Below are 72089 nucleotides of genomic sequence, written 5' to 3' on the forward strand. Positions count from 1 at the left end.
TCAGAATGTTGAGCCCATCTCTTGTTCTCCTTGAAATCCCGACCGACACCAACACCGACCTCCCAGTGTGGGACGCCATGCGGTCTCAACAGGTCCATGTTGCCTGGACTGTCAGCCCGTACAGCATCAGTGTTCTTATAACACCGATGCCCTCCACAGTCTCACAGAAGGCAGCGAAGACCAAACGCAGAAGCCCGAGAAGTGATGCACATAATGACGCCCTGAGAACCTCAGAGGATCCTTCCCCAACGAAGCAGCCTCACATCACCATCCAGCACGTACCTCTCCCCCAGAACACCTCCAACGTTCTCCTCACCATCCTGCCAAGTAGCCGCACAGCCCTCACTCCTGTTAATCCCTTTGCCCTGACGCCAGGAACAAACAACTCATTCTTCTGCCCTCTCCCGATCATCATCTCCCAGCCACAGCCAGCAACCCAACCCAACTCTCCTGCCAAGAAAGCGCTATCCTCCCCTCTGACCCCAGCAGCGCGTACCTCTAAGTCTAAGAAGCGTTCGGCCCCTGAGGCACTACTGTAATGTCAATATGGAAGAGATTGAAATCAAGGATGGGTGAGTAATGGCTGATTCATACTGTGCTGTAAGATGAAGTATAATTTAGGTGTAACCACTTAAGTCCTATTTTCAAAATGTTCAACTGTTTTTTCAAAGATTTCCAGGGCGCCAGGGTAAAGTGGTTAAGAAAACAGGCCCAGTGAAAGGTGACATTATGCAAGTGTCTGTCATAAAGAAAAAACACATGTAATAATCAAATTATCATTGACAATGTGGGTTTTTGACAGGTTTCAAACGCCTGTTGGTCATGAATCACTATAGAGGGAAAAAAGAATAACACAACCTTTGTGTTTTGTGTGAGTGTGCGAGCACATGTTTCCTCTGTAATATTATTTATCAGAAATGGGGTTCACATAATGAAAATAAAAGTCACTAATACATTCATGTACTGTAGTGTATTAGCAACTGCATGTTCATGTACCACTCATTCCCAATCAGGACATTTATGGTATTGATGATGGTAAAGGGAGCCATTTTACTGTAAACTTAAATTCAATGGATTTCACAGGCAATGATGTATCCTGTATTCCTTTTAGTTTGGACACATTGAGCCTGAATCTTGGACTGATGAAGGTGAAAAACAAAGTGGGGCACAAGTATACTAGTGTGAGACGTCTGTCTAACACCACTGACCCCATCAGGAACGCCCACTTCCCCACCAAGTGGCGAATCTACTGGTGGAACTTCGATATATGGGAGGAATACGCAAAGGTTAGGACTTTTCTTTCTTCTTTGTGGTTTAGTTTGACCCTAGCCCCTTTCGAGACCCTGTTTACCTTTTTTGTATTTGGGAAGGCGGTATCCAGGGTCCTTTGACGCTCAAACCACTCTCTCTCGTACTGGCGGCTACCACTGTCTGGTCTCGGGCAAATATCTCGTCCCTTAGAAGTTGCAGAGATTTCTCAAAGGTACCATTAACTGCAGTAGTATGACGCAGAAAGCTGACAGTGGTAGCCGCGAGTACGAGAGAGAGTGGTTTGAGCGTCAAGGGACCCTGGATACCGCCTTACCAAATACAAAAAAGGTAAACAGGGTCCCGAAAGGGGCTAGTTTGACCCTCAGTTCTTGAACTTCTCACTTTACCTCCTGTTTGCCTCACTTTTCCTCTCTGTGTCACAATCTGTGGCAAGATGAACCCAAACACAGGCAATCACAGACAGAGTTACTTCAACAATAAATGTATTGGCAACCAAACCAGAGGGGAAGAGGCTTATACGAACATGAGGCGTTCAGAGCAGGTCAAAACCATGAAGCAGTCCAAAGCAGGCAAACACACCCAATGGAGCAATAATAGTACAGACAGGACAATATGGAGATTGAACTCTTCAAAGGAACAAAGTCAAAACTAACAGGACAAGAAAACTAGGGATTTACGATCACTAAGGAAAACACACATTATGATACACTTTACCAACTGGCAGTGATTGAGTAGAATGAGTCCAGTCTTACAGGCAGCAAGCGGATTATTGAAGTGTCCACAGAGCATGGAACTGTAGGACTGATGAGGGAGTGGAGACAGGTGTATTAATAGGGCTGAGTTGAGATGGAATGTTATGTAGGGGTGGCCAAGGTGGAGAGACAGAGACAGACCGTGAGTAAAAGAAAGACAGAGACAGACAGACAGACAGACGGAGATGGAGACCGTGACACTCGGTCTCGCTTCACGTTACTGTGATGTCATGTGATCTCGAGTGGAGGAAGTGTTAAATGTCTACCATTCAAAACCAGATATAATATTTGCAATGTTCTGGAAGCCTCTCTACTGTAAAAGGTTAAGTTAGATGTATATATAAGGAAATATCCTTGTATTTGTTTATAGGGAGTTTAGGTGAGTTTACCAGGGTGGACTTCCTCCACTCACTTCACAACTGAATGTTGGGGCGGGGCATATTTATAGTAGCTGTTCAAACACCTTTTTCCAACATTTATAAAACATATTTATTGTTTATGGGAATGCCAATTTATGAAGTACTGTTTGTTCACATTATTTGAATAACCGGCATTTTAAATGATCAGCTGTGCCTTTAAAACATTCTAAAACATTTTCCAGAAAATAGCAAAATCAGCAGATCTACAAGCTCACAACATGTCACAGCTGTATGCGTTGTGAGCTCGCAAAGGTGGGTGCTGTAATATTTCCATGTTTTATTGTGTCTTTTGTGACCTATTAGGAAGTGTCCGAGTTGCTTTTGCTAAGTATGGCCGTATGCACCGTACAAATCGGCAGCGAAAAATACAAGGTGGACTTCGGCGATATGACTCAAACCAACGTCTACACAGGATCCATGAGAAGAATTCGCTGCAGGCCCACCTACCGATCCCCAGCATCCATGGAGCCATACTTACATGTTAAGTAAGTGTCTGTACGTGTGCGTGTGTGTATTTTACTCAACTGTCTCTGTCTCTTGTATCTCAATGTCTCTCAATGACTTTGTTGTCAAATCTCATTCCATTTCTCTCACGTACTAGGGCTGTCAAATAAATGATCAAACCTTGAATAATCGGCTTTGGGTGGGAATTCTATAGATTTTTAATATATATATGCGATGACTGATTACCGCTCAATGTTTATTTAGCAAATTTCTTATTATAAACATGTACATAGCATACAAAAGATTACATAAAACACATATACAGCCCCCCCCCTCTATACATCCAATTCCAGCATTTCACATCACTAAACAACATCTTAACCGGACAAGAAAATGAATTTAATTAAAGGAAAATCCTTCAACAAAATCTACAAAGAGGTTTTTGCGGGCTTTACACACTCTATATCATAGGTAGGAAAGACAGAACTTATTTTAGCCATTGCAAAAAAGAGGGTGCCTTACTGGACTTCCAATTAAAAAGGATTAGTCTACGACCTAATAAGGAGGCAAATGCCAAAGCATTTGATTGTGGAGATTGTGACCGTACAGTTAGGGGGAGTTATGCCAAAAATGGCTGTGTTACTGTTCCACACATATGAGAAAATACATCGAATATTTGTCCCCAGTAGTTATTAAGGGAGCGCTCAATGTTTTATAATGTCAATTCAACCAAAGCAGTGTGCGTTAGGTCATTACCTCTGATACTGTATGTCTTGTTTTTAAGATTAACTTTGATCGATATCATTGATAAAGACATGTCCCACATCTCATCAAAACCACATTGACAGTATGCCAGGTCATTTCACCAAATTCTTTGGACCACTCGCTCTACCTTCTCAGGACAGGAACTCCCAGTGAGCCGCCTGAGGCCAACTTTAACGTGAACCCGCTGGAGGACTTTGCTTGCTGGTACCCTCCTGTATGGAGTCTGGTCCCACATCTGGAGTACAGGCTGGTGGATGTCCCGACAGGCACACAAGCTTTCCTCAGGGTCCAAAACCTGTTCCATCAAAGCCTTCCTGAAACCCAGATGGACATTATCAGCATCCAGCAAATCCAGAACCTTCTCCACTGGGACAAGTTCCAAAGGTGTGTCTGTGGCCTAACTCTTTTGCAACATCATGGTGCAACAATGACAACAATATTTTGCGCAGTTGACTTGTTTTGATTTGTTAAGCAGAGATCTGTAAGCAAATTAATTTAAAAAATAATTTAGCAAAATGATCCTTATGTTTTTATATGAACACAAACATTTGTGTTGCAGGCACAAGGTGTACATGACGCAAAACTCCGTATCAACAAGGTCGCTGGAGAGACACGCCTTCCATGGAACCACCAGTAAGGTAGTGCCACAAATATGCCGCAACAACTTTGACCCACGTGTGTCAGGGACCCATGGATCAGCCTACGGTCAAGGTTCTTACTTTTCCGTGGACGCCTCATACTGCCACCCGTTTTCACGCGAGTCAGAGGATGGAGTCCAACACATGTTCCTGGCCAAGGTCCTGGTGGGAAACACAAGCCGGGGAAATCCCATCTACCGCCGGCCACCACCAAGAAGAACACCGCAGGTCCTCTTTGACACCTGTGTGGATTGCGTGTCAAAACCTTCCATGTTTGTAGTATTTGATAGCTGTCAGTGCTACCCATACTACCTCATCCAGTACAAAGAGCTGACCCGCATGATTGACATAACACAGTGAAGGAGCATGATGTTTTTTGTTTTTTTACATTGAGCTTTATTGATTATTTTCTCTCTAGCCTAGTTCATAAGAAAGATGTTAGATTCATAAAATGTGCATGTGCTAGGTATTGCAGTGCATTTAACCTGACTTCTGAATTCAGTACACTTTCTTCCAGTTATTTCACACTATGTTTGCCAGTTTCAGTGGTTTTCTAGGCAATTGTATGTTTTGTTAGTGGACACAGAATTCAAAGGATGTACTGTATCCACACTAATGAAATCTCCGGGTGATAATTCCATTAGCACTATTTGACATAGGGAGTGATGTTAATCCATACTTTGCCTATAAGATTGCCTATGAACACTTTTGGTGGTGATAGTTATTGCTGTTGTTTGTTCTGTTATAGACCACTTAACTTGAATTGAAATAAATGAAACAAAATATTTTGTTTTGTTTGATTGTTGAAAATGATTTCCAAAGGTATGAAGTTTAATGTTCTTAAAAGTGCTTATGTTTGGCTACTTATTTTACACTGATGAAAAATAATGCTTTGTTCTCAGATTTTCAGGATCTAATAGAATTGTGTGGTCTATATAGGACACATAATTAAAAGGCTGGATGGGTTGCATGTTTTCAAAATGCATCCTGCCTCTTGTTGTTTTTGGCCCCTAAATGGATGCTGGGATGCCCTGGGATTTGTGAAGATGGAGAGCAGATGGGTTGACCTATGACCCTGTGTTACATAGTAAAATCTCACAATATTGTGCCAGTGGCCTTTTGCACAATAGATCCTCCTCGATTACATATACATTTTTACAATTTTAATTGTGAACAATCACATCTTTATTAAAAGTTGAACACAGATGTTGACATACTCACCATAATATATATTTTTTATAACACAGGGACTATGTATGGGTCACTCAAATTCAAGATTCATCTTCCAGGGTGTATTAATCTAAAAACATTTATGTCACACACTGCTGAAGAGTTTTTCCATTGTTCTCTGAGCACAACAGCAATAAAGATCTATTTATGTATTAATGTTTTTTTGGTAATCATAATCCAAATATACAAACTAACTAAAGTTTTTAAATAATTGTAGTGGAGTTAAAAGTACAATATTTGCCTCTGAGTGTGGAGTAGAAGTAAAAGTACCTCAAAATTGTACTTAAAGTAGGCTACAGTACTTGAGTAAATGTAGCCTGCTTAGTTACTTTACACCAGTGCAAAAAAGCTTTCAAAATTAAGGAGCTAAGAAGTAGCTATACTCGTAGGACATGTTCTGACAGGACTCATGAGTGATTGAATAAAACATATATGACATATATTATGTGTATTAAAAGCTACAAACATCTTTGACGTTCTGTCAAGTTAGACATGGTGAAAAGAAAATGCGAAGCAGCCTACTTTGGAAATGGGATGCAACTTAACTCTATGGCTGCAATTTCTGTGAAAGCAGTAGATTATTGGGCAAGTCCTGTAGAATAGTGGTTCCCAAAGTCTTTAGCTCAAGACCTAAAAAGAGAAAAAATGCACAACTTTTTTTAAATTATTATTATTTATGGATTTTTTAATATATATATATATATGAGAGAGAGAGAGAGAGAGAGAGAGAGAGAGAGAGAGAGATATATGCAGGAAACAAAAGCTATTTACTGACTCAGTCGCGACCCATAAAAATAGGTCTGCGACCCACATATGGGTCCCGAGTGACCGACCGACTGTTTGGGAAACCGTGCTGTAGACTGTAGAGCCCCATTTAAATCGTTGATTATGCTAATGACTTTATTTGAATAGCACTTTTCAATGTGTAGCTATTTTAGCTCAACCTGATTTCAAATAACAAGACTTGACTTTTGTTCCATGTCCTTACTTCCAAAGAATTGCTCAGTTCAACACAGTTTCACCAAATAGCTACACTTTGTGTAAAACATAGAATATATATACCACTTAATTAACGGTCACGAGTCATCATGACGTCTCCCCAGGCTGGTTGAAGGTGGTACGTTCCTTCCTACTAACTAAATGGTTCCACTACCTTCAGCAGTCTGCTCAATGCTCATTTAGGTCTTGGAAGGGGTGCTAAGAACATCTCTGCGCTAAACTTCATAATCCTTGAGAAGAAGTTGAACGAGGAAGGGGGAGGGATCGTGGTAAGTGAACACTGTATAAGCCTAGCAACTCAAGGTTTGATTGATTGATTGAATGGGCTCACTTTATTAGCAGTTTGCAAAAAAAAAAGCCCAGGAAAGTACAATTCAACACAAGATCATGGCTCAGGCCCAACTGTAAGTTATTAAAACGTGGATCCTTCACTTTTACCTTGCTAGATTGGGACGTTTTTTATGTAGTGGTTGTTGGTAGAGGTGGTGGTGCAGTGATGATGACAATGTCGGATGATGATGACAATGATACTTTATCGTCAGATCAGGTTTGCTGAGGTCAGCTTGCACTGCAGGACAGGTCAACTTGTACGAAAATAAAAAAAATAAGACAAGAAACAAAGATACATAAATGGAACATAACATCACAGAAGATAAAGGCCCTTCTATGTACATGATCTGGACAGTGGTGTAAAGTAACTGAGTACATTTACTTAAGTAATGTACTTAAAGTACAATTTTGAGGTATTTGTACTTTACTTGAGTATTTCCAATTTCCAATAGTTTTACTTCTACTCCATTACATCTCAGAGGCAAATATTGTACTTTTACTCCACTACAATTATTTGAACACTTTTGTTTTGAGTTACTTTGTAGATTTTGAGTATTATTACAAAACATACATTAAGCACTTCAGCCCTATATACATTTCGGCCATTTGAAAATAGCCGATCTACAAGCTCACAATGCGTCGCGATGCAATGCATTGTGAGCTTGTAGATCTGCTATTTTCAAAAGATTTTTATACACTTGAAAACTTGAAATGGGACATTCTGTACTTTTACTTTTGGTACTTGAAGTACATTTTTATGCCAATACTTTTATACTTTTACTCAAGTACATTTAGAATTCCTGACTTTTACTTGTAACAGAGTATTTCTACATTGCAGTATTGATACTTGTAAAACATTTGAGTACTTTTTCCACCACTGGATCTGGAATTTAGATTTTTAGGACCGACTGGTGCACAAAAGTGCTTCAGTCGACCCTATTTTATCATGGATACCATTGTCGTGTGACTTGTGATGTGTCTCCTGTTGGACCAATATTCACTGTTCAGGTCAGGAGTCAGGACATGGTTGGGGTCAGACATTCAGCCTATATACAGGGTATATAACACATCGCAGGGCGACACACTGTGAGCCTGTTGATAAGCGATTTTAGAATATCCGAAAAACAAAATTGGGCAAAACAAAACTGTTCCTCATTTTGCTGGGGACCTCCTGGAACCCCCTCAAGGAGCCTAGTGTGAGAACCAGTGGTATAAAGAGTGAAAAACATTGAACTCACAAAACACTGGGAATTGTTGATTGTTCACCTTAACAATCTAATGAATCAAGTATGGATTAAATTCCATAGGAATATAACAAAATATAAATAAAAAAAACATGATCACAAACAACCATGTCTCAACAGAATACTGAAGATGACCAGCCCACGGAAGAAGAGAGCTGAAGAGCCCGACATTCCGGCCGTAGAGGTTCTGTCTACCATCTCTAAGGTCAGAATGTTGAGCCCATCTCTTGTTCTCCTTGAAATCCCGGCCGACACCAACACCGACCTCCCAGTGTGGGACGCCATGCGGTCTCAACAGGTCCATGTTGCCTGGACTGTCAGCCCGTACAGCATCAGTGTTCTTATAACACCGATGCCCTCCACAGTCTCACCGAAGGCAGCGAAGACCAAACGCAGAAGCCAGAGAAATGATGCACGTCACGACGCCCTGAGAACCTCAGAGGATCCTTCCCCAACGAAGCAGCCTCACATCACCATCCAGCACGTACCTCTCCCCCAGAACACCTCCAACGTTCTCCTCACCATCCTGCCAAGTAGCCGCACAGCCCTCACTCCTGTTAATCCCTTTGCCCTGACGCCAGGAACAAACAACTCATTCTTCTGCCCTCTCCCGATCATCATCTCCCAGCCACAGCCAGCAACCCAACCCAACTCTCCTGCCAAGAAAGCGCTATCCTCCCCTCTGACCCCAGCAGCGCGTACCTCTAAGTCTAAGAAGCGCTCGGCCCCGGACAAACCACCCGCATTCGAGAATTTCCACACCAAGCAGCCCTGTGACATCCAGATCTGTGATGAGTTCCTCTTGAATTTGTGCCGTAAGGGGGAGAGCTGTGAGATGCACCACACTCCCTACCCTTTTCACTGGCAGTTGTTACCCGAGAGCACCGGTCAGTGGGTTGACCTAAACCCTCGCGCTCAGCTCTGTCTGGAGAGGCACTACAGTAATGTCAATATGGAAGAGATTGAAATCAAGGATGGGTGAGTAATGGCTGATTCATACTTTGCTGTAAGATGAAGTATAATTTAGGTGTAACCACTTAAGTCCTATTTTCAAAATGTTCAACTGTTTTTTCAAAGATTTCCAGGGCGCCAGGGTAAAGTGGTTAAGAAAACAGGCCCAGTGAAAGGTGACATTATGCAAGTGTCTGTCATAAAGAAAAAACACATGTTGTAATAATCAAATTATCATTGACAATGTGGGTTTTTGACAGGTTTCAAACGCCTGTTGGTCATGAATCACTATAGAGGGAAAAAAGAATAACACAACCTTTGTGTTTTGTGAGTGTGCGAGCACATGTTTCCTCTGTAATATTATTTATCAGAAATGGGGTTCACATAATGAAAATAAAAGTCACTAATACATTCATGTACTGTAGTGTATTAGCAACTGCATGTTCATGTACCACTCATTCCCAATCAGGACATTTATGGTATTGATGATGGTAAAGGGAGCCATTTTACTGTAAACTTAAATGAAATTGATTTCACAGGCAATGATGTATCCTGTATTCCTTTTAGTTTGGACACATTGAGCCTGAATCTTGGACTGATGAAGGTGAAAAACAAAGTGGGGCACAAGTATACTAGTGTGAGACGTCTGTCTAACACCACTGACCCCATCAGGAACGCCCACTTCCCCACCAAGTGGCGAATCTACTGGTGGAACTTCGATATATGGGAGGAATACGCAAAGGTTAGGACTTTTCTTTCTTCTTTGTGGTTTAGTTTGACCCTAGCCCCTTTCGGGACCCTGTTTACCTTTTTTGTATTTGGCAAGGCGGTATCCAGGGTCCCTTGACACTCAAACCACTCGCTCTCGTACTCGCGGCTACCACTGTCTGGTCTCGGGCAAATATCTCGTTGCTTAGAAGTTGCAGAGATTTCTCAAAGGTACCATTAACTGCAGTAGTATGACGCAGAAAGCTGACAGTGGTAGCCGCGAGTACGAGAGAGAGTGGTTTGAGCGTCAAGGGACCCTGGATACCGCCTTACCAAATACAAAAAAGGTAAACAGGGTCCCGAAAGGGGCTAGTTTGACCCTCAGTTCTTGAACTTCTCACTTTACCTCCTGTTTGCCTCACTTTTCCTCTCTGTGTCACAATCTGTGGCAAGATGAACCCAAACACAGGCAATCACAGACAGAGTTACTTCAACAATAAATGTATTGGCAACCAAACCAGAGGGGAAGAGGCTTATACGAACATGAGGCGTTCAGAGCAGGTCAAAACCATGAAGCAGTCCAAAGCAGGCAAACACACCCAATGGAGCAATAATAGTACAGACAGGACAATATGGAGATTGAACTCTTCAAAGGAACAAAGTCAAAACTAACAGGACAAGAAACACTAGGGATTTACGATCACTAAGGAAAACACACATTATGATACACTTTACCAACTGGCAGTGATTGAGTAGAATGAGTCCAGTCTTATAGGCAGCAAGCGGATTATTGAAGTGTCCACAGAGCAGGGAACTGTAGGACTGATGAGGGAGTGGAGACAGGTGTATTAATTAAGGGCTGAGTTGAGATGGAATGGCATGTAGGGGTGGCCAAGGTGGAGAGACAGAGACAGACCGTGAGTAAAAGAAAGACAGAGACAGACAGACAGACAGACGGAGATGGAGACCGTGACACTCGGTCTTGCTTCACGTTACTGTGATGTCATGTGATCTCGAGTGGAGGAAGTGTTAAATGTCTACCATTCAAAACCAGATATAATATTTGCAATGCTCTGGAAGCCTCTCTACTGTAAAAGGTTAAGTTAGATGTATATATAAGGAAATATCCTTGTATTTGTTTATAGGGAGTTTAGGTGAGTTTACCAGGGTGGACTTCCTCCACTCACTTCACAACTGAATGTTGGGGCGGGGCATATTTATAGTAGCTGTTCAAACACCTTTTTCCAACATTGTTTATGGGAATGCCAATTTATGAAGTACTGTTTGTTCACATTATTTGAATAACCGGCATTTTAAATGATCAGCTGTGCCTTTAAAACATTCTAAAACATTTTCCAGAAAATAGCAAAATCAGCAGATCTACAAGCTCACAACGTGTCACAGCAGTATGCGTTGTGCGCTCGCAAAGGTGGGTGCTGTAATATTTCCATGTTTTATTGTGTCTTTTGTGACCTATTAGGAAGTGTCCGAGTTGCTTTTGCTAAGTATGGCCGTATGCACCGTACAAATCGGCAGCGAAAAATACAAGGTGGACTTCGGCGATATGACTCAAACCAACGTCTACACAGGATCCATGAGAAGAATTCGCTGCAGGCCCACCTACCGATCCCCAGCATCCATGGAGCCATACTTACATGTTAAGTGTCTGTACGCGTGCGTGTGTGTATTTTACTCAACTGTCTCTGTCTCTTGTATCTCAATGTCTCTCAATGACTTTGTTGTCAAATCTCATTCCATTTCTCTCACGTACTAGGGCTGTCAAATAAATGATCAAACCTTGAATAATCGGCTTTGGGTGGGAATTCTATAGATTTTTTATATATATATGCGATGACTGATTACCGCTCAATGTTTATTTAGCAAATTTCTTATTATAAACATGTACATAGCATACAAAAGATTACATAAAACACATATACAGCCCCCCCCCCCCTCTATACATCCAATTCCAGCATTTCACATCACTAAACAACATCTTAACCGGACAAGAAAATGAATTTAATTAAAGGAAAATCCTTCAACAAAATCTACAAAGAGGTTTTTGCGGGCTTTACACACTCTATATCATAGGTAGGAAAGACAGAACTTATTTTAGCCATTGCAAAAAAGAGGGTGCCTTACTGGACTTCCAATTAAAAAGGATTAGTCTACGACCTAATAAGGAGGCAAATGCCAAAGCATTTGATTGTGGAGATTGTGACCGTACAGTTAGGGGGAGTTATGCCAAAAATGGCTGTGTTACTGTTCCACATATGAGAAAATACATCGAATATTTGTCCCCAGTAGTTATTGAGGGACCGCTCAATGTTTTATAATGTCAATTCAACCAAAGCAGTGTGCGTTAGGTCATTACCTCTGATACTGTATGTCTTGTTTTTAAGATTAACTTTGATCGATATCATTGATAAAGACATGTCCCACATCTCATCAAAACCACATTGACAGTATGCCAGGTCATTTTACAAAATTCTTTGGACCACTCGCTCTACCTTCTCAGGACAGGAACTCCCAGTGAGCCGCCTGAGGCCAACTTTAACGTGAACCCGCTGGAGGACTTTGCTTGCTGGTACCCTCCTGTATGGAGTCTGGTCCCACATCTGGAGTACAGGCTGGTGGATGTCCCGACAGGCACACAGGCTTTCCTCAGGGTCCAAAACCTGTTCCATCAAAGCCTTCCTGAAACCGAGATGGACATTATCAGCATCCAGCAAATCCAGAACCTTCTCCACTGGGACAAGTTCCAAAGGTGTGTCTGTGGCCTAACTCTTTTGCAACATCATGGTGCAACTATGACAACAATATTTTGCGCAGTTGACTTGTTTTGATTAAGCAGAGATCTGTAAGCAAATTAATTTAGAAATAATTTAGCAAAATTATCCTTATGTTTTTATATGAACACAAACATTTGTGTTGCAGGCACAAGGTGTACATGACGCAAAACTCCGTATCAACAAGGTCGCTGGAGAGACACGCCTTCCATGGAACCACCAGTAAGGTAGTGCCACAAATATGCCGCAACAACTTTGACCCACGTGTGTCAGGGACCCATGGATCGGCCTACGGTCAAGGTTCTTATTTTTCCTTGAACGCCTCATACTGCCACCCGTTTTCACGCGAGTCAGAGGATGGAGTCCAACACATGTTCCTGGCCAAGGTCCTGGTGGGAAACACAAGCCGGGGAAATCCCATCTACCGCCGGCCACCACCAAGAAGAACACCGCAGGTCCTCTTTGACACCTGTGTGGATTGCGTGTCAAAACCTTCCATGTTTGTAGTATTTGATAGCTGTCAGTGCTACCCATACTACCTCATCCAGTACAAAGAGCTGACCCGCATGATTGACATACAGTAACACAGTGAAGGAGCATGTTGTTTTTTGTTTTTTTACATTGAGCTTTATTGATTATTTTCTCTCTAGCCTAGTTCATAAGAAAGATGTTAGATTCATAAAATGTGCATGTGCTAGGTATTGCATTGCATTTAACCTGACTTAATTCAGTACACTTTCTTCCAGTTATTTCACACTATGTTTGCCAGTTTCAGTGGTTTTCTAGGCAATTGTATGTTTTGTTAGTGGACACAGAATTCAAAGGATGTACTGTATCCACACTAATGAAATCTCCGGGTGATAATTCCATTAGCACTATTTGACATAGGGAGTGATGTTAATCCATACTTTGCCTATAAGATTGCCTATGAACACTTTTGGTGGTGATAGTTATTGCTGTTGTTTGTTCTGTTATAGACCACTTAACTTGAATTGAAATAAATGAAACAAAATATTTTGTTTTGTTTGATTGTTGAAAATGATTTCCAAAGGTATGAAGTTTAATGTTCTTAAAAGTGCTTATTTTTGGCTACTTATTTTACACTGATGAAAAATAATGCTTTGTTCTCAGATTTTCAGGATCTAATAGAATTGTGTGGTCTATATAGGACACATAATTAAAAGGCTGGATGGGTTGCATGTTTTCAAAATGCATCCTGCCTCTTGTTAGTTTTTGGCCCCTAAATGGATGCTGGGATGCCCTGGGATTTGTGAAGATGGAGAGCAGATGGGTTGACCTATGACCCTGTGTTACATAGTAAAATCTCACAATATTGTGCCAGTGGCCTTTTGCACAATAGATCCTCCTCGATTACATATACATTTTTTTATGAATTAGACACACAATTTTAATTGTGAACAATCACATCTTTATTAAAAGTTGAACACAGATGTTGACATACTCACCATAATATATCTTTTTTTTATAACACAGGGACTATTTATGGGTCACTCAAATTCAAGATTCATCTTCTAGGGTGTATTAATCTAAAAACATTTATGTCACACACTGCTGAAGAGTTTTTCCATTGTTCTCTGAGCACAACAGCAATAAAGATCTATTTATGTATTAATGTTTTTTTGGTAATCATAATCCAAATATACAAACTAACTAAAGTTTTTAAATAATTGTAGTGGAGTTAAAAGTACAATATTTGCCTCTGAGATGTGGAGTACAAGTAAAAGTACCTCAAAATTGTACTTAAGTAGGCTACAGTACTTGAGTAAATTACTTTGTTACTTTACACCAGTGCAAAAAAACTTTCAAAATTAAGGAGCTAAGTAGCTATACTCGTAGGACATGTTCTGACAGGACTCATGAGTGATTGAATATAACATATGACATATATTATGTGTATTAAAAGCTACAAACATCTTTGACGTTCTGTCAAGTTAGACATGGGGTGCGTTCGGATATTGCGCACCGGAGCGCACTCGCCTATTAGTTTGTATTGGCCAGTGCGCTCAGTGCTGTATTTCCGAACGCACCCATGGTGAAAAGAAAATGCGAAGCAGCCTACTTTGGAAATGGGATGCAACTTAACTCTATGGCTGCAATATGTTCTGTGAAAGCAGTAGATTATTGGGCAAGTCCTGTAGAGCAGTGGTTCCCAAAGTTTTTAGCACAAGACCTAAAAAGAGAAAAATTTCACAACTTTTTTTAAATTATTATTATTTATGGATTTTTTAATATATATATATATATATATAGAGATATATATATATATATATGCAGGAAACAAAAGCTATTTACTGACTCAGTCGCGACCCATAAAAATAGGTCTGCGACCTATGGGTCCCGAGTGACCGACCCACTGTTTGGGAAACCGTGCTGTAGACTGTAGAGACTCATTTAAATCGTTGATTATGCTAATGACTTTATTTGAATAGCACTTTTCAATGTGTAGCTATTTTAGCTCAACCTGATTTCAAATAATAAGACTTGACTTTTGTTCCATATCCAATTACTTCCAAAGAATTGCTCAGTTCAACACAGTTTCACCAAATAGCTACACTTTGTGTAAAACATAGAATATATATACCACTTAATTAACGGTCACGAGTCATCATGACGTCTCCCCAGGCTGGTTGAAGGTGGTACGTTCCTTCCTACTAACTAAATGGTTCCACTACCTTCAGCAGTCTGCTCAATGCTCATTTAGGTCTTGGAAGGGGTGCTAAGAACATCTCTGCGCTAAACTTCATCATCCTTGAGAAGAAGTTGAACGAGGAAGGGGAAGGGATCGTGGTAAGAGAACACTGTATAAGCCTAGCAACTCAAGGTTTGATTGATTGATTGAATGGGCTCACTTTATTAGCAGTTTGCAAAAAAAAAAGCCCAGGAAAGTACAATTCAACACAAGATCATGGCTCAGGCCCAACTGTAAGTTATTAAAACGTGGATCCTTCACTTTTACCTTGCTAGATTGGGACGTTTTTTATGTAGTGGTTGTTGGTAGAGGTGGTGGTGCAGTGATGATGACAATGTCGGATGATGATGACAATGATACTTTATCGTCAGATCAGGTTTGCTGAGCTCAGCTTGCACTGCAGGACAGGTCAGCTTGTACGAAAATAAAAAAAATAACACAAGAAACAAAGATACATAAATGGAACATAACATCACAGAAGATAAAGGCCCTTCTATGTACATGATCTGGACAGTGGTGTAAAGTAACTGAGTACATTTACTTAAGTAATGTACTTAAAGTACAATTTTGAGGTATTTGTACTTTACTTGAGTATTTCCAATTTCCAATACTTTTACTTCTACTCCATTACATCTCAGAGGGAAATATTGTACTTTTACTCCACTACAATTATTTGAACACTTTTGTTGTGAGTTACTTTGTAGATTTTGAGTATTATTACAAAACATACATTAAGCACTTCAGCCCTATATACATTTCGGCCATTTGAAAATAGCCGATCTACAAGCTCACAATGTGTCGCGATGCAATGCGTTGTGAGCTTGTAGATCTGCTATTTTCAAAAACAAATTATACACTTGAAAACTTGAAATGGGACATTCTGTACTTTTACTTTTGGTACTTTAAGTAAATTTTTATGCCAATACTTTTACTCAAGTACATTTAGAATTTCTGACTTTTATTTGTAACAGAGTATTTCTACATTGCAGTATTGATACTTGTAAAACATTTGAGTACTTTTTCCACCACTGGATCTGGAATTTAGATTTTTAGGACCGACTGGTGCACAAAAGTGCTTCAGTCGACCCTATTTTATCATGGATACCATTGTCGTGTGACTTGTGATGTGTCTCCTGTTGGACCAATATTCACTGTTCAGGTCAGGAGTCAGGACATGGTTGGGGTCAGACATTCAGCCTATATACAGGGTATATAACACATCGCAGGGCGACACACTGTGAGCCTGTTGATAAGCGATTTTAGTATATCCGAAAAATTAAATTGGGCAAAACAAAACTGTTCCTCATTTTGCTGGGGACCTCCTGGAACCCCCTCAAGGAGCCTAGTGTGAGAACCAGTGGTATAAAGAGTGAAAAACATTGAACTCACAAAACACTGGGAATTGTTGATTGTTCACCTTAACAATCTAATGAATCAAGTATGGATTAAATTCCATAGGAATATAACAAAATATAAATAAACAAAACATGCTCACAAACAACAATGTCTCAACAGAACACTGAAGATGACCAGCACACGGAAGAAGAGAGCTGAAGAGCCCGACATTCCGGCCGTAGAGGTTCTGTCTACCATCTCTAAGGTCAGAATGTTGAGCCCATCTCTTGTTCTCCTTGAAATCCCGGCCGACACCAACACCGACCTCCCAGTGTGGGACGCCATGCGGTCTCAACAGGTCCATGTTGCCTGGACTGTCAGCCCGTACAGCATCAGTGTTCTTATAACACCGATGCCCTCCACAGTCTCACAGAAGGCAGCGAAGACCAAACGCAGAAGCCAGAGAAATGATGCACGTCATGACGCCCTGAGAACCTCAGAGGATCCTTCCCCAACGAAGCAGCCTCACATCACCATCCAGCACGTACCTCTCCCCCAGAACACCTCCAACGTTCTCCTCACCATCCTGCCAAGTAGCCGCACAGCCCTCACTCCTGTTAATCCCTTTGCCCTGACGCCAGGAACAAACAACTCATTCTTCTGCCCTCTCCCGATCATCATCTCCCAGCCACAGCCAGCAACCCAACCCAACTCTCCTGCCAAGAAAGCGCTATCCTCCCCTCTGACCCCAGCAGCGCGTACCTCTAAGTCTAAGAAGCGCTCGGCCCCGGACAAACCACCCGCATTCGAGAATTTCCACACCAAGCAGCCCTGTGACATCCAGATCTGTGATGAGTTCCTCTTGAATTTGTGCCGTAAGGGGGAGAGCTGTGAGATGCACCACACTCCCTACCCTTTTCACTGGCAGTTGTTACCCGAGAGCACCGGTCAGTGGGTTGACCTAAACCCTCGCGCTCAGCTCTGTCTGGAGAGGCACTACAGTAATGTCAATATGGAAGAGATTGAAATCAAGGATGGGTGAGTAATGGCTGATTCATACTTTGCTGTAAGATGAAGTATAATTTAGGTGTAACCACTTAAGTCCTATTTTAAAAATGTTCAACTGTTTTTTCAAAGATTTCCAGGGCGCCAGGGTAAAGTGGTTAAGAAAACAGGCCCAGTGAAAGGTGACATTATGCAAGTGTCTGTCATAAAGAAAAAACACATGTTGTAATAATCAAATTATCATTGACAATGTGGGTTTTTGACAGGTTTCAAACGCCTGTTGGTCATGAATCACTATAGAGGGAAAAAAGAATAACACAACCTTTGTGTTTTGTGAGTGTGCGAGCACATGTTTCCTCTGTAATATTATTTATCAGAAATGGGGTTCACATAATGAAAATAAAAGTCACTAATACATTCATGTACTGTAGTGTATTAGCAACTGCATGTTCATGTACCACTCATTCCCAATCAGGACATTTATGGTATTGATGATGGTAAAGGGAGCCATTTTACTGTAAACTTAAATGAAATTGATTTCACAGGCAATGATGTATCCTGTATTCCTTTTAGTTTGGACACATTGAGCCTGAATCTTGGACTGATGAAGGTGAAAAACAAAGTGGGGCACAAGTATACTAGTGTGAGACGTCTGTCTAACACCACTGACCCCATCAGGAACGCCCACTTCCCCACCAAGTGGCGAATCTACTGGTGGAACTTCGATATATGGGAGGAATACGCAAAGGTTAGGACTTTTCTTTCTTCTTTGTGGTTTAGTTTGACCCTAGCCCCTTTCGGGACCCTGTTTACCTTTTTTGTATTTGGCAAGGCGGTATCCAGGGTCCCTTGACGCTCAAACCACTCGCTCTCGTACTCGCGGCTACCACTGTCTGGTCTCGGGCAAATATCTCGTTGCTTAGAAGTTGCAGAGATTTCTCAAAGGTACCATTAACTGCAGTAGTATGACGCAGAAAGCTGACAGTGGTAGCCGCGAGTACGAGAGAGAGTGGTTTGAGCGTCAAGGGACCCTGGATACCTGCCTTACCAAATACAAAAAAGGTAAACAGGGTCCCGAAAGGGGCTAGTTTGACCCTCAGTTCTTGAACTTCTCACTTTACCTCCTGTTTGCCTCACTTTTCCTCTCTGTGTCACAATCTGTGGCAAGATGAACCCAAACACAGGCAATCACAGACAGAGTTACTTTAACAATAAATGTATTGGCAACCAAACCAGAGGGGAAGAGGCTTATACGAACATGAGGCGTTCAGAGCAGGTCAAAACCATGAAGCAGTCCAGACAGACAGACAGACGGAGATGGAGACCGTGACACTCGGTCTTGCTTCACGTTACTGTGATGTCATGTGATCTCGAGCATATAACATATTTATTGTTTATGGGAATGCCAATTTATGAAGTACTGTTTGTTCACATTATTTGAATAACCGGCATTTTAAATGATCTGCTGTGCCTTTAAAACATTCTAAAACATTTTCCAGAAAATAGTAAAATCAGCAGATTACAAGCTCACAACGTGTCACAGCAGTATGCGTTGTGAGCTCGCAAAGGTGGGTGCTGTAATATCAGTTCATTTCCATGTTTTATTGTGTCTTATGTGACCTATTAGGAAGTGTCCGAGTTGCTTTTGCTAAGTATGGCCGTATGCACCGTACAAATCGGCATTGAAAAATACAAGGTGGACTTCGGCGATATGACTCAAACCAACGTCTACACAGGAGCCATGAGAAGCATTCGCTGCAGGCCCACCTACCGATCCCCAGCATCCATGGAGCCATACTTACATGTTAAGTAAGTGTCCGTACGCGTGCGTGTGTGTATTTTACTCAACTGTCTCTGTCTCTTCTTGTATCTCAATGTCTCTCAATGACTTTGTTGTCAAATCTCATTCAATTTCTCTCACGTACTAGGGCTGTCAAATAAATGATCAAACCTTGAATAATCGGCGACTTTGGGGGGGAAATTCTATAGATTTTTTATATATATATGTGATGACTGATTACTGCTCAATATTTATTTAGCAAATGTCTTATTATAAACATGTACATAGCATACAAAAGATTACATAAAACACATATACAGCCCCCCCCCCTCTATACATCCAATTCCAGCATTTCACATCACTAAACAACATCTTAACCGGACAAGAAAATGAATTTATCTAAAGGAAAATCCTTCAACAAAATCTTCAAAGAGGTTTTTGCGGGCTTTACACTCTATGTCATAGGTAGGAAAGACAGAACTTATTTTAGCCATTGCAAAAAAGAGGGTGCCTTACTGGACTTCCAATTAAAAAGGATTAGACTACAACCTAATAAGGAGGCAAATGCCAAAGCATTTGATTGTGGAGATGTGACCGTACAGTTAGGGGGAGTTATGCCAAAAATGGCTGTGTTACTGTTCCACACATATGAGAAAATACATTGAATATTTGTCCCCAGTAGTTATTGAGGGACCGCTCAATGTTTTATAATGTTCAACCAAAGCAGTGTGCGTTACGTCATTCATTACCTCTGATACTGTATGTCTTGTTTTTAAGATTAACTTTGATCGATATCATTTATAAAGAGATGTCCCACATCTCATCAAAACCACATTGACAGTATGCCAGGTCATTTTACCAAATTCTTTGGACCACTCGCTCTACCTTCTCAGGACAGGAACTCCCAGTGAGCCTCCTGAGGCCAACTTTAACGTGGACCCACTGAAGGACTTTGCTTGCTGGTACCCTCCTGTATGGAGTCTGGTCCCACATCTGGAGTACAGGCTGGTGGATGTCCCAACAGGCACACAGGCTTTCCTCAGGGTCCAAAACCTGTTCCATCAAAGCCTTCCTGAAACCCAGATGGACATTATCAGCATCCAGCAAAACCAGAACCTTCTCCACTGGGACAAGTTCCAAAGGTGTGTCTGTGGCCTAACTCTTTTGCAACATCATGGTGCAACAATGACAACAATATTTTGCGCAGTTGACTTGTTTTGATTTGTTAAGCAGGGATCTGTAAGCAAATTAATTTAGAAATAATTTAGCAAAATGATCCTTGTGTTTTTATATGAACACAAACATTTGTGTTGCAGGCACAAGGCGTACATGAAGCACTCTGTATCAGCAGGGTCGCTGGAGAGACACGCCTTCCATGGAACCACCAGTAAGGTAGTGCCACAAATATGCTGCAACAACTTTGACCCACGTGTGTCAGGGACCAATGGATCGGCCTACGGTCAAGGTTCTTATTTTTCCTTGAACGCCTCATACTGCCACCAGTTTTCACGCCAGTCAGAGGATGGAGTCCGATACATGTTCCTGGCCAAGGTCCTGGTGGGAAGCTCAAGCCGGGGAAATCCCATCTACCGCCGGCCACCACCAAGAAGAACAACGCAGGTCCTCTATGACAGCTGTGTGGATTCCATGTCTAAACCTTCCATGTTTGTAGTGTTTGATAGCTGTCAGTGCTACCCATACTACCTCATCCAGTACAAAGAGCTGACCCGCACGATTGACATAACACAGTGAAGGAGCATGATGTTTTTTGTTTTTTTTTACATTGAGCTTTATTGATTATTTTCCCTCTAGCATAGTTGAAGAAAGATGTTAGAATCATATCATATGCAGTGCATTTAACCTGACTTAATTCAGTACAGTTTCTTCCAATTATTTCACATTATGTTTGCCATCTAGGTCTACTCCAATCCAGATCACTCTTTCAGTTGCACAGAAGATTGAAAAGATCTCACTGTAGCCCCTTTATTAGGAAGCAGTCTAAAACTCTAGATTCTTTATGATCAACATGGACAGCAGATTTAATTGTATTGTTATGCACTTTTACATTGAGCTTTATTGATTATTTTCTCTCTAGCCTAGTTGAAGAAAGATGTTAGATTCATAGCATATGCAGTGCATTTAACCTGACTTAATTCAGTACAGTTTCTTCCAATTATTTCACATTATGTTTGCCATCTAGGTCTACTCCAATCCAGATCACTCTTTCAGTTGCACAGAAGATTGAAAAGATCTCACTGTAGCCCCTTTATTAGAAAGCAGTCTAAAACTCTAGATTCTTTATGATCAACATGGACAGCAGATTTAATTGTATTGTTATGCACTGCAGGTCATCAATGCAGATTACTCTCAGGCAGTAGGGATTCAAATGATGTACTCATTCAAAGGATGTACTGTATCCACACTGACGCAGTGCAAACTGCCAGGCTCCCATCTCGGGGTGATAATTCCAGCAACATTTGGACTTATTTCCGGTTTCCATTAAGTGAAGTTGATGTTAATCCATACTTTGCCTATAAGATTTGCCTATGAACACTTTTGGTGGTGATAGTTATTGCTGCTGTTTGTTCTGTTATGGATCACTTAACTTGAATTGAAATAAAAAATACTTTGTTGATTGTTGGAAATTATGTATTTTATTGTTTCATTTGGGCTACTTATTTTACACAGATGAAAAATAATGCTTTGTCCTCAGATTTTCAGGGTCTATTATAATTGTGTGGTCTATATAGGACACACAATTAAAAGGCTGGATGGGTTGCATGTTTTCAAAATGCATCCTGCCTCTTGTTAGTTTTTGGCCCCTAAATGGATGCTGGGAAGCATATGGGTTGACTCATAACCCTGTGTTACATAGTAAAAATCTCACAATATTGTGCCACCTAGTGGCCTTTTGCACAATAGATCCTCCTCGATTACATATTTTAAAAAAAAATGAATTAGATACACACAATTCTAATGAACAACAATCACATCTTTATTAAACGTTGAACACAAATTTTGACACACTCACCATAATATATTTTTTTTATAGCAGAGACTATATGAAGTATGAGTTCTACTGGAAAATAAAAACTATTGCTTGAAATCATTTTCTTAGAAACAAGTCCCACTAGCAGCCTTGTGCAGCTCTACACCCAACACGAGTATGTGATATCTTAGCATAGTTGACATTTTGCCAGAGGGTTGCGCTAGAGGAAAGGTTATAGGGTCACTCAAATTCAAGATTAATCTTCCAGGGAGTATTTATCTAAAAACATTTATGTCACACACTGCAGAAGAGTTGCGTAACAGTTTTTCATTGTTCTCTGAGCACAACAGCAATAAAGATCTATTTAAGAATGCACTGGGGTAATGAGAATCAGTAGGTTCAATCTTTGTTGAGTGCATTAAGTTTCATGGCAAGCTGCACATTAGATTGTGAGATACTGTGTGCAATCAGACATTTTGTCCAAAGGTTGGCACTAGAGCAAAGGTGACCAGAATCAGTAAAGGCCATCCTCTGGAGCATGGATGCGCTCAGCTAGTTTCATGGCAATTGAATTAGCCCATTAGATTTTGACATAATACTGTGTGCAAGTATAAATGTTGGCCTACTGGTGGTGCAGTCCACTAAGTCACCAAAATCAGTATAGGTCATCCTCTGGATCATTAAGGTGCATTCTGCACAGCAAATTCCATGCCAATCCACTCAATCGTTTTTTGAGATATGTTGTTTGAGATAAAAGTGGATGGATGGATGGACGGACAGACGGATCGACTTGGCCATCTTTAAGAACCCTGCCACAAGTGGGGATAAAAAATAAAAATAAAACTTAGACCATTCTTGGCCCACTGTAACACTGTTTTCTTTGGCAGAGAAACCATTGCACATTGATTCCATGTTGTGAGGCTAAATATTTTCAGCCAAAAGACAAATAAATAAGACACAGGCAATAGAGAGAATAGAATACACATACAGTAATATAGAAAATATATGAAACCAGTCCAGACGATCAGGTATAAGAACTTGACATCCACAGTCATGTTATTACAAAAGGGACAAAATAATTACAACACCACTTCATTTCTGGACCCAATGACCTCAACCCTGTGTATAAACTAATGCAATCTGTCAGCACAGTCCTAGAATTAAAAAGTACAAAATGGTTGCACATATGGAACTAAAATAAGTTTTCAGCAAGAGATATGAAACCATTTTTACAAAGATCCCACACATAGGATGGTATTTGACACCAAAAACTATTTAAAACAAGAAACTACGGTAACTGCCACTTTCTTATCACTACAATGAACTTTGCACAAAAATCTAATGAATTGTGTCTTTGTTTCATAACTGATTCTAAAATAATCAACATGTATTATTGTAGACTATTGTGTGGTCCCTGGAAAAGTAAACATTCTCAAGGAACTTGACATACCTACATGTACGTGAAAGGACCAAAACATTTAAATGTAAAAACATTAAACAATAAAATCAAAACTATGTCTCACCCAGTGGGAGTGTATCTATTTAGTTGCACTAATAATTGCTTATACTGTCAAAAAAAAAAACATGGGTCCCAATGTAACCCAGATGAAGGCAGTTTTAGACATGTATTTTACATAAAGTAAGGTTAAGTAAAAACAAAAGTAAAAAATTATCAACATGCATTATTGTAGACTAAAAGTTTTAACTTTCAAGGCACTTGACATTTGTAAACAAGTAGTTTTGACGTGAAAGGACAAAAAGAAAAAAATGTGCAAGGTAAATAAAATCAAAACAATGTCTCACCCAGTGGGAGTTTATCTATTTGGTTGCACTAATAATTGCTTATACTGAAAAGAAAAGAAAAAAAACTTGGGTCCCAATGTAACCCATATGAAGGCAGTTTTAGACATTTATTTTACATAAAGTAAGATTAAGTAAAACCAAAGTAAGAACATAAATAAAACTTGTTGGGAGTTCAAGGGGCAACTGATGAGGAAATATAATAACCGTGACACAAAATAAAATCTTTGCAAATACAACAAATATATGTATATATTATTAAATCCACTGTCAACTAGAAAATGCAAGATTTAAACCGGAGTCACTGAAATCTAAAACAACTAAAGTAGCCCTCTTAAAAGACATGAAGCTGGCATTGAATGAACAAACATTCATTCAAGAAACCAGTTGAAATGTAAACTCAACATTATTATTATGTTTAGCCATTTGGTCATATCCGTTAACAGTTCCTATGGATTGTGTCATGATTATTATGTCACCATCAATAACAAGTTAAATGTAGGATGTAGCCACACTGAACGCATCGATGAAAGATGAAAAATAGAAATAAAGAAAATCTAAGCTGAAGGTAGTTAGACCAGGACATGTGAACAGTGCAGGCAACAGCGCCTCTCAGTGGTGAACAAAGAAAAAGAAAGATTAGAGAATTCCATGTCAAGGATTTTCCTTTCGCCTTGTACAAGCTGGGTTAATGTTACAATCCTGAGCATGCAATAAGGCACTCACTCAAACACGGTACAGTATACCACAAACACACACCAAGCTCTCCATCGTACCATAGTATCATTTAGAATATTGAATATATAAAAAAGGGAAAAAGGAAAGAAAATAATACAGAGAAGAGAGGTACTGTATGTTAGCTTCCAAAAGGGTGAATTATCCCTTTGAAGCATTTCCATTGCCTCTGTTGTGCAAGTTTATCCCAAGCACCCCACAAGTGAATATAAATATTAAGACATGCTCATTCACCTGCATACACAATTTGAACACACTCAGATCTCATCAAGTTATAAAGATTGTCTCAATGCATGCAGCCCCAGTACACATGCTTTCCTCAAGAAAACATAGCACTGTTCTTGTCTTGTTAGTGCCATAGACTGAAATGGTGCTAAAGTCTTTCATGTTTTTTTTGTGAAATTCAGTCCTGGTCAGTTGATTGCACAGGCCAACTGTTGAAATGGAATGGACCAGCGATTCCCCGGGCCACAAGGCTATTGCAAGTGGGCCCCCATTTAATTGGCAAAACACTAAGATTTCAATGATAATATAATATAACATTAATATAAAAAACAAAATATGATATAAAAAAAAGGACATGGCATTTATTTTTCTTTCAAATGTGATTTCATTGCGATACCGATAAGAACTTAAAGTGTTCCATGTTGGTTCCACTGATCCAAGCCGGAACACAAACCATTTGAGTGATCATTAAAATAAATATGCTCTGAAAATGCATTCGGCCCTGATCCAGAAAAGGTTGGGAAATGCTATAACGGATTGATATGAAACGTGAGGAGCTTAGAATTCGGAAACGCCTCCTTTTCACAGCAACATTTTCCCTGACAAATGACTGTGCGTTCCTCAGGCGTTCACCTGACCCACCCTGCTGCTATGCCCTTACAGTTCATCCCTGTAGTTATGTGACAGCATGGATGGAGGCGCAGCTTTTAGGGTCTTGTGGGAACCCCTCCAGTCAGTGCGTACAGAGTCATCGTCCCACAGAGTTGACGTCTCTGTGTCGCTTACCCACGCTGGATCACCGGCGTAGTGACAAGGCTGCACCAGTAAGGGGCGTGTGCTGTAGGCCTGCAGGTTCCTATTGGGGAAATGGGACTTGTAGTCCTTACTGCAGAGAGGGCGAGAGAGACAGAAGATGGAGTGTTTTGACATGATCAGAACTCAAATAAACACTGAAAACACAAGAGGTCATGGTGGATGATAAGGCACAGCACAAGGGTTCTCACACATCTCTTAGCAACTAGTCTGTTGAAACCACCTATCTAACTATACAGTACATTTGTATAGATAAATGGTACAGCTAAACACAGTAGACTCCTATTACGAGATAGGACATAGTGTTTTATCATACGTGATGTGTTATCATCTTTGATTTATATATTGGATGTATTTTTACTGCATATACTGGCCTTTTCCCCCTTTTTTTTACACCATGTTTAGCAGCAGTCAAACAATAGTCTAAAGTAAGCACTTTCTGGATACATACCATCAATAACTACATTAGTATCTTTCCTTGTTACGGAGAAAAGTATAAGGTTGTGGAGGGAAGGAGCAGCACACGAGATGTTATTAAATATGGTTTTGAGATACCAAATAAGTTCCATTGTACAAAGATCAAGGAATGGTTGTACAAATGTATCATATTCTGCTAAGAATAAGAAAAAGATGTAAGGCTAATTTATACTCATTGCATATTAGGGGTATTGGGGAAAAAAACGATTCATGTAAGAATCGTGATTCTTATTATCAACGATTCAAAATTGATTCACAATTTCCCAAAAAATATTTTTTAATTTTGTTTTGAAATTATTATTTTTTTGATTATTTATTTTGTTTGCTGGTTAAAGTTACAGGACAGTGTTTGTGATATGAAATGTAAGCTCACCATAATCACAGTAAACATTATCATGTCTTCAGTCATATTCAAGGGCTTTTTTTAAACTAACTCCAGTCACTTTCAGTTCAGCACAGCTAAGGGGTGTGTGTGTGTGTGTGTGTCACTGTCCAGCTAATCTCTCAAGAACAGATTCTGCTCTGCGTTGGAATCTGTTGTGAAGATTCGTCATAACGTGTACACACTGGGCTACAAGTGGGCGTGCCTTCAGATCAGGAAGCAGGCCGCGCTTTACCCAATCAAATGTAGTGGGCGGGATTTACGTGTCCGCCGATCATTCCCCACTCGAAACCAACCGAAACTAATTTAACAATAGCGTCCGCGGAGCAGACAAAACCACGAAAAGATATTCACATTTTAACTTGCTCTTTTATCATAGAAACAAGTGGGCTTATAACCAAAACGATCCATGTTCTCTGGGAGAAGTGGTGTTAGTGTTCCGTGTAGACATATTGTTAGTGGGAATGAAAACATAGTCGCACCACCGGAAGTGAAACACTGAAGGCAGACCAAAACCCCGGTTTCATTGCGCACGGGTGCTACGTCGTCATTGTCCCAGAGCCAAGTGAGATAGTACAAACAGCAGAGGGCGCTGTTTTTCCTTCTCATTTGGTTCTGGGTTCCCAGATTGCTGTCCAGCTGATGCTCGTTGACACTCGTTAATGTTAATTGCATCATAGCAATTATGTGTTTCTGCATCAAATAGAACTACACCTAATCTAAGATTCCATCAAAGCAAGAATTTGTACCCAACCCTCTCTGGTATTATATATCTTTTTGTTTGAGCTGTCGGAAATAACTACGCTGCACTTGGTTGTTAATGTCCAGATGTTTATGAGAATCTATATTTTAATATTGTTTTGAATTTTGAATCGAATCGTGACCCCAAGAATCGGAATCTGAATCGTGAGATGGCAGACGATTCACAGCCCTATCGCATGTCTCTCAACATTCTTCTATTGACATTTTCATTAATGTTCATGTGACAAAGTAAAAAATTGGCCTAAATTAATAATCGAGACCCTGAACAAAGTTGTTAGAGCTGGATTCAACCCTGTTGCTCAATACAAGACTGCAACAAACTAACTTCTACCTCTACACACTCTGCCAAAGAGTTATAGAGAGCTATATTCGCCTTCCAGCTACACTGAAAGAGATGCTGCTGCCATCAGTACGCTATAAAAAGAAGAATGTTCTGTATGATGAAAGACCAGTGTTTATATGTGTCAAGTTAAATCAGGTTGTCAAACCCTACATTTTTAGTCATGGACCGGGGCCAAAAACTCTGACCTCGACTGCAGAGCCTTTGGAAGATGGAAAACCACAGGATTCACAATGGTTCTTTAATCTGCAAGCTCTACAAAGCTGCCACAGAAGGAGTTTTGCAATTCTCATAATGTTGATGTAAAGACACAAACCGTAATAGTTTGTCACATTGCAGATCGACTATTTTTTTTAATTCTTTGAATATGTCAGTGGTTAAATCAAATAAAGTTTGGTTTATATGCATTTTATATTTAGCCAACAATCTGACTTCAATCAGGCTGTAGTCTGTGTACATGCATGTCATTGCGAACGCGGGAGGAGGCGCGGCGAAGCCGCGCCTCCGACCAAGTGGAGCTTACTATGTAACCCTGCTTGGGTTGTGTCTCTCTCTGTGTCTCTCTCTCTCTGTGTCTCTGTGTGCACTGCCTGTGTGCAGCTCCTCTGAGATAAGTAAATGTCCAATTTAGACGTACCATACATCAAATGAAAGGTCTTTGAAAACTGAACACACCTGTCAAGGTTGCGTTTAAGCCCGCCCCTTCCCCCGGAAGCCACGCCCCGGAGAAGGCTCCTAAAAACTCCCCATTGAAACCCCATGTTAAATGAAAAGTGCCCGAATCGCTCCCAAACTTTTTCTACCCCCCCTAAGTGGGGGTCTACGAACAAATACTTCGGGCTCGGATTTTGGCTCCGCCCCCCGGAAGTGGGTGAAACGGGCACTTCAAACACTTTGTTGAATTGTTCAAAAACATTCCAAGTTTTTTTTGGGGGAATTTGTATTTTTCTAAGATGCTCCTTTTAAAGCAGATTTTTTTTTTTTTTTTAATAATTTTTTTTATTGGCTACTTTTTTAAAAAAAAAATTTTTCATTCTTTTTTTTCTTTTTTTGCGTTCGCTTACCGCGTTCGCGCGTCTTACTTGTATACAGTACTTAATGTATGTGTGCACAAACAATGATTCAGTGATTGTACTTGTGAGGGTGTGTGTGTGTGTGTTTGCCATTAGAACCACAGCAACCATACGTACTTGGGGTGCTTGTCGTACATGATGGGTAAGAACTCATCAACTGGCAGCATCTTGGATAGTGGCTCAGCGTTGATGAGTTTTTGGGCTCCCTGCAGGGAAATTGCATAGGATAGCGTCCAGTAGGAGTAGTCAGCAATCACGAGGTTGTGAACATTCTCCACCACCTCCTCATCAGCGGGATTCACCCGTTTCCTACCAAAGTATCTGAAGGGGGGGGGGGGGGGGTAGAGAGAACATGCTTGAAAGTTGTGGTAAAATATGATCTTCAACATTTCCTCGATTTCTTTTCATAGCATTTGGTAAGCATTAGTGCTAAAATGTTTCATTATGTCCAGAAGACGTGGCAAACACAGTACATACAAACATAATTTGAGCTCACCTTCGAGCCAAATGAATGCTTGCGTAATCTATTCAATGTGTGATTGAATTTTCTCAGTGACATGTCAATGAAAACCATTTGCGGAGGAACTTTTCGTGATGTTCATTACATTTGAAACCGTATCACCAAAATGTAGCTGACAGAAACATAAGTAAGTCAGCATTGTTCAACACAAGCTCTTTCTAAACTATCTCTGCCCCCTCCGTTTCACTCTTACATCATATCCCAGTCCAATTCCACCTGCTCCACCTCTTCCACTAGTCTAAGGACTCGTCGTTTGAAGTTTGGCTGGAAACGAACATCATCTTCAAAAATCAGCGCCTTATCCAACTGCATGTCCACCATCTGGGAAGGGAGAATGCAGAGGATGATTTTAAAGGCAATATTAGCATGCATTTAAAGCACCAGTCCTCCACACACACACTTTTTTTTGCTGCTATTGTGGATGCAGCATAAGTGTGATTAAAAAGATGTGATTGGGGCTAAGTGATAAAATCAGCATCTAGAATCTAGATGCTGATTTTATCACTGAGCCCCAATCACATCTTTTTAATACAGAGTAGGTCACATAATCTAGATTATGTGACCTACTCTGTACTATGATACTAAAACATATTTGAAACAGATTCAGAAAATATGGATCTATCTTTTCAGTGCCAGAGGGACCTCAGATACAGTGTGTGTGCGCGTGTGTGTGCGCGCGCGCGTGCGTGCGTGCGTGCGTGCGTGCGTGCGTGTGTGTGTGTGTCTTCTCACCTCCTTCCAGATAAAGTAATGGCTGAGGAAGCAGCCCACCTCTCCTTTGGTAAGGGTGCGCCCAGAGAACGGGTCGTAGTAGCCTGGGAGCAGGTCCACACCTAGTATCTTAATGTCACTACTGTTCAGAGCACTGGAACATACACACACACACACACACACACACACACACATTTAAGCACATGCATGCTGGTGTGCGCTCACATACAACTTTATTTATCTGAATATAGTATCTTTATGTCAATTAGTGCATTAGCTAGATAAATAATACATGAGTGTAGAGAGTTTTTACAAGACGTGTCTTCATGACAACCGGGTTGTAATGGGTTAACCATACAGTAACTACCAATTTGGATTTAGCCGATTATCTCTTATCCTTTGCATGATTTTGAGCAGCGTTTCCCCAACAATGGGGGAAGAAATTCGGTCACAGAACCATTTTTATGGGTCACGCGTAAGTTTCCTATATATTTTTATTATTATTATTTCAAAAGATAAAAAAAAAATCTAACATTTTCAGAAGAAATATATATAATATTGTATAAAAATAAAAATAAATCCATACATTTAAAAAAAACGTAAGAAGAAAAGAGCTACAAGCTTGCAGATCTATCATTTTCAAAAAAAAAAAAATAGTAAGCTCAAGTTATTAATTCATTATGTATGAGGTTCTTTTTGAAGTGGGTCATTTGACAGGGTACTCACTTTCCATCCACAGCATCTACTACCTTGACGTCAATCTCTAGCTCATTGAGAGCGAACAACATCGTCTCTCTGCGGTCAGTACGGCGACGCAGGTTGATCAAATATATCTGAGGAGAGGGTACAATGAACGGTACAAATGTAAATACAACTATAAATATGAAACACCCAATCCCTTCAAACGACTTCATATCTTAAAAGCGAATTCATCATTTGACGCATGCGTGTATAAATCACGGCTGTACACACTCTTCATGACTCTGACGTTGGTCTTTATACCAACTTTAATAAGGGTTTCATGAATGAGGCCGATTGTCATGTCCCTTTACAATGTCCATGCCAGGTATAAACAACCATGTCTTACCTCATCAAAGCCCATTAGATCCCTCTGTTTTGGAAATACATGGACATAGCGGGATACTCGCATAGCCGGACCATCAACTACAGTAGGTGACAGAAAAGACAATTCAAATAATATACTTTAAATTAAAATACATTCGTGACACAATGTGCTATGTTTGATGAGTCATCATGGGTGATGTGCCAAGGATTATTTCGGCATTTCTAGAAAGAAAGAATAAAAAAAAGTTCTGTGCTTACTCCTGGACTCCAGATGGACATGGACAAAGTTTATACGGTCGTCCTCTAAGGTGTGGTGAGGTTTAGCTGGGATGTTCAGGTAGCCATAGCGCACCTTGTTAGACAGGTACATCTGTATCTCTGAAAACATCACAAGCACATGGATAAAAAAAATCACTAATCAATCAACAAACGGATGAAATTAAATGGAATGAGATACAGGTACCAAATGTCAGCCAAATCCTATGCATGAAGTGCGTGTGTGTGTGTGTGTGTGTGTGTGTGTGTGTGTGTGTGTGTGTGTGTGTGTGTGTGTGTGTGTGTGTGTGTGTGTGTGTGTGTGTGTGTGTGTGTGTGTGTGCGTGTGTGTGTGTGTCTAAATAAGCAGCATGATTTCAAAAACAGCACATGTGGCATTATACCTGCGGATCGACAAGAGAAGGCAAACACTATGATGTCATCGTAAGGCCAGGAGTAGTCCTGGTGAGGAGGGAAGAAGGCCAGTGTCTTCATCCCTGCCTTCCTAAGGTCCAGCAGGAAGGTAGAGTGGACCATTGGAACTGGAAAGCAGCCTAGCCTGTGACGGTGGCGGGTGGGGAAATACTCTGCCGTTCGACGATAGTAGCCCTTGAGTGGGGAAGTGAACACGGATACATGCGTCTTACAGCGTCAGGGCATACGCACACATGCACTGACAACATGGTAGGCCTGTCCCCGACTAAGGATTTGTTTAGTCGACTCTAATTGGCGACTAATTGCCAATAGTCGACTGACAGTCGACTAATAAAAAAAACTTTTTTTTTTTTTTGGGGCCAAAATACATTTTATTTCAAAGGGCCAAGTCTACACAGTTTGTTTTGTCTCCAGCAGAGTTTCTAGTGTCTCTATCTCTCTCTGGAAGAGGTTGCACATGAACTCTGCAGCTGCACTGAGGCGCTCCAACACAAACAATACCAATACAAAGACGAGGAATAAGAAGAATAAAATGGAAGTTGCGTGTGGTTGCAGGTGTAGACTTGGCCAAAAAAAAATTTAAACTTAGTCGACTCGGACCCCCCGCGACTAACCAGTCGACTAGTCGACTTAGTCGAGGTCAGGCCTACAACATGGTAAAATCCTGAGTGTTAATTTAACTCTGAGAGTGTACAAATGTATTAAATAACACGTAGACGATCTATGGTGCAAGGTGGCACAAGGTCTAAAGCTCATGGCGCAAGTGCATTCAGGGCATGTCCAACTCCAATTTTGCCAGTTAGACGGCTTATAGCACGCAAAGTAAGGCGCAAAGGGATTGGATTTATAGACAAAAGGAATGAGGCACCGGAGTATCACAAATGCCTTTTTTATTTGTAAATCAGGACTAACTTTCGATGCCAGGAGCATCTTCATCAGAGTCATACACAACAGAGGCTAGACAGCTTTTTGAAGGCTGCCAGCAGCTGATTGTATGAAATTGGTATCCTGACCTGAAAAATTTATTTTCTGTTTACAAAAGAGCTGGAGAGACCCCTGTTACTGAACAAACACTCTATAGCAATGATTACTATGGGAATTATCACTTACAGCTCCTTTGCGTGTGAGGAAAGCAATTATTACCTGAGGAGTTATACCACACCAGTAGTTGGAGTAAGCTCCCTGGGAGTCCAACATGGGCGCAATGACTGACTTGTTTTCTGCGATCATCAAGTTCAAAGTGTCTGGGTTGGTGAGGATATTGTCTGTGTCTGCATACTGCGGGAGACAGAGAAAAAGAGTGAAACAGAGGAGGTGGATAGGGGAGGAGAGAGAGTGTCCTGAGTCACATTCACTATATCTGTGGAAAGACTGTTCTTGAAACTTGCTCTTAGATTAAGTACAAACAGAAAGGAAAGCCAATGGTTTTCATGACTCAGAAAGAATACAGCAAATACATGTATAACAAGACAGACAATCTCATTGATGATGATCAGATGTTGCAAAAAAACAAACAAATAACATACCAGAATGTAGTCAGCCCAGCGTTTCCTGGCAAAGTTGAGTGCTGCCTGTTTCAGCTTCATCACATACTCATATCTGCTGTTGGGCCAGTGTTTGGGACCCAGTTCTCCTGTGTATGACCTTGTACAGACACAGATTTATACAATTATTTTTTAATAATAATAATAATTATTATTATTATTATTTTTATTCTAAAAATAAAAATGTGCTCAATAATCTTTTGGGGTATTTTGTCACTGTATATTTGCACATTATGAAATCGGTCCTCTGCTTTTATCTACCCTAACTATTAGGACCAGTGAGTGCTATTAGTTCAGCGCTCAGGGAGCAGTTAGGGATTAAGTGTCTTATTCAGGGTAACTTCGACACAGAGGGCGGGGCGAGAACCAGGAACCTTCTATTTCCCAGACGGCCTCAGCTATGGCTGCCCCAAAATGTGAGAGTATCTGTGGTTGAGACAGCACAGGGGTGCAACACACTAACACAGGGGTGCAACACAGGAGAAATGCTCTGGGGGGGGGTTTGATCCAAGGCAGCAGGGATGTGGTAGGTTTCAGATGTTAGTGTCTTAACCACTACATCACCAGCAGTCAATTTCTTGTTAATTTATCTATTTAAGTACAAATTTATCATGATCTATAACAGTAAAATCCAAGTCCAGAGTGTTTTTATTTTAAAAATGTCAATACTGAAGATTAAAATGTGAGCGTGACAAACATACCCTCATACATAAGTGTAAGAGCAACTAACTTTGTTCATAATGACCTATTTATCATATTCTGGCCAATTTAAAAGAATTGTCCTCTGTTCACACATGCAGGACAAGCAGACGATACAGGAAGAGTGGGCAACTGAGAAGTCTGGGCACCTCAATGTGAAATTGAAAATGTTTTCCAAAATGTGAAAAAAGTAAAGAATAAAAATATGTGCTTCGGAAAGTGGTTGTAAATAATGTAAAGTATACATGATTTGAACATGCACGGTACATCATTAGCAGTCCAAAATGTACCCTTCAACTTATTGTTTATGCCAGAATGACATCAGGTTTTGTAGCAATTTGTAGTAATTGCTGAAATATTAGAACCGTAGTCAAATGTTCAGCAAATCAGCCAATCAATTGGGCTCTACACAAGAATATTTAGACTTACGTGGGCTGGTCCATGGGTCTCCACTCAACATAATGGTAAAATTTCTGCATGACAGTCAGCCATTCTCTCAGTATAGCTGTGGTGTTATCGACATTGTGATCTGTGGCAGCCCTGAGTGACAAGTGGGAAGAACATTATTGTTAAAAGGACATGTTGCACAGTTTATCCTCGGTCTGGGTGTGTGTATAAGAGAGGACATGAAAGGGGAGGATAAAGCACAAAGGAAAGTCTGTAAATATGAATATGATGTGACCAGGCATTCATCTGAACAAGGCTCCAGGTGGAATAGTAGCTACAACATGGTGTGTGTGTGTGTGTGTGTGTGTGTGTGTGTGTGTGTGTGTGTGTGTGTGTGTGTGTGTGTGTGTGTGTGTGTGTGTGTGTGTGTGTGTGTGTGTGTGTGAGAGACTATAAGTACATGATAGCGCTCACCTGTTGGGGGGGTACAGAACAGAAAAATGTGATGTGGCACTGACTGGGCATCATATCATTAACAATAGCGGTTTCACAGACCAACCTTTCCACACTAGGCCTTTACAGTCCCTTTATACAAAATAAATAATAAATATCATTAAGTTAATCATTACCATGTAACTACAGTATTATCTATTATCGTACATTGACAAGCCCATAACTATGGGCCGCAATTTGCGCTTAATATAGGGTTATGATGAATCAGTGTTTAATAGCATCACTCAGCTCAGGATCAATGTTTTAAGTTTAGTACTGAATCCTGTGCTGAATCAACTTTAGTCCTGGTTATTTCTTAACTCAATCTGTAGGTCTGGATGTGTGTGGATTTTCCAGTGCAAAAGCCTGGTCTTCTGCCTGGAACTGGCTGCTCAAGTTAAAGTGAGGTAAGTAACTTGAGATAACATGCAGACTCTAATCCAAGAGGGCTTGGACGTCAAGGGATGAGAGGAGGTGGGGGTAACGTTAGAACCGCTGCATTCAGAATCTAATCTGACTGCGATTGTCCTTTTGAACAAAGAAAAAGGAGAACCTCAACAAACAAACAAACAAACAAACACAAAACCGTTACATGCGAGCCGGGGAGAGTGACCCACCACACAGAGATGCGATCTTTGGGATAGTTCAGCCTCTCCAAAGCCCCGAGGTAGTACGGCAGGGAATGCGCCGTGTTCCTCGCTATAATCGCGATAACGACCGTAGGCGGCTGCATCTTCGACTCCTCTGGGTACTTCTCCTCCGAAAAGTAGCATTCTGTTCGTTCAGCCAAAGCCCCCAAAACTAGAAACCAAAGTAACATGGTGGACGTTACTTAAATCCGCTGCACTTCTGTGCTGTATTCGCAGGAGATCGGGATCGCGTATAGTCCCAGTCCGCGTCAGCACTCCAAGAAAAAGGAGGTCATTCCCCACTTTTCTCACTTTCTCAGCCCCCCTTATGTTTAGTTACTTGTGTTTGCCAAGTTACAACCTAACCTCGCGTCACCAGCAGGCTTTCCGCACGCTTTCGGCTACCTTAGGAAAGCCTAGTTTTTCATACCGAATTAAGCACGTTTGGTCCTGGTGTGATGCAGAAGCCCGCCTTCTGTATCCGGTGATTTCCACGCACACATACATGCATGCTTTGTTTCCGTATCCGCTCTATATCCAGACCGGATCCGCAACCTACAAAGTGAATTTAGCCCAATCTAGTTAGACCTTAAGTCCCATTGCCCGGAAAGACCACCTCGCTGTGATTGGCAAGTTGGTTGTCCGGGGAGACAACGCTATAAATGTGCAGTACAACAGTTTGGGGGTAGCCTAGCTGTTAAGAGAATAATTTGCGCCATTGATTTACCACAGTGAGGGGTCATTAGAGACAGCTATCTTGGTTACATCAATGGTTAAGGCCAAGGTTAATTCTAGTTAAATTAAACGGGTTTGTGTAAAGCTAAAACCAGTGGTTTCCTGACTACTAACCAATCACAGCGGACCGACCGTCCCTGCTGTGGGTTGGGGTTACTTTTCCAAATTCCTATGCCAAATCTCAACGTGTGCCTTACAGCAACTGTCACTCTGAGAGCTTAATCTTTACCACAAAGTGAAGGCGTGTTTTGGCCTGATTTGTTCGAGTCTAACCACACTATCATTGTCACGAAAAAAAGAACTCATTATGACAGCTTTCACACTGTGGCCAAGGAAGTAATGGCTGTGCTTCAGGATCTGTGTGGCCAATTCTTGTAAGCCACGGCACGTTCCTCTGGGTTAACCTGTTACAGACCTACATGCTTGGATAATAACCGTTGCCTTGTCATTAAAACAAAAACATAGTCTCTGTGCAGTCTTTGTACAGTAGTTCTGTGTAGCCTATCTATTGTCAAACACAATAAAGGGATTGAGATATTTTATCATTTTGAGATTTGCTAAAAACATTAGTCAGTTTAAACAAATGCTGGCAGCTGGAGTGAGATAATAACTTCCATCCATGGATAACAAGCTGATATAATTCGTCCCTGACTGAAGTTTGTTCGGTCAGTTTCAAAAACGTGCCAGCAGGGGGGAGCAGTGAGCGAAGAGCCAGGTCGCATTGCAACACAAACAAAATTACAGCCCATGACCATTACTTTATTACGATTGATCTGGTAACATAAATGGGAAGGGATTAATCCCAGTCTACTTGAATTTAAGTTACCAAATGTTTAGTGGCGTTCATCCTTATGTGTCTGTAGGCTACTCAAATAATAATGTATTGCAACTTCCCTTTGTTATGAGGACTAGGGAGCAATTTAGTCTACATGAATCTCTAGACCAGTGGTGAAGATAATACCTGATGTGGAAAGTGAAAGGCTAAACTTTCCAGAAATCGTAAAGTGAATGCATGAAGAAAAGGGGAAAGAGACTAATCTGGTAAACATGAGAGAAAGAGAAGGAGGATGGAAAATGGTACGGGAGAGGAAAAATAAGGAAAGACATAAGTGTGGATATCATTAGAGCAGTGGTTCTCAAAGTGGGGTCCAGGGACCCTTTAGGGGATTCCCAAAAGGACCCTCTTAGGTCTGTGAGAGTGTACAAATGGAACCAAATGGACCCTGTAGAGCCAAATGGACCCTGTAGAGTCCATTTGGTTCCATTTAGACTCTCAGAGTTATGGGGGCCCTTTGAATTAAAAAGTTGAAGAACCACTGCACTAGAGAAAGTAATGTGAGATCCCATGGCTCTTTTGGAGGGCTTTATGAATACACAATTGTACTCATGGATGACAATAGCAGAGATGGTGAGTGTGTGTGTGTGTGTGTGTGTGTGTGTGTGTGTGTGTGTGTGTGTGTGTGTGTGTGTGTGTGTGTGTGTGTGTGGGAGGGGGGGATTATATTGTCTCAACCTCTCAGATACATTAAAATGTCTATGCATTACAATGATTTAATATTTTACATAACTGAACACATTATCCTAATTAAAAATAGTAATGGGTTGAAGCACATAGTTTTTTCAATATTGCTAAAAATGCTTTGGATCATTAGCAAATAACATCCTCGTTAAGTCAAGTTCACAATAATTAACTGGTGTCTATTTATATGGACTAAGCTGTTTCAGGTTTTCATTGGCTTCATGAGTACATAAAGAGTTTACATCCCTTAACCTTCAGGATCCTGTCTTGTGTGTCCTCTGAAAGTAATTTATACACAGCACATCACCTTAATCACTGAGTAATCTCATTAACTACTATGAGCAGCTCTCAGCTCTGAGCAGTTTGAATGGGAAAGATATTTAGATTTATTTACACCTCACTATCTCAACCAACCCAAAGAAACAGAATATTTGTGTGTAAATGTATCCATAGCAGCCATTGCTAGCAGCTACATCCTTAGTTAAACTCATGACATTACAATGTGTCACTGACATTTTTAACTTGAATATCTGTTCAATTCGGCGACCGAAACTACTCCTGTGTGACAAAGTATGACAGACATTGATGGTTGTGATATCTTTCTTGGGACATCTCCATCTATGGGGGTTCTTTCATATCATAACCAACCACACGTCTATTTGCTCTCATCCCATGACTTAAGTTAGTGTTTCTTTTTAATGTCAAGGATCCCCAGTTTGAAATGCATTGGGCCACAGACCATCATAACTCTGGTTATGGTCCATTTGGTTCCATATTTGTACACTCTCAGAGTTACAGATCTGTAAGGGTCCATTTGGTTCGTAACCATAAATCATTTTGCTGGGGACCCTCAACACCCTCAAGGACCCCTGGGTGTCCCCGGACCCCACTTTTGAGAACCACTGACGTAATACAAATGTTCAATCACGAGGCCACCACCACATTTCTGTGACTTAAATTTTCAACAAAAAGTAGAGATTTTAAGCCATTTGTTTTCTGATATTGTGAACAACTATAATGCATGCAGCATATGTCTGTTCCACTCTTTCCAAATCATTTCTACATTAATCCTTCAAAATGTGTTCCCTCGCTTTCTGAGTCCCCCACTGACCACCTCACCCACTCCTCCAGGGAGTGGGGTGAGGCCCAGCCTAGTCTATCTATCTGCCCCATGGACTGACTCCTCATTAACACATGAATGAAGACAGGAAAAGGCCCACGAAGGCTTGGACCAACAGAAGGCAACAGATTTGCAATTCAAACCTCCACCCCGTGAAGCCCCCCCACCCCACCTTGAAGTGGAACTTCCACCACACACACACACACGCACACGCACACGCACACGCACACGCACACGCACACGCGCACACGTGCACGTGCACGCGCACACACACACACACACACCTCGTGTGTCACACACGCGAGCGCGCGCGCGCGCACACACACACACACACACACACACACACACACACACACACACATAATATATATATTATATATATATACATATATTGTATATATATATACAATATATATATGTATATATATATATATATATATATATATATATATATATATATATATATATATATCAGACCCAGGGAGATCCATATTTATATATCCACATACGTATATATGGAAAAACATATTATTATTATTATTATTATTATTATTATATATTTGTTTTCTTTTCATTTCACTTTTTATAATTTTTTAAAATTTTATTTTTTTTATTTTTTATATTACATTCAATTTAACCGTTTAGCTCATTCGTTTGACTTCCCTTCAGCTTAAGTGTGTGTGGGCGTGTGTGCGTGTGTGTGTGCGTGCGTGCGTGCGTGTGTGTGTGTGTGTGTGTGTGTGTGTGTGCGTGCGTGCGTGTAGAAAAATAAAGAATCTCGCACGCGTCACTTCCGTTGACGCGCGTCTTATACTTCCTGTGTTTACAAAAACATGGCGGCGCCCGTAGCTCTTCACTTGGAGTTTGGGTAGGTCTAGTTTTAAGAGCGAATGTGTTCATTAATACTCGCCGACTGTATGTGTCGTCTGGAGTTACATAACAGCGACACGTTGCTTAACATTCTTAGCAATGTATCTTATGTTTCATAACCTCTGTACCCTACGACGTACTAACTCACATGTGCTCCAATGCTAGATGCTAGCTCAGTGAAGTTAGTTTTGGCATCATCCTCATCACTGCCTCTTATATTTCATCATGATTTGTGTGCATGGGGTCCTCATCTTAAACAAGCGTAATGCTTAATGAGGGTTTCCAGTTTAGTAGACCTTGTATTGTGAATTTGTACTTCCATGTACTGTTATGTACTGTCATGTACTATTCTCATGTCTTTCTAAATAAACTACATCAATCAATCAATCAAACTGTGTGTAGCTCTGGTCCAGAGCGTTAGTGAGTTCTCTCTAACACTCTGCCAGGCGCGCTACTATTCTCATAGAGCGAATATTCCACTGCCGTGCGAGGTCTCCGGCTTTAATAAAAATAAACAAAACTATTTAGCTACTCACCGAAACAAAGGCAGTTTAGTGTTGTTGAAAGTCTATTCTCCAGGGTGGGAAGCTTCTCAGGACCCCACCTTCACTGTATAATACACTTTTGGGGCAGAAAATCGAATTATGTCCGCGAGACGGAAATTATTTTATTTGCTCCACTGCGCCCTCTACAGATCAGGTCAATCTAAATGACCATTGTGTGTAACCCAGCAACTGTGTGGCTGTAATGACACTGACAGCCAGGGATAGTTATTGGAGAGCAATTATAGTGGTCACAATAGATTTGAGAGCTACCCAGTGTTTTTTCCACAGAAAAGTAATGAATGTGCTGCTATGCGCATTTATTTACTTGGCAAATATTGTACTTTCCACAACAATTATTTGAAAACTTTAGTTACTTGTTACTTTGTAGATTTGAATAATTATTACAAAACATACATTAACCATTAAAGCCCTATTTAAACTTTGGCTATTTGAAAATAGCCGATCTACAAGCTCAAAACGCGCACTCTGAGCTTGTAGATCTGCTATTTTCAATAGATTTTAATACATTTTATACATATGATACGTTGTGAAACGGGACATTCTGCATAATGAGTACTTTTACTTTTGGTACTTAAAGTACATTTTGATGCCAATACTTTCGCAATTTGAATCAAGTACATTTTGATTATTGATTATTTATCATTGATAGTGGAAATAGCCGATCTACAAGCTGACGCGTTGTGAGCTTGTAGATCTGTTATTTGCACTTCTTTTGAATTTTTTTGCAAATATATGAAAAATTTTCAACATGGAAACGATTATGACGATTAGGCGATTAGTCGATTATGTAATAATTGTGACAGGCCTAGGCTGGGGTGCACGTTACACCCCAGCCTACTGTACCATTATGTACTGTATGTGTGTCTTTAATTTCAAAATGGTGTCATCAGTTGTGCCGGGAAGTTTAAAATTACATTATAGGACGCTTTTGAAATATTATGAAACCAAATATAAGCCATGTTACCTCAATGTGTGTTTTTGTTTTGTTATTGATTAGAGGTGGAGCTGAACTACTCTTTGATGGTGTGAAAGAACATCGTGTGACTCTTCCAAGCCAATCAGAGCCCTGTAAGTATCACCTGTCACCCGTTTCTCCCTTCGTGTAGGAGTCACTTGCTGCATCCCATCCCAAGTCCATCCTCTAAATTAAATTCTGGTTTCTCTCACTTGCATCCTTTAATTCCTTTCCAAGGATGCATGGAGGAAACGAGGCAAGGAGAGAGGAAACAAAGAAAGAGGCTTTTGCATAAGCCATCATGCAGCCCACTGTGTCGTCACCTGGTTACAAATACCATATACCATGTCTGTCCTGTATTTGCTTATCTTCTTTATATCCACTTAAACCCCTTATACTTAGTAACTTTGACCTGAGTTGGCTATACTAGGCCCGCTCTTTTGTTCCCTCTACCCCAAATGTCTTTGCCGAAACTAGCCGATCTACAAGCTCACAGCTTGTAGATCTGATATATTGTGTGAATGTTCCCGCCAGAATAGGGATGCTAGGGTTCAAGTGGATATGGTTTGTCTCTCACTTGTCCTCCCTCTTTCTCATTCTTAATTTATTCTCCAAAAAATAGCAGATCTACATGCTCGCAGTGCGTTGCACGTGCCACAATGTGAGCTTGTAGATTTGCTATATTCGGCACGAGACACCGTCTTACGACAAAGTATAACTCAGGCCCCTGGTTCCCTAACTTCTTTCCCTCCATTTCCCCTTTACCCTTTCCTCCTCCCATCCCCTCCCCTCCTCTAACATCTGTGAGGCTGCCTGGGTCTGTCCTTTCTCTCCCTAACTGATCCTTTCTGCCAGCTCTTTCACTTGTAAATGCTGCCTACTGATAATGCCGATGGGCTTTTTATCCCCTCTCTCTCACACACACACACACACACACACACACACACACACACACACACACACACACACACACACACACACACACACACACACACACACACACACACACACACACACACACACACACACACACACACACACACACACACGGAGGTAGTTCAGAGGGTAAAGGGGAACTTTATGTTGTTTCTGGGGTGCACGGGTGACAGAGCTCAAAGTCGTTTTTGTGTAGAATTATTTTCTAATTTTCACTTTGAGTGTGTTTTCTGTCTGCGGCTTTATTTGAAAAAAAATATTATATATATAAATAATTCAAATATATATATATATATATATATATATATATATATATATATATATATATATATATATATGAAAATGTATTCTTTCTTTTTTTCCTGCTGATTTTGCAAAAGCAAAGGAAGGGTTTTTAAAATGCCTCAGCCCCACACAAATCTTGTATGAATATAGCTTTACGCAGAGCTTTGTAGGCTCTCTACAGCATTGTATATCAACCCTGGCAAACGTCCCAATTTTGGGCCGGGGCTATTGCTGAGGTGTGCCGCGCCGTTTGAAGAAGGTTTGAAAAAATATCATTTTGAAAAAAAAAAAAAAAAACTTTTTTTTTTTTTTTTTTTTTTTTTTTTACAATAATAATAATCAGGCATGCAAACAGCCCCGAGGTGAAAACGGTGACAACATGCTGTTTTTTTTCGGGTCAGGTGTCACACTATTGCCCTATTTGGATTCAAAACGGCTAGTGGAAGCTGAAAATTATCGTTTCGTGAAATTATCGGCACACCCCTAGTGTGTGTGTATATATATATACCGTATATGTATATATATAATTATATATATATATATACCGTATATCTAGGTGTGCCCTGGGATCTTTTGGCTATGCCAGGTGTGCCTTGGCACAAAAAAGGTTGATATACACTGCTCTACAGCATTAATGGCAAGGCCTGCAACCCACACTTTGGTCCATTTTGTGTGTGTGAGAGATAAATATGGCCTATGGTATTTTATCAAATAAAGGGTGTGCATTTGTGACACTGATGTTACCACGACAACCAAAAGACAATAGTTGACCAGAGCAGAGAATGTCAGCCAAGAATGACCTTGGTGCACCAGACGACCTGTGTGTGTGTGTGTGTGTGTGTGTGTGTGTGTGTGTGTGTGTGTGTGTGTGTGTGTGTGTGTGTGTGTGTGTGTGTGTGTGTGTGTGTGTGTGTGTGTGTGTGTGTGGGGGGGGGGGGGGGGGGGGGGAGTGTCAGTCAGTGTGTGAGATTGAGAAAAAGGGACAGAGAGAGAATGTAATTATTTGCCTTTTAGCCTCATATCATGTGGAATCCCTTGATGTGTGTGAGATTGAGAAAAAGGGACAGAGAGAGAATGTAATTATTTGCCTTTTAGCCTCATATCATGTGGAATCCCTTGATTTTGACTTTCTATTTAAGGTGTCTGTCAGGTTTGCTGATTATGAGAGTCCCCCCATGCCATTCTGTGTTAGCTGCGGTTGAGTTAAAAGCTCCAACCTGTAATACCTTTGTCCTACCCGGAACTCAAACCCAGGTTTCCCGCACAAGGTTTTTTTCCTAATCTCTACTGCTGAGCTAAGATGGAATGCTCGCTTGAGCATGGGACATATTATGCTTTGAGCTTCCAGCAATACCTCTAGTCAACCAGTAGTGTTCCTGCTGGACCACAGGATCATATATTTATCAATAGAAAAGCCACCTCCAACCACCATTGTTGTTGGTTAGTCATATTGTATTATAAAAAAAGTTCCAGATTGGAGCTTTAAAGTACATTACACTTTGTCTGCCGCGGTCACGCCGCTTTAGGGGCTTACAGAGAGATGGGGAGTTGGGGTGGGTTGGCGGTTGGGGGTTGTGGGGTACAGGCCAGGCAGATATAATTGGTTCTGAATCCTACGTATTTCTCTTTGACCTCAGTAGGTGATTGATGACCCTCGACTGAAAGACCCCACCCCCAAATCACGCGTGCACAGTCTGCACACACATACCCCCCTGGTCTAAGACTCGCATACTTTCTGCTCCTCACATCAGGGAAAAGATGGATAGCACACCCCCACTCACACACACAGAAGGGAAATTGGCGTCTGAATTCTCCCGCCTTTATCAATCCCTCCCTCCCATGACTCAACATGGCTATCGCAAGATGCACCAACAATGTCTGACACATTGCCCTGTGCTGTGTTGTTTAAATGTGCTTGTTTTTTTCCATCCTCACCTGAACTGCCTATGTCCCTGTGTCTCTCCGAGCTGATCTCTCCACCTTTTCTCATATCTTCATTCATCCTTCGAAAGCCCCTTCTCTCTCTCTCTCTCTCGTGTCCTTTCTAGCCATCCCGACGACCAGGGAGATTATGTTTTCACCCCTGTGAGTGTGGACTGTGGAGCTATCGGCCTGATGGTGGCGCTATATCGTATCTTCTTATCTTCCCTTGATGGAAAATTATGATGATGATGAAGACTGAAAAGAAGGAAAGACTGGGAGAGGAGGAGATGGAGAGAGAGATTGAGGAGAATATAGCAGCTTTTATGAAAGGGAGAAAGAAAGTAAGAGAGAAAATGGCGGAGAAAAATACCAGTATCGAAAGAAGTCAGGGACAGAAAAGAAAGCACTTTCTACAAAGGAGTTATGACTGCTGTAGTGATTGGGTCTGTTTTTAGCCCTGGTGAGGTGCAGGTCAATATTGTGTGTGTGTGTGTGTGTGTGTGTGTGTGTGTTAGAGGAAGTGGGGGGCATTCTCATCTTGTTTTATAAGAGGGCTTGGAACCGAGTACAGCTGAACCTATCATTATATTGCTTAACGTCCCAAGACAGCACTCCAATTAAGCTGAACTCTATGAAAACACATGTGCATTTACGCACGCACACACACATACACATGCACATGCACACACAGACATGTTTATAGATGGGATTGCAGCATCTTACGCACCGGACAGCATCTACACATTCAGTTGTCCTCGGTTTCAAAGCTTCTCTGACCAGGAAGGCACATAATCTTTGAGAAGCTTTGAAAACCCTTGGGAAAGGAGGATGTTTCACAGAATAAAATGTGTGAAACACCGGAGATAGTTTGATGGTGGGAAACTACTAGAGGAGTGATTCTCAACCATTTGACTTTTCAAGGATCCCCAGTTCGATAGGCATTCGGCCACGGCCCTCTTTGATACAATCTTTAACCGACCCCAAGAATCTACACTGTAAAATCCTCTGTGTTCATTTAACTTTGAGAGCCACGGGTCCGTTTGGTTCCATTTGTACACTCTCTGGAGTTAACTCCTCGAGGACCCCTGGGGGTCCCCGGACCCCACATTGAGAACCAGTAAACTAGAGCACTCGGACAAGAAAGTCTGCATGCCGTTTTCTCAAGAGTTACAGTACATGCAGCCTGTAATGAAATCTCCCATCAGCGCTGACATTCCTAAGTACTGTGAGCCCAAACCATTCCTGATGTGGCTGTGTCAGCAATATTCCGCTGATAGTGTGCAAGTTTCACTAATGACAGCCATAGCTAACTGGCCAACACATATTATGATCCTCTTCCCCTTTATTTGGAGAATCATGTAGATAATGGCTCACAAACCAATGATAAAATGGATAAATAAAAGCCAGTGTTCTAGTAGTGGGTCGTCCTTTTTTTGTGTGAATTATTTATTTTATCATCCCACAGAGTTACTTTCATTTAGCGTAAGTCATACTTGTTCTCTTCACACTGTAATTCCTTCACTCTACCCAATTAACTTAAGCTCAGTACAAACACTTACACTACATTTTCTGCATTCTTCTGAACTTTGGTCAATTTCTACACTCTGAGTTAAATTAACCTCTCAAGATTTTTGCTGTGTTGTAGTGTGTATTGCCAACACACAGACTTTAGGAACAGAACACATGTTATTTGTTATTTCCTGAATAAATAGAGGTTTTAGAAACATACACATACTTACATAGTGTACAAAGCTTCCGCCCAACAGCAATGATACACTGTAGGATACATGAATGTATTCAATTTAGAGGTGATGCTTGTATACTGTTTTGAACACACCAGCAGGGTTTTATTTTGTCTACTGTATGTATGTATATACATTATTGTGTTTGTGCAAGTACTTATGCCACTCTCCCACTTCCATAGTTTTCATAAGGAAACGTAACACGTACAGGATACACATGTACGAACACACACACACACACACACACACACACACGCACACACGCACACAAGCACTCACACAACCTTGAATGTTTAACCTCTCAGATAAACATAACTATTATATATTCATAGTTAAATGTTTACTGGGGATTTATCCTAATACCGCTCTTTGTATTTGGCTTTGTGATTGTCTGTAGGTCTGAGTGAGACTCAATCTATTGTTGAGACAAGGTCAATCTGATTGTTCAAGGGGTCAGACTCATATACAATTCAAGCATCGTTGATATTCAAGCTCAGGCGAAAAGCGTTCTGCGATTAGAAGTAGCCCACCGAAACAAAGACGAGTACCACTTGGAAATTACATTTTCTTGTTGTCTGGCTTTACTGGTAATATATTTTACATTATTACCACTGAGATGGGGATGGAAGAGCAATATACAATATATTTAATTGTATGATTTCCCTTTTCAGCATTTTCCCCATGTTTTGTACTCCATATCAAGCTTAGGATGACTCAATAATTTGAGTAAGAATCTGCAGAGTGAATTTCTGTGTGTGCGTGTATATACTATATATATATACGTATATGTGCGTTTTTTAACCAAGGTGAATAATATCGCTCCTGGTTGTTCGATACCACGGGACATCGGTCAGCCCCCCCCCAATGTCCTCTCCCTACCCCCAACATATACACAAACACCTACATAATCAACCATGTCCCGCCTAGTGCCTCTGTCGCGTCACATCGACCGGAGGGCTGGAACCACGCACCTTGACCCTTAACCCCTAACCTTTAACCCCTGTTGTCTGCCTCCCTCTGTGTGTGTGTGTGTGTGTGTGTGTGTGTGTGTGTGTGTGTGTGTGTGTGTTAGGGGACATGAAGCAGCTGCTACTTTGGATTCGACGGAACCTGCTGAAAGAACGTCCTGAGCTCTTTGTCCAAGGAGACACTGTGTAAACTCACACACACACACACACACACACACACACACACACACACACACACACACACACACACACACACAGACACTCGCTCTCTCTCTCATACAAAAATGCATGCATGCTTTATATTCGCACACATTTTTTATTTCATAAATTGGATGTTGCGATGATATTGGACCAACATGTTTTTTTTAATTTTTTTATCTGCATTATATGTCAGAATCTATACATGTTTGAAAATCAAACTGTAGTATTATGTATATTGAGTTACAGTTCTTTTTCTGTTGTCTGCACCTTGTGTGAACACACCTAAGTGCATTGGTCTTAAAACAATGCTGCGTTATAGCTTTCACTTGTGTGTGTGTGTGTGTAGCCTTATAAGACTGGCTGACTTTTACGGCTACCTTTTTATAGAAGGCTATTTATAGCACCACCTAACCAATGAATAGAGAATGGCTGGGGTACCTTTAAACCTTCTACATTAGGTCTGTGAATTTGGTGCATTCCCCTTGGTCTTAAGAAAAACAAGGGGAAAAAACACTGAACGATTTTTATTTTCTATTAAAAATGTTTACGAGAGCAAGAGTGTGTGTGCTCTTTTCTCAATTAATTTGTTCGCAGTGTGTAGTTTTTGTGTGTGCAATGCTGTAGCTCTTTCTCATAATGACCTTTCATATTGACGTCACAGATTGCTATAGCTAATTTGAGCACCTGCCCCCATACCATACAGAACATTCAGGACACCGCAGATACACTGCCAGTTATTGTTTTTCATTTGAGCTTTTTCTTGATTTCATGTTTTTGTTTTGCCCCACTCATTAAGTAGGGTGTCTGTATATCCTTGTTGTTTTCCTTCAGTCATTAAAAAAAAAAAAAAAGGTACTCACCCAGCAGTACAGAATATGTGGGGGATATTGCAGTCAGATCCATTTACTGACTGCTCATTTTCTCCATTACTTTCAACCCTTGTTCAGGGCAACATTGGGTTCAGTGGAGATGGGTAATGTTATCTTCAGATGGGATAAGGTTAGCAGATGGGACTGACTGAAATCAGAAAATGTTTGGGATGGGAGGTATAAATATAAAACACTATTTGGTCATTATGGTTGGAAAGAATGCTTGTATGCATTGCCTTCAAATTACGTTATGTTCTCTTTAAATGTAAGAGGATAAACATGGATCCTGTATTATTTATTTTATCAGAATCAGTTTATTGTCACTTCCACAATACACACTAAGCATACAGGGGAGAAAATACCATATTTATTTTTTTTAATTTTAAAATTAATAGACACTTAAAAAAAGAGGCAAAGCCTTTACATTAAAAAGTAGAGAGAGCAGACAACATTGGTAAAAGAAAAGGTGCTGATGCATTCAAAGTGCAATATAGATACAGTACCATTCAAAAGTGCATCTCAAGTTTTGTGTTTTGGGGCAGTATATGGCGAACATTCAGGGTTCGTGAGCATTCAGGGTATTTTGCTGCAGATGTGCTTGCATGCATGCACGCACATACAGTATGCATGCACATATATACACACACACACACACACACACACACACACACACACACACACACACACACACACACACACACACACACACACACCAGACAAAACTATTTGATTTTTCTGAGGGCCAACATTATTGTGTTGTAGTCTGATAGCATTTTGGGTTAAGTATAAGCTATTCAGAGTAGGATGATTGTGATTGTGACAGATTGTGACACAATGCTTGACTAAACTGACATGTCAAAATGTGTCAGCTGCAAGAATCTCCTAATATAAGCATACATATGGAATTAATATGTAGCCCTATGTATTTATGAAATAAAATGAAATTGTCCTGTTTTTTCTTTTAAGTGGTTTCAATGTTTTTTCTGAATTTCAGAACCCCTTCAAATGTAGTATCTTCAAAATTATTACATATTGTATGACTGTCCACCTCTCCTGACCATCAGTGCTTAAACATCTGTAATATGAATAATGTTTACATTGAATTGCTTGAGCATATATATATACATAATATCTGAGTGTGTGTACGTGTATGTGCATGCATAATACACGTGCGTTTGTTCACAAACACACGACGCGTATATACTAGATGGCTTATGATTACCATTGGGAATAGTGCATAACCAGTAACAGTGTGTTTTTCCCCACAGGAGACCTGGCATTCTGGTGCTCATCAATGATGCCGACTGGGAGCTTATGGTGAGGAGCCATGTTTATGGCCAGACGATGTAGAGTGACAGCATTGCTGGGTTTATGCAAACACACACACACACACACACACACACACAGACACACAGAGAATGTAGGAATGGACCCAAATATATCTGTACACGACAAACATTGCTTAGAAAACCTCCAGTTCTGTTTTTATGTACTGAATATGAAGAAGTAAAATCTGTCAGAAATGTTAGACATTTCTGGCTATAAAATGAGACATGCCTGCCTGGTACCATGTAACATAATACTTACATCTTCAACATGCAACTGCACAGCAAGCTCTTGAGTGTTATGCACATGTGTTTGCCCACATATGTGAGTGTGATCAGTGGGACAGGTTTGTGCACAGTACTGTTGGGGTAAATTGCAGATATGCACACTTGTAGATCTGCAATTTGTTTTCTTTTCAGACCCTTTCTGACAGTATAAAATAAGGCTTATGTGATTAAAACCAGGAAAATACACTTATGCCAAATTATTATATTCCAAAATCCCAGACATATAGTCTCATATCATGATATCTATATCATTTTGATAAATTGCCCATATATTGCACATCCTCAGGTTATTTATTCTGACTTGATTTTTAATGATACAGTGATATTAGTAATATTGTGAATATGTGTAAGCTTGTGGATTAAAGACTAATTGGTCATTTTTAGATATAAGATGGTCTAACTTGTATATCAATGGACTTGATATACAGTACATGTAGTCATATGGATGGATTCAATTTATAATTAATGTTTTCAATTCTTTCTTTGGCCAGACTTTTGGCCATATTTCTGTATACTTATATTTGTGTGTGTTGATCATAGGGTGAGTTGGAGTACCAGCTTCAGGACCAGGATAACGTTGTGTTCATTTCTACTCTACATGGCGGTTAGATGAACAGAGTACCACACACACTCACCCTAAAAGCTATATAATACATGTCCAACTTCCAGCTGTCTGACATACACAAATGCACACACCTTCGAACTGTATGACACATATACTGGAAACCGCCTCTGTTTCAACAACAAGATTGCAAATGGAACTATACTGTCAGTGTGTCAGTGTCACATGAACCAACCAACCTAGAACATTTCTTCATTTTCTTGCATCAGATTCATTTCAGATATGATTTCAGTTGTATTGGGTCCACTGCTGCCACCCATATGAAAATCCTGAGTGTTCATTTAACTCCTGAGAGTGTAAAAATTACCAGGATTTGACTGTGTGCTCTGTATATTTGTGAGATATCTGCCTTATGATTTTCTAACAAACAAAAACAGAATTCCTTTATTTTTATGGATGCATAGTCAGTGAACTTTGCAATTTTTTTTACACGGATGTGATGGATGTTCTTTGAATGAGTAAGAAACTAGAAACGCAGGAAGCGTATTAAATTCATTTTTCTTGACTTATATGAGGAAATGTTTTCATTGAATGGCACAATGCTTTAGAAGAACTTTGACTGCTGTCATACCAGTCAGCTCCTGTGTGTGTGTGTGCGTGTGCGTGTGCGTGTGTGTCATGCAATTACACTCCCAGACCATTGTTGTAAAATGCATTATCTTCTTCATGGCCAACTTGACCGTTAAAGCAGGGGTTAAAATGACCTCCTGCTCTTCCACATTAGAATGCAAAACATTAGATGAGATTGGTTGTTCTTGAACCTGACTGAGACCAGTCTTATTTTTGTGACCATCTTATCCTAATTTCTATCATAATCCCCATTTACATTTTGTGTAAAAACATGAGCATGTTGGGGTTGTATCGCCTTACACTACCTCATGAAGCATAATACTGAAATTAGTTGATTTTGTTTATATATATATATGCTGCTCACAGATAATGGATTTTTTTTTGTTGTTTTTTATTCAATGCAATTGGTCTAATTTAAATAAAAATCTAAAATGTCTATCTTTTACCACATAATTACCACCACAAGAATAAATGTTAATGTTACAAATGTACAGTTACATTAACTTTACAGTCTTGAAAGGTCACCAGAATGTATTTCTAAATTAATTACAATGTTACTGCAGTTTATCTTTTTTGGATATTTCACTGCTCAAAAATAGGTCTAGTAGCCTAGAAATATCATGAATTAAGTATCAAGAAATGTGCCTAAATATTTATGGTAAAAACAAAATGTACATGATTTGTCTGTTTTTTTCTTGATCTCTTTTTCTTTTCTTTTATATTTTGTCAATTGTTTTGTGTTGATTTTTCCATTTTCTATAAAATAAATATGTTAGGCCTATAGTTGCAATAAAACCATTTTAAATTGACTGGTTAAATTTTACATAATCATTGTTTTACAATTTAGCCTATGGTTAAATAGAAATAATGTAGGCTATATATGCCTTTCACCTATAGGCCTGTGTCAACAACATAAACGCCTCTAAACCGTCTGAACATAATGCGTAATTTTGCAGACCAGATTCTAAAGCACCTATTACCATATAATGCCTCACTCAATAAATTAGGTTCTTACAACACGCTTCGATAATTCCCCGTGATATAGCTGATCGATTTGAACCCAGCTGTGTGATCAGATTGGGGTTTTAGGGTGATTAGACGGGGCTTCTGGGACTATTTACCGTTCAGTCGGAATATTCATAAGAAGCAAGGCACCTACAGTAGTAGGCCAGTGGTTCTCAACCTGGGGGTCCCCACATGGTTTTGGGGGGGGTCCCCAGATGTGAAGTGACAATTTAAGGACTTATAAGACCTTTTTAGGACTCAAAAAAGAGAGAAAGAAATGAAAAAGACCATTACCGCATCAAAAGTAATCAACAAACTATAATATAAAAACTGCTCACGTTGGCCAAAATTGAAAATATAAGAAAGGAGCTTGTAGATCGGCTATTTTCACAATATGTATCAGTGGAACAGAGTCAAAATTCCAAGTGCTTGTCAGGGTGGGTGGGTGGGGGTCCCCAGTTGAAATATGATAATTTTAGGTGGTCGCGGCCTGAAAAGGTTGAGAAGCACTACAGTATAGGACTACCATGCGGGAGGTCGTCGTCTAGCCTCGGGGCCGCCCCTCCCCACAACGCCCGCCCCGAGGCGACCTTAAACCTTTTCTCGCTTGTGGAGTCCGATTTGCAACGGGAAACCGACTCATAATGGCCGGCAGAAAGAAAATGCTAATAAGGCTGAGAGGGAGAAAACATGTCACTGTGTCAGCCTCTCTCTCTCTCTCTCTCTCTCTCTCTCTCTCTCTCTCTCTCTCTCTCTCTCTCTTTTTTTTGGGGGGACCCATACTGTGACAGCGAAAGGGATTGACCTTTCCAGTCAGGACTCTAACGTGTATACGATTATGAAGTAAAAACGACGACAACATGCGTTTTTATGTCAAACAACAGAAGTGAGACTTAAGGCCTGGCCTACTAGCTGGCAGAATGGATAAATATCAATCTTATCTCTTGGAATATTTTTACATTTGTGTATTATGTAGGAAATAATACCCCTTCCGATTCAACTAATATACACAGGCAAGTCAACTTGTGGGCGCGCGGCTCTACTAAACATCATTCTGCAGGCCTTGTCTAAACTCATCTGTAGCCTACACTATGCATTGCTGTTGATTACATCCTTGGTGCAAAATCGCCCTTGCTGATAGGCTAGTGACCAGTGGTTCTCAACCTGTGGGTCGGGACATTATACAGCGAAGTGACAATTTAAGGACTTTTAAGACCTCTTGAATACCAAAAAAAAAATGTAATCAAAAGTAATCAACAAACTATTGCCTGCTAAAACATTGGCCAATTTGTCAAATAATGTAAGGGGAAAAGGGGATCAAAATGTGTTTTAAAATGTGTGGGTGGTTGGTTTGATCTAGTGGGACTTTCATGCACGACTAGGGTTTACAGAGAATTGTCACAGGTAATAGGCCTATATCCAGTGAGCTGCATTTCTCTGGGCCGAAATGCCTGTTTGTCTGATATGGCAGAGGTCAAAGAAGAATGTCCAGACTGATTCGAACGAGCTTATAAATTGAAACCACACAGACATACAGTAGGCTACATTACAACCGAGGTATGCCGGAGAAGAGCATTTCTGAACGCACAACGCCTTGATTCTTGAAGATGGGCTACAGGGCTAGCAGCAGAACTCCTGGTGCACCGGTTCAGCTGCTGCTGGTGGTATAATGTGTGGGGGATATTTTCGGATATAGGTGGGCACTAGGGACATCTGGGCACCTCGATGTAAAATTGGCTATTTTATCTAAAATGTAAAATTGTATATATATATATATATATATATATATATATATATATATATATATATATATATATATTGAAAAATGGCCTTAAGTAATGTAAAGTATAGGCTACCGTACCGCTACATGATGTGATCATGCACGGCAGGCCCTACATCATTAGGCTTCAACTTCTTGTTTATGCCCCAAAATGACTGGTTTTGTAGCCATTGTAGAAATATTAGACCTTAATTGTCGAATGTTTAAGCATGTTCTATCATGCATACTTTACTTAAGACCATTTTTCATATATACAAATATTTTATTTTTTTTACATTTTGGAAATTTTACATCGAGGTGCCCAGATGTCCCTAGTGCCCAGTCTGCCCACCTATCCAGTTATACCGTATTTTCTTGTCACAATTTGGGCCCGCGCCCCTTAGCCCCCTTGTGGTAGGCCTACCAACTAGGCCACCATGTAGCCTTCAGGTCCACATCTTCTAACTAGGCTACTTCCTTCCAGCAGCAGCAGCAGCATGATAACAGGAAACACTCAAATAGTCTCAGACTGGAGCTTGAACTTGACAATGAGTTTGCAGTCACCAGTCCAATGGCTTCCCACAGCCACCAGATGTAAATGCTTCGGTCTGAGCACCTCTGGATGTGGTATGGTGGAATGGGAGATTTGCATTGTGGGGACGTGGGGTGTAGCCTATACTGTGCACTGCAGCCGAGGAATGTGCAGCACATACGATGCTGTCATGTCAGATGTCGGTATGGACCAACGTATATATATGAGACATGTTTCCAGCACCTTGTTGAATCTAGGCCACGACGGATGAAGCCAGTCCGGTAGCAAGGTGTAACCTAATTAGACTAATTGACTCAGGAAGAGTTGGCGTTAAGGAATGTGCACCTCGATGTTAAATTGGCTAACATTGGCTATTCTTTTCTAAATGTAAAAAAATAAAGAATTTGGAAAAGGGTCTTTGTAAATGTAAAGTAGGCTATACATGATTTGAACATGCATGGTAAGCTACACATCATTATCAGACTGACATAGCCTATATACTCACCAACTTCTCGTTTATGCCCAAAATGACTGGTTAGGCCTAGGTTTGTAGCAATTGTAGAAATAGTAGGCTAATATAGGCCTTAATTGTCGAATGTAGGCTACTAATAATGTATACTTTACATTACTTAAGACCATTTTCCAAATATTTTATTGTTTAACATTTTGGGAACAATAGCCAATTTAACGTCAACTCTTCCTGTTACCATAATTAAGGGCCTACGAGAGTATAGCCTGGCTATCCAGGTATGGGCTATAGTCGCAACTTCTGAAAACTGGTAGGCCTAAAATGCAGCCCAGCTACTTAACCCCTTTAGGCCAGTGGTCCTCAACCAGTGGTCCGGGGACCACCAGTGGTCCTTGAGGGGGTTGCAGGTGGTCCCCAGCTAAATGATGGAGAGTCGGTAACCAAATGGACCATTATAGATCTTTAATTCTTGTGAGTGTAAAATGAAACCAAATGGACCCGTAAGGGTCCGTTTGGTTTCATTGTATGCTCTCAAGAGTAAAATTATTGTTAAAACATCTGCTTTATTATTATTTTATTTCATTTAATTTTGATCAATGTTGGCCTTTATCGGATCTCTCATATGGTACCAACATGACAGCATGGAATTGTGGACAAAATCCTAAATCCAACGATTTCAAAATATTCTAAGTCTTGTTTCTAAAAGTCTAAATCTCACCAAATGGTGGTCCGTGGCTCAAATGCCGAATAAATTATGGACCTTTACATGAAAAGGGTTGAAACCCACTGCTTTAGGCCTACAATGCAATACAGAACATCAACCATAGCAGTTAGGCTATAGTAAGTAATCATTCTGAGGCCGCTTGTTTCAATAAAGTAGGCCTAGGATATGCCCACGTCTTAATCACAGAAGTTTCATAATCGCATCCGCAGTCTAGAACCCCCCATGCTAAATTTGAATCTGAATCTGAATCTGAATAACATGGTAATATCAGCCTATAGGCCTACTCGATATTGCCTAAACAATACACATTGTATATATAGATATAGGCTTATGCCTAATGCTAATCTAATTTGTGTTTATCCATATTACAAACTTAAAGTGATTGTAATAGCCTATTAGTAAAACTGAGCAAAGCTTATGGTCTGTGAGTCAAACGGAACATTATAATAGGCCCTTATAGGAAATGTATTTTGCTGCCACATACAGCATACAGAATAGGCCTACATTCAGTAATGCAATTCTCTTTAGCCCTTAGATTTGTTTAAGTCATTGAAGCTTTTACCGTTTTGGTGTTTATACACAAACCTTACATATTTATTTTTAAGGCAAAATCGCATGACGACTTAATTGGACAGAATAGACAAGACAACTGACTGTACTGCACAGCATGAACATGGTTGATTCAGTACAATGGACCCTCATATTGTTGTGTGTGGACACGTGTTTGTGGGCCTATTGTACATGATTACACGTTGCCTGTCTGTCTGTCTGTCTGTCTGTCTGTCTGTCTGTCTGTCTGTCTGTCTGTCTGTCTGTCTGTCTGTCTGTCTGTCTGTCTGTCTGTCTGTCTGTCTCTCTCTCTCTCTCTCTCTCTCTCTCTCTCTCTCTCTCTCTCTCTCTCTCTCTCTCTCTCTCTCTCTCTCTCTCAATGTGTCCTTTTATATTAATGCCAAAGCCCATTTTGAAAGGTTTATCACAGTTTAAACGCAATCAGTAAAACTGTAATAAATGAGAAACGGGAGATTAATTAAAATAAATACAAATACTATTCTTTAAAAAAAACCATAATACTTTTTGTTTCGATTATTAAATATGGCAGATTATTTATCTTTTTGGTCATTTTAGGTATTAAAATTCCAAAATTAATGAAAGGAGAAATTAGGAAGATCAATAACCATCACCAATAAGTATCCCACGTGATTTGTGATGCTATTCAGCTTCACACAGATTTGGCACCAGCGTCATCGAAGCTCATGTTCTTACATGACTATTTTTTGATCATTAAAGGACTTTTTTTTAAACAATCTTTCATTGATATAAAAACAGCCTTCCCTTTTGCAAACGGTCTGACTATATCATGCCTTATATCTCACAATTAGGCCCATTAGAAATGCATGTGCCTTTTACAGGATGTGGACAAAAATAATCTAGAATAACATGAATGTACCTCAATGGTTTTAATTGATACATCATGTAACTGAACACATAGCCTGTAGTTTTGGCTGCTATAGCATATTTAAAATTTCATTTGGCTTTCAATTATGTTTTCCTTCTTAGACCTGGCCCATTCTACCCCTCTGTCAGCCCCCTATCATAGGCCTCCCTCTGTCCCTCTAACAGTCAAGTAACTGTATTGTACAATTTGTCAAACAGTCGACACATCCATATACTACTAGTCGATATTTATATTTAAAATAAACAGACCTGTCACCTGATTCTTTCTTTTATTTATTTTTTACACAAAGTGTATTAAAGAAAACTCGGGCCTACCATGCGAGAAACACATTACACGAGGCAGAATAAGGTTTACTCCACTTTATTGGCCCAATATAGTGTTATAACATGCAAATCAGAATTCGTTTCCTCCTGTCACAATTAAATGAAATTAGATTGCAGTCCTACCTAGCTGTGTTTCCTGAAAGAAAGCCATGTAATCTTGTTGAGTGGCGGCTGGACATGATGAATTGGAGTCTACAGCAACAGATGTCCATACACAATTCTTGGGATATAGATTGACGCTTTACTCGAGAATTGCGTTTGGACAATCAGTCGCTAAAGACTCAGAAAGTAGTCTCAAAACATTAAAAAGAAGCGATTCATGCATTTAATTCAGTGGTTCTCAAACTGTTTCATGTCAAGGACCCCCAAAATGATATGTATTTGGCCACGGACCCCATCTCAAAATATTTTGTTCCAGGGACCCCCAGAAGCAAATATTTGAGTTACAAATGTACAAATATATATATATATATATATATATATATATATATATATATATATATATATATATATATATTCAAAGATTTGCGCAAATTTTCGCAAAAGTATTAAATAATGGTTAAAGTGGTTCAAATGATTTGTGACGCTATATTAACTTATTTAGCTGGGGACCCCCTGGTACCCCGCCAAGGACCCCTGGGGGTCCCCGTACCCCACTTTGAGAACCAATGATTTAATTAGCCTCTGTGTCCCAGTAGTGATGCAAATGCTGCAGTTTGCACCTGCTTCGATTGCTGAAATAACTATAACTATAACATGTTAATTTGTAAACATCTATAGGCCTACTTTCGATTGAAGGACATTGAAAGGTTCTATAAAGTTTATTTTTGTTGTAGTTTTAGGCCTACTTTGTTTTTTGCTTTTGTTTGGCTGTTGTTGTTGTTGGGGGGGGGGGGGGGTATAGCACTACATTTGACATGTAGCCTAGTGCATTGGTTCTCAAAGTGGGGTCCGGGGACCCCCAGGGGTCCTTGGCGGGGTACCAGGGGGTCCCCCGCTAAACAAGTTAATATAGCGTCACAATCATTTTAACCACTTTAACCATTATTGTATACTTTGGCTATTCAAAAATAGCAGATACAAGCTCATAGCTCAGCACCGAGTGCCATGCTATGAGCTTGTAGATCTGCTATTTTTGATAAATCGTGAAAGTTTGCACAAATCTTTGAATATATGTAGGTAATGGTATATATTTTTAAAGCCAACATTTGTAAGTCAAATCTTTGCTTCTGGGGGTCCCTGGAACACAATATTTTGAGATGGGGGTCCGTGGCCAAATACATATAATTGACATAAAAAAGTTTGAGAACCACTGGCCTAGTGTACCCCCTAAGTACACACACACACACACACACACACACACACACACACACACACACACACACACACACACACACACACACACTAAACGTAAAACATATAGGCAGCTATTATTAGCTATTATGCAATGTTGTTTGCATCACTTATTTAGGTTATTATGTTGTTTTAAATAAATGTGAAATGCACGCATGCTATTTTACTGGCTATAGGCCTACTTAATTTGGTCTACTTCTGTCAAATTGTTTATTCTTGAAAGACGTATTTGGCTGCATGGGGGTAAAGTTAACCCCAACTGTCTGTCTGGATTTCTGGGGCCTATACAGTACACGATGGCTGAATGGTCATTGCATGTTAAACAAGATGCCATTAACTCGCTTTAACTGTGTCGAGGAGACTGCATAATAACACAGATGTATAGCTAAACAAGACTTCCTCCCTTAAAAGTCCAATAAGCTCGCACGATCCGAGGAATATCGCCATGTCTGCACCTGTAGTTTCCCCCATCGCGTGTCATCGAGAGATGAAGCAAGAAGAACGAACACCAGTAGCCTAATAATCACACAGCTTTTCCACAGACACGATCAAAACGTCCATGTCCTTTCTCTTTAAATATACAAAACAGAAAATGAAAAATGTAACAACTTGGACAGGGATGAGTTCGGAGTTGCTACATCTATAGCAGTTTGAGCTGTAGGGTAGCGGATGAAATCGAGGAGGAGAGAAAAAAAAGAGGAAAATCCGTTAGTTCCTGTGCGTCCTTGGCTCAATTCCCACGACGTGCGCCGTGGGCATGAATCTATCCTCCGTCCAAGAGCCTCCAGCTAATAGATGATACAACGGATCAGAAGAGAAGAGGAGATAGTAGTATATGGCTTAACATGGTCGGTGTGTGGAAGAGCAGGTTGGTAATAATCGCGGTGCTGCTATAGGCTATTAGACTCCTCAGCAGCATATGAGTGGATGGAGGGGATCTGTGGCTGTCTAGCCTACAGCTCTCTGCCCTCCTGGCTTCTCTTCGGCTGCTCTAACAATAGCCTACCCTGGTAACCCTGCTACTCCTCCTGCTCCTCCGATGGACACAGAGAGAGAGAGAGAGAGAGAGAGAGAGAGAGAGAGAGAGAGAGAGAGAGAGAGAGAGAGAGAGAGAGAGAGAGAGAGAGAGTGGGGAAGGTCTTCGCTTGGTACTGAATTTGAATAACACCACGGGGTGATAAATGTCCATTGTGCTGCTGAAGTAATGAATCTCCGCTGTCCTCTGTGACACACACACCACACCACACGCACGCACATGCACGCACGCGCGCTCTCTCTCTCTCTCTCTCTCTCTCTCTCACACACACACACACACACACACACACGCACACACAGGCCAGCAGCTGCGATCGAGGGACCAGCATCCCCTCTTAAAGACACAACAGCCCCATTTTCTACCCAAAAGAGATTACAATCCCAACACTGTTTACTCACTGCATGACGTTTGTGTTTCTCTTGCTTCCTCTCTTGTGAGCAAACACTAGTGCAACGCCGTAACCAGGCACTTGGACATAAAGCCTTCCTTCAATGCCATGTCCAACCATTTTTTACAGAAACTCAGACATTATTTTAGCCTATGCTATACCAGGGGTCTTCAACGTTTTTCTGCCCAAGGACCCCCTAGCTCAGGGGTCCTCAACAACAAATCTTGAAGGTCCACAAATACGTTTTTGAATAAGGCTAGGGTCCGCACATGCATGCGCGCGCAGCGCGATTTTTTTCGCGGATTTTGGCGGATTCGGGTACTTTCCCCTCCGTTTTTGTTACTTTATTTCGGTTTTAGGGTTTCGGTTTTTTTTTTAATTATAATTTTCCCAGGGTCCACAGAGAGGTGTCCCGTGGTCCGGTCATGGACCGCGGTCCGCCTGTTGAGGACCCCTGCCCTAGCTGAAAGAGAGATGAAGCAGTGTGACCCCCCCCCCACTACAGACTACTGTATAAAATTGTATTTTCATAGATTTCATAGACCAACACCAAACCTCTTTGCCGAAAATAGCCGATCTACAACTCACAACTGGAGCCGTTGTGAGATCTGCGATTTTTTACTTAAGTTCTCTTCAGAATAGGGGTAATAGGGTTCAAGTGGTTAATGTAAAAATAAAAAAAAAATCTAATCACACAAAGATTTGGCGATCCCCCTGTAGTAACTCTGAGGACCCCCAAGGGGTCCCGGACCCCCTGTTGAAGACCCCTGGCCTATACGAAGCCGGAGCGCCAGAAGTGAAATTGGATGGTGCCCATGTATTAAACATGATTGGGAGGCCACCACCACAGTTCAGTTTTTTTGTAAATTACACAATTATGATTTTTTATAAAAGTCAATGGCACTATACAGGACAATGAGGTCATAGATTATCTTAGTCACAATTCTTTTCCATTTGCTCATTGTGATTTATTAAGAATGCACATGTGAAAATAGGCTATAGGCTACTCCTAACCTATAGGTCTGGGCTGGGAATCTCATCTTTGTATAAAAAACGTTTTTATTGTAAAAATGCTTTTTATACATTTTTTTTTAAATACAAATTACACTAAAGATCCCCAGACCATTATATTTTAATTTTGTTATTTTTCAATGGTGAACTACTTTTAATCAATTATTTTAATCAATATTGCAATGATATGAGATTTAAAAAAACATTGTTTGGATTCAGTGGACATTTAGTCCAGTTTTTACCACATGGATTATGGATCTCTCTCTCTCTCTCTCTCTCTCTCTCTCTCTCTCTCTCTCTCTCTCTCTCTCTCTCTCTCTCTAATAAATCATCCCCAGCTGATCCCGCCCTGGGTGCAGGGGTCCTCCTGCTTAAAGCTGAATCCGTTTTTTCCCCTTTCATCCGTGTGAAGTAGTAGAGTTAACCTCTCCTGATCCGCAGGGCCAGAGCCCCTCTCAGGCTCAGCGCGCCTTTCATTCATTCATTCATTCATTCATTCATTCATTCATTCATTCATTCATTCATTCATTCATTCATGTGTTCAGCCATGCCAGTCATTCATTGCTCTTTTGAACGCTTTAAAGCAAACCCTCTCTCCTGTCCTCTCCTCTCCTTCTCTGCATCCTCCTGTGTGAGGGTTTGTTTTCTCTCCCTATAATATAGACCTATATACCTGCACATTCTCAAGCTATGACTCTCGGGGCTATGGTTATTATTAGCCTAGGCCTACAACGAGGCAATACAAAAGTATGTTGTTCATATGAACTGAGGTGCTTTTGAAGGCCCTATTGCCTTTTTTTGTATTTATATTAAAGATGCTGTAGGCTAAGTGATATTATTTTGGTTTAAACAAAAGGTTTTTGTTGAAAAAACATTGCTATAGAGTGTTTGTTCAACCATCTCTCCAGCTCTTTAATAAGCAGAAAATACATTTTCAGGCGGGTCACCAATTTCATTAAAATCAGGAAAGAGTACTAATTGTTACATTGTTCCAATTTAATATTATCTGCTCTTTTTTTGTTTTAGTTTTTAGTTTCACCAGCACTTTCACTTGTTTATCCTGTATCCTGTATGAGTTCTCTATCCTGATTGGATGAAATTGGTATCCTGACCTTTACTAAAGCTGGAGAGACAGGGGGACCCCTGTTACTGAACAAACAATATAGCAATTATTACCATGGGAATATAGAGCTATTTCACACTTACATTAACAAAAACATATCACTTACTCCACAAATGTATATGAAGCATTTTAAGCGCAAGGTGGAGAAGCATATAGTGTCAAAAAGGTCAGATGTATTGGCAAAATAATTCGACTTTGACTGCAACTGCAAACATTTTAGGTCTCCATGTGGGCTGAGCTTGCCTACTCCGATCAACTCGGCCTGTGAGAAACACAATCATAATATTGGATGTCAACACTCTCTGACATTGTGAGCATAAAAAGGAAATTAAAAGCCTGGTTAATGCCAACACAGAAATAGCTCCATGCAGCATTGTCCAGTTGAAATAGTCCCTTTTTTTATCTCAGTGGGAGCAGTTAGCTTTCATGATTGCTATTAAGCTGTGGTAGGTGTGTGTGTGTGTGTGTGTGTGTGTGTGTGTGTGTGTGTGTGTGTGTGTGTGTGTGTGTGTGTGTGTGTGTGTGTGTGTGTGTGTGTGTGTGTGTGTGTGTGTGTGTGTGTGTACACAGAAACAGTAGGGGACCAGTGCACTCTAGCAGGGCCGCTGTGCTTTCCTCCATTCACAAATCAATGTTTAACCCGCTGGCTAAAAGGCCTGGCAGGGGAGAAGGAGGCCCGATCAGTGTGGTAGGCTATGAAACCGTCCCGTCGAGAGATGGAGAGGACAGAGGAGAGAGCGGACAAAGGGAACAGGGGAATTCCTTAAATAAACCTCCCCTGGTGATTGATTTGAACCCCGGCGTAGGACAGTGCCGCATGCCAAAAACAGCCAATCTACAAGCTCTGCTATTTTTTGGCCATGAGACACCGTTGTACGAAGGTGTATACATCATGCTTGTTGCCCCTCGTGAAGGCATCTCCCTCCTGCTGCTAGGGCACAGCTATAGAGGATGTAGAGGAGATCAGAGGAATGAGAGAAGCATAAACATGGTTGCAAAATTCACCGAGGACAGAGAGCGAACACAGGACGTTTATTGGTAGGCTACTGCAACATATTTCTCAATTCACACTAACGAATGTGGGCAAAGTCGCGTCGCCCGTTTGACGCGGTGGGACCATACAGTCTATGGGTGGGACTCCACTGTCACGTTGTTTTTCAAAGCTGCCGCCCACTGGAATACGGAAGTGCTGTTCTCATTCCCAACCTGTAATAGGTCGACACTTAAAGGGATAATTCACCCCAAAAATATCTTTTTTTCTATTGATTAGTCACCCCATGGAGACTTTAATTCATGGATATTTGGGGGTTTTCGTCGCATTCCTAAGCCAATAATATGATGTCCGGCAGCCGTTCTGGTAGGAGACACAAAGAGTCTCCTTTGTGTTTCCTACCGGAACCGCTGCCTACAGGTCAAATTATTGGCTTAGAAAAGCGACAAAAACTAAATAATATCCATGAATTCAAGTCTCCATGGGGTGACTAATCGATAGGAAGAAAGTGAAAAACCTATACCTTTAAAACATTGCACAGAAGCGGACTTGAGCCCTGTGAGGCACCCCCGAGCGAGCCGCCAGACGAGCGAGTGGCCGCGCAGAGTGGTGCGAAGTCAATTTCTGCAGACTCAGTGCTGTTCGAGTTGCATGGAACCATAACTCATCCCCTCCTTGTCAACATGCGACTAGATAGGACCGTCCCACTGAGTCAACGTCTAACGCACGTCCTGTCGCGTCTAATGGGTGCTGCATGGTGAAATCCGTGCACGTCACCCGTTTAATGCAACAGGAGTGAACTACTGCAGTAGCCTATACTGTAACCTACAATAGAAGACTAGCCAGACATCTTTCTAAACTGTGCCATATTCATATATATATATACATAATCAGTGGGTAAGAAGACAAAGCAAAGAGTCTATTTCCTTCGCCGCCTGAGATCTTTTGGTGCTAGTAGACAGATTCTTCTTTTGTTTTTCACTTCTGTTATTATGAGTGTTCTGCAGTACTGTAGTACCACCTGGTATGGATGTCTGTCTGTAGCCTTAAAGTCACAACTGCTGCAGCAACTGAACATTTGTTCAAAGATTGTTGGACAACCACTTCAGAGGCTCTATACATCTACGTATAATGACAGTATGATAAGGTTGGCAAGGAATATCACTTCAAACACTAGCCATGCTTTGTATGGAGAATATAGGTTGCTGCCTTCAGGAAGGAGATACAGTGTTCCTACATACAATAAGGTCAAACTGAAGAGGTCCTTTGTCCATCAGACGACATTGAGGCTTAATCAGGAGTTGTAGGCTTGGGGTAGGCTGAGAGGTGGACATTGCTCTTGTCTTTGTATGTCTTTATGTATGTATTTTGTTTTTGTTTTGTTTTGTTTTCTTGTGTCATGTCAAATGTGTGTACTGTTTATTGTTTATTGTTGCATACATGGCTGCTGGGTCGCAAGACAAATTTCAGTGTGAACTGACAATAAAGTATTATCGTATCGTATCGTATCGTATCGTATCGTATACTAATTTCCCACGTTAATTTAGCAATTCCTAAGGGGTGGTAAAACAGTGCAGCAGGATTACAACAAGAAAGTAAAAACATAATTTGTGAGAAAAGGTTGGCAGTGAAAAGGATTGAAGCCACATTTTAACTGATTTACGAGGCAAAAAAATTCAACCCATCGCTTGTAAATCAGTCGTTTTAATGAGCAACACCATCGTGTTCAGTGGTTACTATTTGGTTTTTAGGGTAGGCTACATGACACAGATTAAACGTTTTAGTGGCCAGCATTTCTGACAGTTATAATTTTTATGACTTCAATAAAGTCACTGCAATACATAACAATACTAATAACATCATCCAGTGCATGCTGTCCAGCCATAGTTTAGCCATGTGACGTCGACTGAAAAAGTTGCTTGTAGTTGTGGTTTTGAGGATGGAGGTATGGGAAGTGTGGAATGAGTTACAAAAAAAATTCTCATGCTGTTTCCATTTGTAGTTTGCTATTGAAGATCACTCATCAATAAAGAATGACACTTAAAAATCCATTGATTATACATTGTAATAATAATAAATGAATACATCTCAGTTTCCCTCCTAATTTCCTAAAAAGTCGACTTTTTAAGTATCACTTGCATAATGTGTGGTTAATGTATGGAATTTGAATTGGTGGGGATCTGTGGTGAATGACGCATAGTAAGAGAGAGTCTTGGAGAATCACTAATGCTTAATTTGAACAATGGAGTATTAATTAAGAATACGGTTGCAAAGGATCGCAAAAATAGGATTTCTCTTAAGTAAGCAGGGAATCCACAAACTGATCTGTTTTCAGAAGAGCATCGAGCTGTCCTGCAGCTCCCTTCTCACCTTTATTGCCCCAAACCCCCCCCCCACCCACACACACACACACACACACACACACACACACACACACACACACACACACACACACACACACACACACACCTACACACACACACACACACACACACACACACACACACACACACACACACACACACACACACACACACACACACACACACACACACACGCATGCACGCCTACCTTCCCCCTCCAAGCATGCTTCTGCCTAAACAGCCCCCAGAATTCTTTGACAGTGGCTGCCCTGTTGCTTGGCAACGAGGCGACGGACAGCGTCATCCACAGCCAGGCAGAGGAGATGAGAAGGAGTGGGAACACTACAGCAATCTCACATGACTTGGTACATATCGTCGGGTGAGAACCTTGTATGTCCAAAACTGTTGCTTCCCAGCAAATGGAAAAAAAGAACCTGTGTTCCAATGGATCAATGTAGTTATTAGGCCCTATTTAGTCACACGCTCTTGTTAATACTTTACATTCGTCCAATGTTTATGAAACCCAGAGACAGACTAAACCACTTTCACTGACAACATAGCAAAAATAGAAGATCGACAAGCTCCCAAAGCATCGCATCACGATGCGTTGTGACTCTTATAAGGGTCCATTTGTTTCCAGTGTACACTCTCTGACTTACAGGCCCAAAAGGGTCCATTTGGACCCCTGGTGGTCCCCAGACCTGAAGTTGAGAAACAGTGATGCACTGACATTTTTGACTGAGATAGTAGCCTGATTAGACTTAAACAATCTTGACAATGTCGCTGTAGCCTACAGATAGAAACAAATGTATTCAACAGACATTTCCATGAATAGCTGCGCTGTGTGTTAGTGTCAAACACGGAACAGGAAGTAATTAAAGGTAGGGTAAGTGATTTTCTTTGGTTAAAATAAGTGTTAAATAGCTCTATATTCTGATAGTACTCATTGCTATATAGTGTTTGTTCAGTAAAAGGAGTCTCCTTGTCTCTCCAGCTCTTTATAAAACAGAAAATGCATTTTCGTTTCAGTTTCAGTAAGAAATGAGCAGGCAAAATTGGAACTGGAACACTATAAAAATTAAGCTTAAAAATTGGTACTTTCTCCTGATTGGCTGAGATTTTGACACCTACTGGAAAATGTATTTTCTGTTTATTAAAGAGCTGGAGAGACGGGGAGACTCCTGTTACTGAACAAACACTCTATAGCCATGATTACTATCAGAATATAGTGCTTTAACCTTTTAACAAAATACTTTTTGTTTTAACCCAAAAATATCACTTACCCTACCTTTAATTAATTTACTATTTAAGTACAAATTTGAGGTAGTTATACTATATACTTATGCAGAAAAGGACGTCGGGATCGGGACTTGAACCCGCGACACGCTGTCATGCTTCACTGAGCCTAGATGCATGGACCGCTGCGCCAGCGATCCAAGTCAATATGTCTCTAGGCTACTTAACTATTTACGTGTACCCCACTACATCTCAGATGTAAAAATACAGTTATTGTTACAAGTTACTTTGTTGATTTAGATTATTATCGCAAAACATACATCAAACAATTAAACCCTATTTCTTGAAATGTAGCTCACAACGCTGCGTGATGTGACGCGTTGTGAGCTTGTAAAGGCCTTTGCAGACAGGGGGCGATTTTTCACACGGAAAAAACGGACAATATCATTTTTTAAATGAACACATGGTTCTCAATGACCTCATGCACACCGGCTCCGAATTTACCGTGCGGCGCCGGCGATGCGATGCGGCGATGCGTTTTTTTTCTCCGATCGAACCCAGTTCGATTCGTGCGTCTTTTCGCATGCGGTAAAAACTGATTGACTAATCGCACCCTGTGTGCAAAGGCCTTTAGTTTCACAAATTTGCAAAAATGTTAGTTACTTTTGTACTGTAAGTATATTCTGAACCTGGAACCAAGCCATCCAGCCTTGTGAATCGTGACGATAAAACTATGGTATATAAAATATTTAGGAAGGCGCTCGGGTGGTGCAGGGGTAAAGTCCCTGCCTAACACCACGAGGGTTGTGGGTTCGAATCCACCGTGGTGCATCCGACTTTGTCGGGCGTCTATGCGGACACAATTGATGATGATGATGATAAGGAAGAGGATGAGTTGGAAATCGATGATTAGACGGATGATACTGATCAATGAAATTGTGTTTTGATTACTTAAGAAAGTTATATTATGCCTAAACATAATCCAGAAATGTGATATTTGTGTGTTTTTCACCAATACAGAATGGTTACCATGTCAGTGACCTTTCCATTAGATTCTGTGAAAAGGTGGCTTTACTTGTCTTTGCACGTTGTCTGGTTATCAGGAGGTATGAAAATCTTTTCGCCACTTGCGTGGACATCGATTCAAAATGGTCACCAAATGAACCCCGCATGGAACGTTAGTTGACCTGGGCAACAAGAAGAAATCTTAACTAGACACCATAAGGGTCAGTGGTGTCTGTGTTCTACCGTGTTACGCTATGTAGTGTGACCTGCAGAACATTTTCGTAGCCAAGCTCCAAAAAAATATAGAACACACCACTGATAAGGGTCTATAAATAACATGTGGCAAAAAAGAATACACCTTCCGTATTTACTACAAGGAGAAATATAGATGTGATATGAACATTTTCTGTTAGTTCTTTGCAGTTTCTGTCCTGAAATAGAGTCAAGACGTGCTTGAATATGAATAATAACCACTTTAATGATATATATAAAAATGTGTTCATTTGTCTCTGTATGTTGTTTACTTCAAGAGTTATGGTATTTTCTAATATCTCCATGTTATGGTTCGGGTTGGGGATAGGTGGAAGAAAGGGTTAAAATGAACCCCGTGGAACATTAGTTGACCTGGGCAACAAGAAGAAATCTTAACTAGACACCATAAGGGTCCTAAAAAAACAGGTTACAAAAACATGTCACTCGGGTGCTGGGATAGCCTCTCCCCTGCCCTACTATCCTTATCCGCTCTAGACCCAGACTGGATCCGGATCAGTAACCTGCTAAGCGACTTGATCCCAGTCTAAGGCTTAAAGGGGCTACACCATGAATTTTTACTTTTTCTTCTTTTTTGTGAGTTTTTGGTCTCCCCTACCTCTCTTCTATCCCCAAAAATACCCCAGTTTGAACACTCAGGCTTTCACAGCAAATCTGGGGTTTTCTGTAAATTGGTCTCAAAACAGGCCAAACTGATTTGGTCCCTGACGTGACGTCACGTCAGGGTACAATCCCTCCCGTTTTTCAGTTAAAAAAAAAAAAAATCTTTTACTTTTTCCACACAGAACCAGGAGATAACATGCATACAAACTGGCTCAATAGCGCCCGTGCCAAACAGGACAATGTGGTATTGCAGGTGAAAGTGCTTTATAAGCCAGAGAGAAGTTAGTTGGAATGAGTAGACTATATCTGAGGCTTGATTTAGGCTCAAACCTTTTGAAAAACGTTTGAGGGACATAAACAATATGATATTAAATATTATTATTATTTTTTTAATTCATGGTGTAGTCCCTTTAAGTGGTTATGTTCCAGAGCGATAATCTTTGAGTCTCAATTCCGTTGTTCATACAGTTGGGTATATCAGCAGGAATCTAAAACACAAATAGGCTTACCATCATCAGCATAATATAGAATATAGAAATAAAATGGTCACAATCACAAAAAAATATATTTCTGTTGAGATTTATGGTTTTTAATTTACATTTAACTTATATACGTAACCATGAAGACAGTATAGGTATTTAAAAAGTGATCTGTTCTCTTCCATATTCTTAATACTTTATTTGAATCAAGTCGTGGTGCCTCTCAAATTACCTCATGTAGTATTTAGCAAGGGTATCAATCCCCTCATGCTGACCAGTGGTGTACCTTAGAGACTGGAACTGAAGGACACGGGTCATTTTTTTTACTGAAGCAATTCAGTTAAAGTGCTTGGGTCAAACAGCAGTATTGGCCACTTGGGGTAAAAAATGCCAAGCCTACTGGCCCAGCGGTCAATTTATCCATACTGCTGCTGGCTCCTAAACATCCCTCCTTCATAATGCTCACTGTGTCCTGAACTAGGCTTTACATGTAATGGGATTACAGTTGGCTCCATGAAAAACTGATGACCATGATTGGTTAGTTGCTGTATCGAAATCCAGTAAACAAATTCTAAAGAAGTTTGATTAAATAAGATTTTTCTATGTTGAACTTGGACATACTAATAAGGGGAGTAAGCCATTTTGATGGAAACGTCATTGGCAAACATGGTTGTTGACAGAACCATGCATGTCTGACAATGTCTGCCAGTTCTATATATTTTTAAGTTAAATTAGCTTTCGGATAATCAAGAGTAATTACATTTGATTACTCTTCAGAAAGCTATCATGGCAAATAATGTAGGACTGATACTGGATAATGTATCATCTTTTAGTATGAATTTATGCACTCTCCAAGGCAGTGCTTTGAGTAGAGTCTTAATAACCGTTTTAGTAAATATGTGTCACTCACTCCCCTGAAAAGACCGGTTACATTGTTTCAACCATATGTCCCTTGGGTGCACACACAGACAAACACTATAATAAGAGGCAACGGTAGGAATGGAAAGAATAACAAAAATGAAACATCTCTCCTTAGAAAAGTAAAGCACTGATTCTCAAACGGGACCCTTGTGTTTGGGCACGGACCCCCTTTTGAAAAGATTGTGTGCCAGGGACCCCCACAAGATAAGACTTGTAAAGGTTTCTCTCTTTAAAAAGTGGATATGCAGTGGATCTACATTAAACTGTTCCTCATTTTGCTGGGGACCCACTGGAACCCCCTTCATGACCCTTAGGGGTCCCCAGACCCCACTTTGAGAACCACTGAAGGAAAGGAAAGGAAAGGAAAGGAAAGGAAAGGAAAGGAAAGGAAAGGAAAGGAAAGGAATGGAAAGGAAAGGAAAGGAAAGGAAAGGAAAGGAAAGGAAAGGAAAGGAAAGGAAAGGTGGTGAGAAGACAGGAAAGGAAAGGAAATGAATGGAAAAGAGAGGAAAGGAAACAAGATTACAGGACAGGAAAGAAAGGGAAAGGAGAGGCAAGCCTGCTCTTGTTGCTGACTAAGAAGGTCTATTCCATGGGTGGGACACTGAGTGACGGGTATTGACCCGGCCAGCAAAGAGACGTCTCTGTGGGAACGCTGCTATTGATTATTGCCACGGCAATAAAGGTTCCGGAAGCTTCTCAGAGTGTCATGATTCTTTGCTCCTTGCCAGGCTATATGCCCAGCACATGCACACATACAGTACATGCTATACTGACGGTGAACAGAAAATACATCAACGCGTATCGTGTTACCACCGTGGTGCATCCGGCTGTGTCGAGTGTCTACAACACAAACACATTTGGCGTGTTGCCACTCAGCACTGCACACCGATGGGCATGTATGGGACATACAGTTAATGGCCGGGACACACAGATAGAGATTGTGTAGATTAATATGTAGATAGAATAGAACTTACTTTGACAGTATGCTTTCGTATTTTATTTTGATACAATAATTTTTGGGATATTTTTATTTTGTAACACAATGATTCCTCCCCACACACATTTTTATATTCAATATTTTTATAGATTTTTTCAAATGTTTTCTTTGACAGTACATAACACCACATTCATCCTACATAAACCCCTTCCCACCCGGTTACACAAATCAACACAAACCACATACAACACTCACAGTGCCCAGGGGTAAAAAGAAAAAGAAAAAAAAGAAAGAAACACATAAAAGGTGTTGTCACTGCTGGTGTATCCTACTGACTCACCTACCAGTGAGGAGCCCCCACCGGGAGGACATAGACGTAGAGCCTTCATCCTACTCCTCCCGCCAAACACTCCCTGCTGACAGGTCCCACCTCCTCAGCCCTATAGGATTACGTGCAGTGACAAGCGACACCGCCATGCAACAAAGTGTTAATTAGGCTACATTTCTTATTCTTCTTACACTTTCTTTAGTTGAAAATCTGGTATTTTTGGCAAGGGCGTCATTGTACGATGTAGTATAAATCAGGCTAACTTTACAGCGTTCTGAGGAGGCTTCCTCTCTCAGGACGAGATGTGGACAGTTCCTTGTTCCACGAAGAATGAATGAATGTCCCTGTTGCAACATTTATACAGAGAGCCCCACAATAATGGTGTAAAGAGGAGCTATCATATCCCTGCTTCACGTTTTTTTTACACAGAACCCACGTGTGCCTTCTTAACCACTTAGACCCTCTCTAGACTTAGTAAACTGAACCTGAGTTGGCTCTGTACATTAACCGTCTATACACCAACTGGTAAATCGGCTATTTTTGGCTAATGTTTCTCCCGAATATGGATGCTGGTGT

At 40.6% G+C, this 72089-nt stretch overlaps 3 protein-coding genes across 3 annotated transcripts; 2 read left to right on the plus strand and 1 right to left on the minus strand.

Moving 5' to 3' along the window:
- Positions 1 to 8223: 8223 nt before the first annotated feature.
- On the plus strand, positions 8224 to 13125 carry LOC308078888 (protein mono-ADP-ribosyltransferase TIPARP-like; the record flags this gene model as incomplete). The annotated part of the gene is made up of 5 exons (XM_080420231.1): positions 8224 to 9071; positions 9612 to 9786; positions 11233 to 11420; positions 12271 to 12519; positions 12690 to 13125. The coding sequence occupies 5 exons, from the start codon at positions 8224 to 8226 to the stop codon at positions 13123 to 13125; spliced, it is 1896 nt and encodes a 631-aa protein (XP_080276357.1).
- A 10261-nt stretch (positions 13126 to 23386) lies between these two features.
- On the minus strand, positions 23387 to 36098 carry cercam (cerebral endothelial cell adhesion molecule). Its single transcript, XM_080420469.1, has 12 exons — positions 35693 to 36098; positions 34626 to 34736; positions 33480 to 33597; positions 33097 to 33231; positions 31923 to 32127; positions 31522 to 31641; positions 31286 to 31362; positions 30925 to 31031; positions 30220 to 30352; positions 29681 to 29808; positions 29085 to 29288; positions 23387 to 26006 (listed from the first exon to the last, which is right to left on the minus strand). The coding sequence occupies exons 1-12, from the start codon at positions 35893 to 35895 to the stop codon at positions 25778 to 25780; spliced, it is 1770 nt and encodes a 589-aa protein (XP_080276595.1). The 5' UTR covers positions 35896 to 36098; the 3' UTR covers positions 23387 to 25777.
- Positions 36099 to 39898: 3800 nt separating this feature from the next.
- urm1 (ubiquitin related modifier 1) lies at positions 39899 to 52007 on the plus strand. The gene is made up of 5 exons (XM_080419327.1): positions 39899 to 39946; positions 41512 to 41582; positions 47428 to 47509; positions 49662 to 49710; positions 50547 to 52007. Exons 1-5 carry the CDS (start codon positions 39912 to 39914, stop codon positions 50613 to 50615), a joined length of 306 nt encoding a protein of 101 aa, XP_080275453.1. The 5' UTR covers positions 39899 to 39911; the 3' UTR covers positions 50616 to 52007.
- Positions 52008 to 72089: the final 20082 nt, after the last annotated feature.

Source organism: Gymnoscopelus braueri, assembly GCF_963280865.1.
Source record: "Gymnoscopelus braueri genome assembly, chromosome: 22".
NCBI classification, from domain to species: domain Eukaryota; kingdom Metazoa; phylum Chordata; class Actinopteri; order Myctophiformes; family Myctophidae; genus Gymnoscopelus; species Gymnoscopelus braueri.

Excerpts from the sequence above, each read along its gene's own strand:
- urm1 (XM_080419327.1), top strand. The coding sequence starts at position 39,912 with ATGGCGGCGCCCGTAGCTCTTCACTTGGAGTTTGG. Across the intron at positions 39,947-41,511 it reads GCTCTTCACTTGGAGTTTGG|AGGTGGAGCTGAACTACTCT; the intron begins GTAGGTCTAGTT and ends GTTATTGATTAG. Across the intron at positions 41,583-47,427 it reads TCCAAGCCAATCAGAGCCCT|GGGACATGAAGCAGCTGCTA; the intron begins GTAAGTATCACC and ends TGTGTGTGTTAG.
- cercam (XM_080420469.1), bottom strand. The coding sequence starts at position 35,895 with ATGTTACTTTGGTTTCTAGTTTTGGGGGCTTTGGCTGAACGAACAGAA. Across the intron at positions 31,032-31,285 it reads ATCTAATGGGCTTTGATGAG|ATATATTTGATCAACCTGCG; the intron begins GTAAGACATGGT and ends CCCTCTCCTCAG. Across the intron at positions 30,353-30,924 it reads GTAGATGCTGTGGATGGAAA|TGCTCTGAACAGTAGTGACA; the intron begins GTGAGTACCCTG and ends TGTATGTTCCAG.